The 70577-nt window shown below is 43.5% G+C and overlaps 2 protein-coding genes and 1 pseudogene across 6 annotated transcripts; 1 reads left to right on the plus strand and 2 right to left on the minus strand.

The window, feature by feature from the left end:
• Nucleotides 1-9829: 9829 nt before the first annotated feature.
• Nucleotides 9830-17768, minus strand: Lrit1 (leucine rich repeat, Ig-like and transmembrane domains 1). The gene is made up of 4 exons (XM_027389333.1): nt 17647-17768; nt 15502-15968; nt 12360-12665; nt 9830-10806 (listed from the first exon to the last, which is right to left on the minus strand). The coding sequence occupies exons 1-4, from the start codon at nt 17766-17768 to the stop codon at nt 9830-9832; spliced, it is 1872 nt and encodes a 623-aa protein (XP_027245134.1).
• Nucleotides 17769-21038: 3270 nt separating this feature from the next.
• On the plus strand, nt 21039-34511 carry Rgr (retinal G protein coupled receptor). 5 transcript variants are annotated; one of them, XM_035452182.1, is made up of 7 exons: nt 21039-21117; nt 22923-23079; nt 23929-24054; nt 27273-27422; nt 28802-28919; nt 33717-33830; nt 34380-34511. In XM_035452182.1, the coding sequence occupies exons 1-7, from the start codon at nt 21039-21041 to the stop codon at nt 34509-34511; spliced, it is 876 nt and encodes a 291-aa protein (XP_035308073.1). The 5 variants fall into 5 exon arrangements, with proteins under 5 accessions (XP_035308073.1, XP_027245229.1, XP_035308072.1 ...); XM_027389428.2 differs by having other exon boundaries at nt 23929-24050; nt 27269-27422; XM_035452181.1 differs by having other exon boundaries at nt 22923-23064; nt 23902-24054.
• A 26743-nt stretch (nt 34512-61254) lies between these two features.
• Nucleotides 61255-61759, minus strand: LOC100753042 (annotated as a pseudogene).
• Nucleotides 61760-70577: the final 8818 nt, after the last annotated feature.

Genomic DNA, 70577 nt, shown 5'->3' on the forward strand with positions numbered 1-70577 from the left:
CGCAAAGCAAAGTTCTACCCAAAGCAGCCCACACCCAGTGGCAGGCTGGGAAGGACATCAGTGTCTGGCCAGTTTGACCTCAAATAATCAACACTGAGTGATTTTTTTCTTTCAGATTTTTAAAATTTAAATTAGAAACAAGATTGTTTTACATGACAACCCCAGTTCCCTTCTCCCTCCTGTCCTCCCCCACCACCCCTCCCAACTAAAACCCTACCTGTCACATATCCTTTTTGCTCCCCCTGGATGGTGAGGCCTTCCATAGGGTGTCTTTTTTCCAGCATACAAATTTGGATTGTTTGTCAAAAATCAGGTGTTCATAGGTGTGTGGGTTAATATCAGGGTTTTCAACTCAATTCCATTGGTCTACCTATATATGTGCCAATACCAAGCTGTTTTCAGGACTATAGTTATGTAATAGAGTTTGAAGTCAGGGGTGGAGATGCCTCCAGAAGTTCCTCTATTGCACAGGGTTGTTTTGGCTATCCTGGGTCTTTTGTTTCTCCATATAAAGTTGTGAGAATTGTTCTTTGAAGGTCTGTTAAGAATTGTGTTGGGATTTTGATGGGGATTGCATTGAATCTGTAGATTGCTTTTGGCAAGATTGCCATTTTTACTATGTTGATCCTACCTATCCAAAAGCATGGGATATCTTTCCATTTTCTGGTATCTTCTTTAATTTCTTTCTTTAGAGACTCAAAATTCTTATGGTACAGGTCTTTCACTTTTTTGGTTAGTGTTACCCCAAGGTATTTTATGTTGTTTGTGGCAATTGTAACGGGTGATGTTTCTCTGATTTCTTTCTCCCCCAATGTTTCATCGCTATATAGTAGGGATACAGATTTTTTGAGTTAATCTTTTATCCTGCCACTTTACTGAAGGTGTTTATCAGCTGTAGGAGTTCCATGGTAGAGTTTTTCTGGTCACTTATGCAGACTATCATATCATCTGCAAATAGTGAGAGTTTCACTTCTTCCTTTCTGATTTGTATTCCCATGATCTCCTTTGTGGTCTTATTGGTCTAGCTAGAACTTCAAGGACAATATTGAAGAGGTATGGAGAGAGTGGGCAGCCTTGTCTTGTCCCTGATTTTAGAGGAATTGCATTGAGTTTCCTATCCATTTAATTTGATGTTGGCTATCGGCTTGCTGTATACTGCTTTTATTATGGTGAGGCATGTGCCTGTTATCCCTGATTTCTTCAAGACCTTTACCATGAAGGGGTGTTGGATTTTGTCAAAGGCTTTTTAGGCAACTAGTGAGATGATCATGTGGTTTTTTCCTCAGTCTGTTTATATGGTGGATTACATTGATGGATTTTGTATGTTTAACCATCCTTGCATCCCTGGGATGAAGCCTACTTGATCATGGTGGATGATTTCTCCGATGTGTTCTTGGATTTGATTTTACAGCATTTTATTGAGAATTTTTGCATCAATATTCATGAGGGATGTTGGTCTGTAGTTCTCTTTCTTAGTTGTGTCTTTGTGTGGCTTGGGTATCATGGTTATTGAAGCCTCATAGAAAGAGTTTGGCAATATCCCTTCTGCTTCTATTTTGTGGAATACTTTGAGGAGAATTGGTATTAGCTGTTCCTTGAATTTCTGGTGGAATTCTGCACTGAAGCCATCTGGCCCTGGGCTTTTTTTGGTTGGGAGACTTCGGATGACTGCTTCTATTTCATTAGGGGTTGAAGGTCTATTTAAGTTGCTCATCTGTTCTTGATTTAATTTTTGTAAGTGAAATCTGTCCAGAAAATTGTCCGTTTTCTTTAGATTTTCGAATTTTGAGGAACATAGGTTTTCAAAGTATGACCTGATGACTCTGTGGATTTCCTCTGTGTCTGTTGTTATTTTCCCCTTTTCATTCCTGATTTTATTAATTTGCATGTTCACTCTCTGCTGTTTGGTAAGTTTGAATAAATGTTTGTCAATCTTGCTGATTTTCTCGAAGAACCAACTCTTCGTTATATTGATTCTTTGTATTGTTCTCCTAGTTTCCATTTTATTGATTTCAGCCCTCAATTTGATGATTTCATGGAGTCTGCTCCTCCTCCAGGGTGTATTGGCTTCTTTATGTTCTAAAGCTTTCAGTTGTGCTGTTAATTCTCTAGTGTGATTATTCTTCTGATTCTTCATGTAGGCACTTAGCACTATGAACTTTCCTCTTAGCACTGCTTTCAAAATGTCCCATAGGTTTGAGTATGTTGTGTCCACATTCTCACTGAATTTTAGGAAATCTTTAATTCCTTTTATTTCTTCCCTGACCCAGGAATTGTGCAATTGGGTGTTACTTAATTTCCATGAGTTTGTAGGTTTTCTGTAATTCCTGTTGTTGTTGAATTCTAACTTTAAAGCATGGTGGTCTGATAAGATACAGGGGGCTATTTCAAAATTTTTGTACCTGTTGAGGTTTGCTATGTTGCCAAGTATGTGGTCTATTTTAGAGAAGGTTCCATGTGGCGCTGAGAAGGAGGTAAATTGTTTTGTATTTGGATGGAATGTTCTATAGGTATCTGTTAAGTCCAATTGTGCCGTAACTTCTATTAGTTCCTTTGTTTCTTTGTTAAGTTTCTGTCTGGTGTTCCTGTCCAGTGGTGAGAGTGGGGTGTTGAAGTCTCCCATTATAATTGTGTGCAGTTTTATGTGTGATTTGATTTTTAGTAATGTTTCTTTTACAAACATGGAAGCCTTTTGTTTTGGGCATAAGGGTTCAGAATTGAGACTTTATACTGATGATTTCTCCTGTGATGAGTAGGAAATACCCTCCTTCATCTCTTTTGATTGATTTCAGCTTAAAGCCCAATCTGTTGGATATTAGGATTGCTATCCCCGCTTGTTTCTTAGGTTTATTTGATTGGAAAATCTTTCCCTAACCTTTAATTCTTAGCTACCATCTGACTTTGAAATTGAGGTGTGTTTCTTGTATGCAGCAGAAGGATGAATTCCGTCTTCTTATCCATTTTGCTAATCTGTGTCTTATTATAGGCGAGTTAAGACCATTAATGTTGATGGATATTAATGACCATTGATTGTTCATTCTTGTTTGTTTTTGATTTGGTGATGGTGGCGAAGTTATGTGTAGGATTTTGTCCCTTTTTCCTTTTGGCTGTTGGTAAAGTGGGATAATCTAGTGCCTATATTTTTCTGGCTGTAGTTAACTTCCTTGGGTTTCAGTTTTCCTTCCAGAACTTTCTGTAGGGCTGGATTGGTGGATATGTTTTGTTTGAATCTGTTTTGTCATGTAATATCTTGTTTTCTCCATCTATATTGATAGAAAGGTTTGCTGGGTATGGTAGTCTGGGCTGGCATCCATGTTCTCTTAGTGTAGGTAGAATATCTCTCCAGGACCTTCTTGGCTTTCAGAGTTTCCATGGAAAAGTCAGGTGTAATTCTGATATGTTTGCCTTTATAAGTTACTTGACCTTTTTCCTTTGCTGTTCTTAATATTTTCTCTTTATTCTGTATGTTTGGTGTTTTGATTATTATGTGGTAAGGAGACTTTTTTTTTGGTTCAGTCTATTTGGTGTTCCGTAGGTTTCTTGTATTTTCATTGACATGTCTTTCTTTAGGTTGGGAAAGTTTTCTTCTATGATTTTGTTGAATATGTTTTCTGTACCTTTGAGTTGTGTTTCTTCACCTTCTTCTATACCTATTATCCTTAGGTTTGTTATTTTCACAGTATCCCATATTTCCTTGATATTTTGTGTCAGGGATTTGTTGGACTTAAGATTTTCTTTGGTTGATGAGTCTATTTCCCGCTAGTGTGTCTTCAACTCCTGAGATTCTCTCCTCCATCTCTTGTATTCTGTTGGTTATGCTTATGTCCTTAGTTCCTTATCGTTTACCCAGCTTTTCTACTTCCAGCATTCCCTGAGATTGTGCTTTCTTTATTGTCTCTATTTCAGTTTTATGTCTTGAACTGTTTCCTTGGGAGATTTGTTGATACCTTGTATTTTTTGGTTTGTTTTTTCTTCCATTTCTTTAAGGGATTTTCTCATGTCCTCTTTGATATCCTCTATTATTTTCATGAAGATGTTTTTAAGGTCATTCTCTTCTGATTCATCTGCATTGTGATGTTCAGGTCTTGCTGGTGTATGGTTCCTAGTTTCCAGTGGTGTTATATTGGGTTTTCTGTTGTTGAATGTGCTTTTACATTGTCCTCTTCTCATCCTTTCTTCTGGTGGGTATGGGACAAGGTTCCCTTCTGATAGATGAAAACAGATCCAATACTCTGATGTCTGTCCTCTTCTCGTGGATGAAGGCAGAACTGCACCCGGGGCCTCGGGAGTGTCTGGGTGTGCTGGAACCTGCTTCGGAGTTCAGATCCGCTGAGCAGATTCCTGGCATCAGATGTCTCTGAGTAGGGGCCCTGGGTGATTTTTATTTCAGAACCCTCTGCCAAGTTTCCCAAGACTTAGTTAGGCTTGACTCTGCAATTCAATAGATGAGTATCTGAATGCTAAGTAATTTCCTTTCTTTCCTCTTACATCCAATATAAAAGCCAAAAATTAAAATCAAAGCTTCCTTTCCTACAATGTCATGTCTGTCCACTCTTTGTGCTACTTAACATAAATTCAGGCCTGCTCACTTTCCTAAAAGTTGTCTTAGAGCTTGTAAGGAATGCCTATTGCCATATCATCTTAGGAATCATTTCGGTTAGTCACCTCTGTAACTTCTCCTCTGATCACCATCTCCTTATTTTTCGAAGGGACATAGGAAGTAGCTCTGGAGGAGTGGAGAGGGAACAATTAAAGTAGCTTGGTGGTAGATCTGGCACTTAGCAGCAGCTGTAGCTAGGTCAGCCTTGGTGAGTGGCAGTCCATGTTGTCAAGCCCATGCATCTCCATCTCAGCCACCATGCCCACTTTGTGGGCCCACAGAGTCAACTTATTTACTTAGTTGTTGAACTCTTCCTCTGCTGAAGTCACCTTTTGATGAGCATTTATACAGGAAATATATATCTTCACATCATTCACTCACTTGGAGACATGTATCCACATCCTTCATCCTTAGATGTCTTTCTCACCGGGTTTCTTACCATGCTTTCCCCAAGTCCCTCAACATCCACTCACACATCTGACCATTTCTCCTTGGGGATCAAATGCAAGACTATGCATGCTGCCCGAAGTCCTATACACTGTGAAAATTTCCCTTCACTGATGTCTTTCAGTGTTGTCCCAGAAAAGAATTGTAATGGTTCAGCTGTCCACTTCTGGATGGTGCAGGCTGTGGTCCTGCTAGTCCAACCAGCCAGAAATCCGGTGGTAGGTTAACTACATTGGGACCACTTATTCCACAGGAAAGACAATGTTTTCTTCTTGCTGGAGTAGATAATTATGCTGATTATATATTTGCCTTTCTTGTACATAATGCTTCTGCCTAAACTACCATCCATTGACTTACTGAATGCATTATCATCATCATGGTATTCTATACAGTATTGCTTCTGACAAAGGAACCCACTTCACCTGCAGAGAAGAATGCCATTGGGCCCATCGTCATGGAATCCAGTGGTCTTACCATGCTCCCTATCATCCTGTAGCAACTGGCCTTTTGAAGACACAGTTACAGCACCATTTGGTAACGGCAGCCTGGAGGCCTATGGCAGGGCTCTCCAGAAGGTAGTATATACTTTGAATCAGTGTTCAATATGTAGTATGATTTCTTCCACAGCCAGAATGAATCATGGGTGGAAAGGGGCATTATCCACTCGTTGTCACTCCTAGTGACCCACTAGGAAAATTTTTTTCCTTCCTGTTCCCATGACCTTAAGTTCTGCTGGCCTAAAAGTTTTGGTTCCAGGATCAGCAGTGCTCCTGCCAGGAAACACAGACAAAAAAATTCTACTTCTCTTAAAATGTAACATCAATTAAGAGAATATCATCGGTTATCATATTTAAAATTTGAAATACCAAAAGAGTGTCCCTCAAGGGACCTATTCCATAGGTGGCTATTCCAATAGCCACCTATTCCATAATTTATAATGTGTTTGCAGTTGTATGAGGGATAATTTTATCATGTTAGTCATCGTTGTGACCTGGTTATTGTTTTCATTTGGAAATTAGCATAACATAAGGAGGCATGATTGTGTACCAAGTTAACAAAGAGGGGACTTGTGATGGCTAGTCTCAGTTGTCAATTTGATTAATATAGAATTTACTAAAAGCCAAGCAGCTGGGTACACCTGTGAGGTTTCTTTTATTCTTCTTTAAATAATTTGAAGTGGGAAGGCTCACTTTCTTTTTTTCTTCTGAGGCTGGGTTTCTTTGTGTGGCAGCCCTGGCTGTCCTGGAACTCAATTTGTAGACTGGGCTGGCCTCATAGAGATTTGCCAGACTCTACTTCCCAAGTGCTGGGATTAAAGGCATGTGCCACCATTGCCTGGACTCCCTTTCTATCTGTTGACAACAATGTCTGACTGTGATGGTCCCTTGGCCACCCACGCTGTGTAGTATGCCAGTGAGAGAAATGCAAAAGATGGTATTTCAAAGCTTGCTTGAAATATTCAAGATGTATGACCCATATTTTAGCTCCTGAGATGTTAGAAAGTAATGATGTTTGAAAAGCCCCTTCATGATTCTCTAGTTTTTCCTTGTTGAGGTAACTGTTGATATTCCAGATGGTGGGGTTTCTATTAGCCTAGGTCTTTGGGTAAGTGAAATAGAACCCTCCCTCCCTCCCCACTCACTCAATGTGCAGACTGCTAAAGCAAGAATGAGTCATTATGTGCTAAGCTGCTGAAGTGTGGAAGCTGCTGCCATTGCATAAGCTGGATATGTCCTACCTAGAATGACCTCGGAAAGTAAACAAACACTTGATTATCCTCAGCAGATTCAACAAGCTCTTTGGGTCCCTTGATTGTGGTTGTACAAATTAAGATACATGGGACTAGGATGATATAGGTTAATTTTATTCAGGGAGAAGACACTTACATGAGAAACTGATAACCCAGGATCAATGCCCTGCTGCTCTCCGTGACCCTACCATAACCTCGAGAGAGAGAGAAAGCCTGTCCTGGACTCCAGACCAAATCCCACACGCTCACTTTCACACCTGGGACCACGCTCAAGTGGGCATGGTCAGCGCCACAGTGAGAGATCTACCAGAACTGGTAGATTAATAGATTAAACACTTGATTAATAGCCTAATTTGACAGCTTACATCTTTTTTCCAGACCATAACTTGGTTTTGCCTCTTTGTATACTGCAATGTGGAGAGGCAACTGAAAATAAGTGACTTTGGACATACCATCTGTGTAGGCAGGAGGAATACAACCATGCTGTAGTCTGGAAATATATAACAGGGATCCGATGAAACTCTGTAAACTGATTGACATTGATTTGCAACTTCAAAACTAACTACCCAGGGCCACTGTACCTCAGTATCACCACAGCCCAGGTGGCAGCTGACCTTTAGGGAAGAAAACCAGGAATTGTTTTTCTAGGCTATTCAGAGAACATTCAGTTTTCAGAGGATAAGTTATACTAAAAGGTTAGTATGTAAACCAGATGCAGTTTATTTATTCATTTGACAGAGGGGTTTGTCTTAGTAACATAAATACTCATGAGAACAATCCAGAATGACTCTTCCCTGCAAGAGAAAAATCAGGGAAGACAAACACATAAAGGGAAGCTGATACATGGACATTAAGAGGCCAGCCATCTTGCAGGCAATGGTGACCACACCCTAAAGGTAGTCTTACTGGATTTTGATCCCCACCCCCATTTTCTCTTTCTCCTCTCCTTCCTCCTCTATCTCTTAATCAAATTAGGAATACTAATTTTATTTCTTTCTTCCAAGTTCCTGATTTTTCTTCCACAAAGTTCAATAAGGCTAATTGGATGTTGTCTCTAGTTTGTCATTTGCTCTGGCAAACAACATTTTACTGGAGCACATCCATGTCCATTAACTCACATGTAGTCTATACTGGCTTTTTATTCAATCCATTTGCAATAACAAAGCCTGTGATATTCATTATACGATACTGTTTACAAAAATTTATGTTGATCCCTGTTGTAGGAAAGGCCATTACTGCCCAACCAAAAACTATTCTTGCTAATGGTGATGGCTCATAAGTTATAATCAAATGCAGCCTTTGGGGGGATGACAGAAAAACATCTAACTTTGGTGAATCTATTACCATGTGCACATATGTTCTCATGATTCTGATCCAGGTTTCAGTGGCTGCCAAAAATTCATTTTTCATATTAAACCAGCTGTGGACTGTACTTCAGAGGTCAAAGATATGAGTTCCAAAAGATGCTCCATCTTTCCTTTGTATACATAGTTAGTTCTTTGGTTCTCAGTTCCATAAAATCAAATATCCCAGCCTCCAGAATGGGCTGTTAGGAACATTTTGTGAGGTCTTTTGCAAATAGGAAGGAGATTTGTATTTAGTCCACATTCACATGTGTCGAAGTATCCTGTGCGGTACTAGTTAAATAATGTCCTTGGATCACTTCTGACTCTGAAAGTCCCCAGTTGTCACCCAAAGACTCTATACCCATGTTCTCTGTAGAAAAGGAATAAATGAGATCTTCTGCTAGGGTTGTCCACTCGCTCCTCTGTATACAAGGAATAAAGGGGGTCTTCTGCTAAGAGCATCTACTCACTCCTGTGCACAAACATCCCTGCTGTCTGGGCCTAGGCAGAACTCAGTAGGAATTCTCCTCTGAAGTAGCCTGCTTCATGACCAGAAAAGCCCCAGGTCCTCTCCAAAACCAAGGACAGTTCAGAAAACATTGTAAAGTTTGCTCTATGGGAATGGGCTGGGTGTGAGAAAAGATGGGCATGACAGTTCCCTCTGTTGTAGACGATTCTTGGCTCTCTCCTGGCTGGCATGCTGAGAGCAAAAGAGCAGTATTCTCCAGAATTTATTGCAAATAAAATGATTATCTCCAAGCATCCCAAAAGTTGAATGTTAGAATTCAATGAGAGGGGCACAATATGGAAGAAGTGTGTGTGTGTGTGTGTGTGTGTGTGTGTGTGTGTGTGTGTCTGTGTTCACAAACGTGGCTAATGTGTAGAAAGACTGTGTGAGGTGTCTATTAGTTGGCATAAATGCAAGCATGAAGGAACATAGAGGGTGGTAAGGAGTTTCCAGTAGAACCAACTGTCCAGCTGCCTGGTCAAGAGCTAGAGCTGCCACTCCCTGGTGGCAGTACTGTGACCAGGTAGTAAATCTGTTTCAAAAATTCTTTGTCTCCAGTCATCAACTTCAGAGGATTAGTATATTTGCTTGCTTGTTAAAGTTGCATTTGGCCATGAGACTCTCTTTGGCAGATATAATATGGGCAGAAGCAATCTCACACTAAGATATTTAGAGGCATTGCATGATTTTAGTCATTCCTCTTAAGCCATCTGAGAAAAGTCTGCCCCAGGTAGCTACTGTTACTCTCCACCTCTGGACCCCAAAGGAACACACATAGCAGAGACATGCCAGTCAACCTACAGACACATAGTGTAAAAGTAAGTATCTTAATGTTGCATACCAGAGAGTTTTTGCTTTTATTTGTTATGTAGCAGAAACTGGCTGTTACAGGCAAAATACTTAACACCTGCTTCTTCTCCAGGAAAATAGAGACGAAAATGATGCCTGTGGTTACTAATGGTTGTCATGAGAGTCAGGTGAGTTAATACCTATGAAGTGCTTTGGACACTTGCTGGCACGTAGTAATTGCTTAATAAGCTGTGTTAGCAGTTGTTGGTGTAAATGTACATGTATGCAAGTACCCAAACAATAAGGGTGGCTGAGCACCCAATCAGGCGTGAAAGTGTGTGAGACCGAAGGGGGAGAGCGGCTAGGCAGGTATGAGTGGGGACTCAGGCTCAGCAGAAGTATTCATTGATGCGTCTGCCACCCCTGACTCCCAAGACCTGGGAGTCCATGCTGGAGCGCGCTGAGAGAAGCCTATCTGCCTCACTGAGGCTGCCCCTGGACAGCTCCTCTGAGCCATCCTCACTGTGGCCCAGTCTTTCCAAATTAACATAGGCACCAGAAGCCTCTGCAGAGCTCCCAGTGCGGCACTTGTGGCAGCGTCTTCTGAGGGCCCCGCAGCAGACCAGCAGGGTGGGAGGCAGCGCGATGATGGCTGCCACGCTGATCACCACCATGTTGATGAGGCGCTGGGTGCCCTCTGCATCTACCACCTCATCAGTAGAGAAGATGACACACTGTTCCTTCGTAGGCACCAGCCCCCTCACACAGACACATGCCACATACTTGGTCTTTGGAGCAAGCCCCTCGATGGTGACACTAGTCTTCCCAGGCTCCACAGTCATCCTCCGCATGTCACGCTGCCCAAAGACTGCATAAAGGACACTAAACGCAGTTGTGTTCCCAGCTTCAGGGGCCTTCCACACCAGAGACACACTGTGGTAAGTATCTCCCAACACCTTGAGAGACCTGACCATTTGGGCTTCCTTGTGCTCTGCTTGCTCTCTGGAGAACTCTCCTGGGACGTCCATCTGAAAGTGCTGGAGCTCCAGCTCCTCCTTTAGGCGGGGCACCGAGGGCTTGGTAGCCGGGGCTAAAGGCTCCAGAATACGAGGAACATGCCTGGCCACCAGCTTGTTGTTGTAAGCAGCGGCTTCTGCCCCCTCCCCTGTCCTTGCCCACAGGGCCCCCTGAATCCCATTAAATCCAGTAGAAGTCTGGGGCTCAGTGACAATCAAGGAGATCAAGGTCTCAGAAGCCCCTAGGAAGTTCTTGGCCTGGCAGATGTAGTCTCCAGAATCAAAGAGAGACACAACAGGCAGATCCAGCAAAGTCCAACTTGAGCCATCATTGGAGACTTCCTGGTGCACTAGGGAGAAAAGAGGCCAGTATGAAGGAATGAATGAATTGTCTTCACAGGCTCCCTTCTAAGATCAAGGTCACACACAGCCCCTGGTCTACACACACTGTAGTGAACACTGCTCATCCCAAGAAAATAGTGGCATGCATTCAAATCTCAAGTCCTTCAAGGCCAGCTCACTGGGTTACTCAAGAATAAATTGCCTAAGTACTAACTACCTTTTAAGTCTATGCCCAGAGTGTACTCTCTGGGATCTGGGTTCTGCAAAAGTGACCCCTCAGGGAAACAGCCCAGTGCATTGGGGGTAGGTAGGTTCAGGGGTAATCAGGAGGCAGAGAGGACAATCTGGAAGCACCATACCTACCCCTGCACACCCCAAATGACACATCTAACCAGCACCCTCACCTTTGTGTTTTTATACAGTGGAACCTTTTGCATTGCTTTGCAAAATGGTCCAAAACCCCTATCCTAGAGCAACAGCTGTCAGACTTGTTGAGGGGGACAAAGAAAGCTGGGAGGGATGTGAGATTTTCTGGGTAGTTACTAAGACATTATTTCTCCTCAACTTATTTTCTGCCTGTGTATGGTTGTGATTCTTGTCCCTGCTGCCACCGTGACAGAGATGATTCATCTCTGCCCACACAACTCAGCCAGAATAGACACTTGGTCCACACTCTGAAGCCAGGGCTAGACTGACCGGAATTCTAGCTTCTTCATCTATGAGCTGTGTGATATGGGACAAGCATTCACCTCTCAGGACCTCCATTTATTTGCATGAAGAAAAGATAATCAGGTTGCTTTTGACAGTTTTGGGTTGGTTCGGCTCGGGGTGGGGGTGCTTCTGAGAGAAGGTCCCATGTAACTAAGTCTACTAACCCCTAACTCTCTGTGTAGCTAAGATTGGCATTGAACTCCTGATCTTCTTGCCTCCCGAGTGCTAGGGTTACAGACTAAGATCACCATGCCCAATCTCACCTGCTTTTTAAAGTTGAATGACATTATGGACATAATTTACTTAACATAACATTGGACCCATAAGATCTCAACAGACGGCAATTCCATCATTATTTATCCATGACGGTTCTGGGTTAACATTTTAAAAACAAAAACCTGCTAAAATGTTAAATACACTAAGAGTATTTTCTAAAAATCAACTTTGTGCTGGGCAGGTCAACACACACCTTTAATCCTAGCACTCGGGAGGTAGAGACAGGCAGATCTTTGAGTTCAAGGCTAACCTGAACTATAGAGTGAGTTCCAGAACAGCCAGGGCTACAAAGAGAAATCCTGACTCAAAAAACAAAACAAAACAAAAAATTAACTTTGTATTGCTCCCAACATGGGTCTCTGATAATAAAGTGACTAAAGAGAAATAACAGGATGGTTTGAGAGTCATTGTCAAAATCAATGTCTAGCCTAGGATTCTAGCCAATTGTATTCAGGCAGATCAGAGGCCAGCCTGGCTTATATCAATCCCTGCTGATTCTGTCCACTCTCCATTTGGGAAGTTGACCCACCGTATTAATTCAGCACTCAACACAGAAGGCCTGCTGCTCACACACCTGTGCCATTGAGTGGACGTCCATTGGCTCTCCTCCAGCTCATCTCAGGACCTGGGATCCCAGTTGCTCCACAACGCAGCAATACGGTACTACCCAAAGGGGATATGATGCTGGTCACCCCTGGACGGAGCTCTGGGCTCTGACACTTTCTCAACTCCAGCTGACTGAAGTCCACTCCAGCCAGACTTCGTGGGCTGGCACACCTCAGTTTAGGCTCGATGAAAACCAAATTTGAAGCCCAGCCATCTAGAAGATGGACCAGGTCATAGAGTCGACAGTCACATACCCAGGGGTTGTCCTGAAGCCCTACAAAAGTGAGAGAGTAAGCAAGAAGTTAACCGTAAATCTCTGGATCCAGCTGCATGTCGTCTCTGGGAGGATGAGGTTGTTTTCCTACTCAGAGTTAGCAGAACTGACCTCCAATCCCAGCTCCTTGCCTTGCTAAATATGTGACCCGAGATTTGGCTTTTCATCTTCAGTGCCAGCCTTGTTTTTCCTCACTGTTTTTCCTCCTCTTTCTTCATAAAGTGCTTATAGTATCAAGAATTGCAAGTCACTCAAAAACACTCACTGGGTCTGAGGATATGGCTGGGTGAATAAAGCACGAGCCTGAGAACCAGAGTTTGAATTTTCTAATATACCTAAAAGCTAGGCAGGTGTGGTAGAAGCCTGTATTGCTCAAGCTAGGAAGGCAGAGACAGTGAATCTCCAGAGCAAGCTGTAGTTAGACTACCTGAATCAGTGAGTTCTGGATTCGTGGGAGACCCTGCCTCAATTAATAAAATAGAGAATGACTATGGAAGACAATTGACATCAACTTCAGGGTTGTACATTCATATGCATGTGCACCTGCTCACACACATAAGCCCAAACACATGTAAGCATGCATACACACATGCTACATACACATAAATATGCAAAAAGACTTACTTAGTGACCATATGGATGTGTAGTCTCACTCACTAGTGGCAAACACTGAAAATTGTATCAGCCTCCTTAGAAGCCATCAAGTGGATTATAAAAATTTTAACATGTGTACTGTATTATTTGGCAAGTTCACTTCTCAGCTTCTGTCCTTCAGATGCATTTGCATACACATACTAAGAATACATGGCTGAGAATAATCTCTGGCACCAAAGGTGTTAATGAGACAGTGGAAACAGTCTAGAGACCTTTGAAGGGGGAGGGCTGCTTTAGTGTGGAAAATGAACTTGTCCCATTTGCAGTTATTTAGAAAGATCTCTGAGATATATTGTTGAATGAAAAAAAATTGGTGATGGTTAATACATACAATATGATTTTTTAAAAAATATAACACTAGGGACTGGAGATGGCTCTGTGGTTAAGAGCACTGGCTGCTCTTCCAGAGAGGATCTGGCACCTGTAAGTAGGCTCATACCCATCTGTAACTCCAGATACAGGAGATACAATGCCCTCTTCTGGCCCCTGAGGGCACCAGACATGCATGTGGTACACAGACAAATACATAAAAAAAAAATTGTAACACTATACAGCTTTTCTTTGTGTGTGTGTGTGTGTGTGTATGTGTGTGTGTGTGTGTGTGTGTGTGTGTGTCTGTGTGTGTGTGTGTGTATTTGTGTGCAAATGTGAATATACTGTAAAAGATAAGGATCTTGTAAGTAAACACGATAATTAGTAGCTGCACTAAGGAGAGAGGGATTAGGATAGGAAAAGAGACAAAGGAACCATCAGCCTCTTTGCTTTGTTTTTAATGGCTTTCCCATTAAAAATGTCAGCCTGAGGAGCAGGCAGGTGCCCCTGGCAGCAAAGACTTGCTGGTTTTACTTGGTAACTCTTTGGTTTATTAGAAGCAGGGAGGGACAGAAGAGGCAGGGGGTGTGGCTGACACACATGATGACTCATTCCATACTGAGCTGTGAAACTGAGTTTAACAGTGACATACGGTGACTAGGGACTTCCTGAGTCTCAGTTTTCTTATTTCTTTTTGTAAAAAAAATCTCATTTTGCATACCAATCACAGTTCCCTCTCCTTCCCTTCCTCCTGCTCTCCCTATCTTCTCCATTGCCCCCATCCAGTCCTCAGAAAGGGTGAGGCCTCCCATGGGGAATCACCAAAATCTATCATTTGGGGCAGGACTAAGGCCCTCTCACCTGTATCTAGGCTGAGCAAGGTATCCCTCCATAAGGAATGGGCTTCAAAAAGCCAGTTCAAGCACTAGGGATAAATCCTGGTCCCACTGCCAGTGGCCTCACAGAACTGTCACCCACATTCAGAGGGCCTAGTTTGGTCTAATGCAGGTTCTCCAACTGTCAGTCTGCAGTCTGTGAGCTCCCACTTGTTCAGGTCAGTTTCTGTGGGTTTCCCCAGCATGGTCTTGACCCCTTTGCTCATCACTCCTCCCTCTTTATAACTGGACTCCAGGAGTTTGGCCCAGTGCTTAGGTGTGGATCTCTGCATCTGCTTTCATCAGTTACTGGATGAAGGTTCTATGATGACAATTAAGAGTCATGATTCTGATTACAGGGGAAGGGCAGTTAAGGTACCCCTCCACTATTGCTTAGATCCTTAGCTGGGGTCATCCTTGTGAATTCCTGGGAATTCCCCTAGTGCCAAGTTTCTCAGTAACCCCATAATGGCTCCCTCTATCAAGGCATCTCTTTCCTTGCTCTTCCTCTATGTCCTTGAATGAGGTAAGCCAGACCCAGAAAGACAAACATGGTATGTACTCACTCATAAGTGAAGATTAGACATAAAGCAAAAGATATCTAGCATACAGCCCACAAACCCATAGAAGCCAGGAAATAAGGAGGACCCTAAGAGAGACAGACATACATGGATCTGCCAGGAAGGGGAAATAAACAGTAACTCCTGAGTAAATTGGGAGCACCGAGGGAGGGAGTGGAAGGGGAGTGGGGAGGGGAGAAGAGAAGGGGGAAGAGAACATAAGGGATCAGTTTTCTTATTTCTAGTGTTGGAATATGAACTGGCTCCGTGTGTCTAGAGCTACTAAACCTGAGATTAATGCCGACATCACTCGATCTTCCCTCGGATGTACAAGGTGAGCATGATGTTCATCAGACTCAGAGAGGCTTGAATAGTTGCCCCAAACCCCAAGATGCACCGGGATGGTTCTTGGATGGAGGATGCCATCTTGATTACCTAGGACTAGCCTGGCACGGTAGCTGGAAAGAAAGGATCCGGTCTTCAGGTGAGCCCAGGTGTCCAGCAACTCCAGAGGAAGCCTCATCAGCTGGTTGCTGGAGAGGTCCAGGAAAGTAAGGTTCTCCAGAAAGTGTGCAGCCTCAGGTGGCAAGGTCGCCAGGCGATTGGCCTGCAGGTCCAGCAGCTGCAGCTGTGGAGCATCCTTGAGTGCAGCCCAGGGGAAAGCAGCCAGGCGGTTCCCCGGCAGACGCAGCTCTCTTAGGCGGCGCAGGCCCCGGAGCATGAGGGCACTGAGCTCACTGAGAGCATTGTAGGGCAGCCACAGCTGTTCCAGGCGGCTGAGAGGCCGGAATGCCTCTCCAGGCACCCTGCGGATGGCGGTTCGCTCCAGGCGCAACCTGCAGGTGTCCGGAGGAATCGAAGGTGGGGGCAGGGTCAAGTCAGGGTCGCTGCACACCACTGTCCTGGTCACAGAAATGGGAGGATATTTGATTGAGCAAACATCCTTCCCTTATGAGACCCAACAGATACCAACTGCAGTGTCTAGTGTCTAAGTAAGTGGAGGGATCACCTCAGAACATGGAATCAAAGTCACAATGCCTGTCTGCTGCTGTTGATAAGGTAGCCAAGGAAGAGAGACCCTAATACATACATAGAGAAATCCTAATATATAGTGCATAGACATACAGTGCCTATGTGTGTGGGTAGGATGTTAACAAGGAAGAAGGTTTGGATACAGGTAAAGGAAGGGAATTGATAGGGAAATTGTTCCTAAACAGGGGAGAAAATGGCCAAGGGAGAGACCTGGGCTTCCCTGCAGGCTTTCATGAACTCACTGCCCAGTAGGATACTCTGTGCAGAGGCTGAATCTCTTGCTCCCCTCACATAGCAGAGTTCCCAGAGTCAAAAAATTAGATCCATGGATTCTGGTACTGGTTCCATCATCAATGGCATGTGACTTTGAGGCATTTACTCTCTGTGGATAGTGTCACCTTTGTGACCAAACAGCACCCTCATCAAACTGTCCTTAGTCATCAGCCATATTCCAGGCTGACTAAGCACCATTAAGCATCAGCCTGTCTTACTTAGTGAAAGGAAATTTACTTTCCACGTGAATTAAATCATCAAACATGTCAAAAAATGCAATGCTTTCTTTTCTCCAGAACATACGAGTTATCTTTTCTGGAGGTTTCTCTTCATTCTCAGCCTCCATCATCCCCAGTCAACCCAACATTGCCAGCATCATGTGAAAAGGGGAGTTCCAATAGCATCATTTCCATGGTCAAAAATCATCATCAGTGGCTCTCCAGTATTTATGCGAGATAAAGGAGAAAGGATGACTATTCCACATGGTTGGAAAGTTGATAGGAAAAGCCCTGAGGGAAGGACTGAAATCCTTGAGTACACTAGAATAAATTTCCTCCTGAGTAAGCCAAGGGCTTTGGGAAAAGATGACTTAATGCTCACAAGAGAAGAAAATGAGCTCCATGAGAAAGGCAAGGGTCCACCAAGCACGGTGGCTTTGGCTTCAAAGGTCTATGAAGAGGAAAAGAAAGCATGATAGAAAACCAAGGAGTGGGCAGAGGAAGGAGGGAGCTTCCTGCAATGGAATGGGCATTTCTGGCCTTATAGATATCCAAGGGGGGGAGTACAAAGGGAGGCATGTGTCCTACCATTGCAAAAGTACCCAAATGTGACTGGGTATCTTGTGGAGGTCAGTCATGAGAATGGGAGGTGCCTAGAAAGAAGGAGCTGGGAGATGTAAAGGGGGAGATAAAAATGGAAGGAAGCAAAGAGAGGGAAAAAATGAGGTAAATGAGAAAAGTCTAGACTTCTAAAGAGGGCTTCTTTCTACCAGAAACACGAAGGAAGTCTCAGGAAGAACTTCCTGACCTGGCCCATACATGTCCCACATCCTCCTGGGCAGAGTAAACCCCCTGCTTACTGAAGATGATACAGCACAGACTGCTTTCCCAAGACCTTGCATTTCAAGGATCCCAAATCCAACATGTCTATTTGTATCAGATGGAAGGTGACTTGTGAGTAAATGGACATCTGCTGGGCATCCAACCCCTCCCAACTCTGCCTAGCTGGTGGACCTATGAAGACTTCATGACCCATCCCACACCTGTGGTGTCATACCTGGCCTTGCTGCCGTCACTCAGGATGTGCAGGCTGCAGCTGCATTGAGAGGGACAGAAGCTCCAGGCCTGGTGAGGTCCCCCAAGAACAAGGAGCCAGAGCATGCCCATGGCCACCCACATGACTTCTGGCTCCTCTTGGGCCCAGGCAGGGGGCCTGTCCTGGGAGTGCTCCGTCCTGCTTGTCCAGTAAGTCCAGCAGCTATCCACTTGCTCATCACTGTCCAACCCCCACCCAAGGCCATGGGATAAATGCAGGCTGGGGATTAGGGAGGGAGCCCCAGCCCCAGAACTCAGCAGCAGCTTATTGCTTCCTGAATCACCCAGCCTTGAGGGGAGGGAGAGGATCCCTCTATAACAACAAAAGAAGCTGGGGGCCAGCAAGATAAAGCAGATGGGCAGCTGCCCAGAGGCAAGTAACTAGCTGAATGGGCTGTCTTCTTGCAAAGAACTACATTCCAACCAGGCCATGGGTGACAGAACTGTCTCCTTGGGGTGCTAGGTTCAAGAAAAAAAAATGGAAACAGAACTGTGGTCTCTAGTAAGGACCTATGAAAATTGTCTCCTATGAGAGTCTCTAGAAAAAAAGGAGTGATATTAAGCAGGACCTTCTGAAGACAATGCTAGCATTCGAAAGAGTCCATGCTTCAGGGCACAACACTGTATTCAGACCTCACAACCATCAGTTATGAAAGAAAGTAAAGCTTTCCCACCTGGAGTGCTGCTGAAAATTAGACGAGGCGTGCCCAATCCTTGACTATTTGGGGGACGGAACCTTCCCACAAACTGTAAATTTCTGGAACTTACAGGACATTGCAGGCAGACATTAGAAATGTCTCCATATGCTCATGAACATGGGCAAATGTCTATCTTTCCTCCATGCCCCACGGACACCCAATCTCAGAATTCTAGGCTGTCAGTGGGATATCTTTGATGTATAACCACCCATGCTGAAGGCAAGAGAAGTCACTGCAGAAGGAGAGAGCTCTGCCTTTCTTAAGGGTCATCCAGCAGGAAGGGTCCTAGAGATAGATCTCACAGAGGTTTTTGGAGATTTTGTTTTCTTTTCTTGAATTCCATCCTGCAAAACCTTCTCAAGATGCCAGGGAGGAGTGAATGCTAGACTCCTGGTAAGTCACTCATTCGTGGGCTTTGCTTTCTGTCTCAGCATACTTGGTGGTCTGGCTTTTCTGCTAGGTTCCACAGTCTGGCATGCTCAAGAGCCTAGTCAATCCTCAGCTGTAAGTTTGGGCCAAAGAAGATGCCTGGGGACTATTCTCTATAGTTTTATGTCAACTTGACCCAAGCTGAAGTCTCTGTCAGGAGAGAACCTCAAGTAAGAGAACACCTCCATAAAATCAGGCTGTATACAAGCCTTTAGGGCATTTTCTTAATTAGTGTTAAAGTGGGGAGGGCTCAGTCCTTTGTGGGTCATGCTGTACTGGGCTGGTGGTTATGGGTTCTTCTATAAGAAAGCAGGATGAGTAAGTCATGTGAAACAAGGCAGTAAATAGCACCCCTCCATGGCCTCTGTATCAGCTCCTGCTACCAGGTTCCTGCACTGTTTGATTTCCTGTCCCAACTTCCTTCAATGATTAATACACTGTTGGAGTGTAACCAAATAAACTCCTTCCTGTCCAAGCTGCTTGGTCATGGTGTTTTGTTGCAGCAACAGTGACCCTAAGCCAGACCCCAGTGCATATACATACAGTGCCTAGCTCCATGCCAAGCCTATTCAGATAGTATCAGCTTCCAAAAAAAAAAATGGTGCTTCTCATATCTTCTCTTCACATCTATTCAGTAGCATTTTCTCAGTGCTAGAACAGTACCTGTCACTCTCCTCCAGAAATCAAAGACTTCCTGGCCTGCTGCCACACCCAGACTGCACTTTCCTCTTGCTTGGACTTCATTTAGTTGACTCTGTACTTTATTCCTTTCCTTGCCCCTTCTCTTCTTTCCTCATGTCCTTAGTAATCTTGTGGGCATGGGAAGACAGTCCCAGCAAGTTGGAAGTCAGAAAAGAGTAGGGAAGGCCCTGGAGGATATAGCTGGAACTTCAGGTTCTAGGAGTCATTAAGTTCAGACTTAAGTAGGTATTGACAGGAGGGAAGGTTTGGGGCCTGGATGTTATCAGAGTAGAATGAATTGCTCTGAAGAGGGAATCAGAAGGTGCCAGTGGGAAGCACCAGGGCCTGCATGATGGAGGGCAAGAGTTGCTGCAGCTCCACCACCACTCACTACATGGCCCTGGGCCGATTCTAACTCACTTATCTCCAATTTCCTTATCTAAAATGGATGGGTACAGGCATTTCATTCATGTTTTTTTTTTTTTTTTTTTTGAGTCTTCTGATAATCGTCCACTAGTGTGGTCACTAACTCCAGTAGACAAGAGTTGTTTTGCTAGTAGCCCTATGGGACTTGGTTTCTTCATCTGAAGATTAGTTGTTTCTTAGATCATTGTTTTCTGATGTGGCTTTCAGAATGGGCCAGTGTACAACTTGTACCAAGACCTTGTATGTAGAAGCCAAAGTTCTCAGTAATTCCTGGGGCACTATGAAAACTGTGTGAGCCATCCTTCACTCTGGGAGGTATTCCATGCTTGCCTATCTCAAAGACTGTGTGGGAGGCAGGAAGTGAAGCCCCAAAGTCTAAATCCACAGTGGATTCAAAGCAGCACTTAACTAGGAAAAGGCATGGAGCATAAAGGACGAAATTGAATAGATAATGACCCAATGGCTGCAGCACAGCTCATATAGCCAGGAATGGCAGACTCGGAACCAGGATCTGAAGGTCTGGTCCCAGTCAACATTTGTTTTATGACAGTATGTGACGTCAAAAGCCTCACCCTTCACCCAGTGCTTGTCTGCATATGTCCATGATCCTGTTAACAGACACACGTGCGTGCGTGCACACTCACACACATACACCACACACACACACACACATGTGCACACATGCGCATGCACATGAACCCACAGACACTCAGCTTGTCAGCAACTGTGCATGTAGAAGGACCTGGCTACTATCCAGTTCTCAGGGACAGCTGCAGCTCAAATCCTTTCTTCCACTCCCCTCCCGTGGTTATGCAACCCTTTCCCAATTCAGCTTTCAGTCACACACCATTTGGATCCTAGACCTTAATCCTGCTAGTGGGCTGAAATGAACAAGGCAGGGCTCATTCCAGTCCACAAAGCCTGCACTGTCCTTCTCCTGAATGATTCCTTCTATGTGAGCCAAGAGGGAGACTTAGAAGGGTGAGAGAAAAAAAAAGTGCTCTAAATCCCCTGTAATAACCTCCGTGTGGCAGCAGGTGGGTGGGGTGGCCCTTTAAAAAGGAGGAGCCTGCTTTCAGAGAGCCAGAAAAGAGGTGACCAACAAGGAGGAAGTCCAAGGATGGCTGCAACCAGGGCCCTGCCTGCTGGGTTTGGGGAACTCGAGGTGCTGGCTATGGGGACAGTGCTGCTGATGGAAGGTGAGCCAAGCAAGACCTTGGGTGGAGCGAGGACCCAGTGTTCCCGGAACCCACGCCACAGCTGTGGAGTAGGCACATCGTCTTGGCTGCCTCTCCTCTGTGTCTGGATCCAGGGATTATTCTTGTGACAGCCCCCTTGGGATATAGCATGCTGCATAGAAGCCAGGAGAAAGAAGCCAGGCAGGGGTCGAAGAGGGGGACACTTGGATAGGAGATACCTGCTCAGGAGGTAACTGGACCAGGACAAGGCTTTTCCTGTCCCTCAAGCCAAGAAAAAATGTAATCCACTCCCCAGAAATTTTGCTAAGACTCTCATGTAAGACCAGGCCCTCAGAAGTCTCCAGAAATCAACAGCTTAGCCGCCTGCTCTCTATGGGATATTACCAAGTCTTTTCAGCTCTCTAACCCTCAGAGCCTAGTCATTATAAATGATTGTCTGCCGAGGCTAAGTTGAATCATTAGTATAAAATCATGGTATAAATAGACATGCAGGGATTTAAGTTGATTATTTCCCGGCCATTTCTGCCTTGATCTACCACTACTTCTACCAGGTCTGTTCCTACAACCAAAGGTTTTTCTCCAACAGCAGCTACTTAGACCCAGGAGACACCTGCCTCAAGCTAGAATCACCCCGATGCTCAGTGAGTACACAAATAGAATCCTCCTTGAAGCCAGGCTGACAGTGTACAGTCTTCAAACCAGACCCAGAAGGGTAATCTGTTCATCCTTTTACATGGTGAAGACTGACAATGGGGAGGGAGTGACAGCCACTAGGACTGTCCTGCAGATCCTGGATACCATTGAGCAAGCTCCATTTTCTGGGAACCCTGTGGCTTAGCCTGCTTTCTGGTCCTCTATTATGCTGGGACATTTTCCTTTATGTCTATTTATGCTTCTCTCTCTTCCTGGAATTCTTTCCCATGAGCTGTCCTCCATAATTTTAAAGGAAAAAAGCCTTCCCTCTCCATATCCCCCTTTTCTAGTGAGAGCAGGATGTAACTGAGGGTGTAACCTGGGTCATTCTGCAAGCTAGATAAGTTCTCTACCACTAAGTTATATCCTAGATTTTTTACATTTTAGCTTTGAGGTAGGGCTATGTAGGTTGCCATTGGACTTGTAATTCTCCTGCCTCAGCTTCTTCAACATAGTGCCCAACAGGCCCAGCTTCTTGAGACAAGAAGTTAAGGTTAAAGTTCAAGGAATAGCAAGGGAGTGACCAAGCTGAAATTGAAGGTCAGGTCTGCTGTTAAAGAACCCCTCCTGCAGTACTGCAGTTTCACCTTGCTATCTGGTGTCCTGGGTCACACTGGTCTCTAAGTTGGGTCCTCTTCTCCAGGTCCCACCTACCATGACATTGTCCCACAGCCCTTGAAGAAGGCGTTTTTTTGAAATCTGAAAGATGAGAAACTGTCCCTATAGTTGCTACTTCCTAACAGCACTTATCTAACATCTCTGAGCCATGGAGAGGATACTGAATGAACAACGTGCTCGCCAGGGTGCCTGGTGCCCACTTGTTCAGCTCTTGTCAGTGACTGATTATCACAGCAGGAGCCACACTGAGCTGTGTGGTCTTCTTGAATGTCTTCCTGTTCAATTGTTAGTAGGTAGTGAACAGGAAGAATCACAGCTTTTACTGCCTGAGTGTCATCCCACCAGAGTAGCATTTGAAAAGCTGTGCTGAGAGGATGCTGGGGTGAAATCTATGAGGTCACTGAAACTCCATCAACCCCAGACCCTGCTTCTGATACCCACATGGGCCTCACCTCCGTGCAAGCTTCAATACCAGGCCTTACCCTTCCTTTCAGCGCTCTCTGGCCTCAGCCTCAATGGCCTGACCATCTTCTCTTTCTGCAAGACTCCAGATCTGCGGACTCCCAGCAACCTGCTGGTACTGAGCCTGGCCCTGGCAGATAGTGGGATCAGCCTGAATGCCCTTGTTGCAGCTGTGTCCAGCCTCTTCCGGTACCAGCCCCATCCCCTTCCACAGGCTCTGGGGTCTTGCTCGGAACTTCACCTTGGGATCATGGGCAAGCAGACCAGAACCTTTCTTTCTACCTATAGAAAACTGTCCCAAGGTCAGAGGTTAGGCCAGCTGAATTAAGTTAAACTCAAATTCCTGATTATTGATGAAGATATAGCCAATGTCTGGAATGCAGAGGTTGCTCAGACCTGACCAAAGAGACAGTGGGCTGGAGGGACTCAGAGCCTAAGCCCTGTCCTCTAGCCTTGAGTCCTTGCTTCACCATTTCCAGTCCTGGGATACTTCTGTCAGTTACATTTTACAACCTAATTCATATGTGTTATTGGATGTGCTGGTTAAATTATTTACAAGTAGTTTGAGCTAATACTCCCTGGTAGGCCCTAAATAAGTGTTTGTTACAGCCAACAGGATGTAGACCAGAGTCTAATACCTCATGTGGACACCAGGGTCTTGTCATGTGGCCTGCAAAGCTGTCTTGGAGCCTGAATCAGTAGGAATTCCTTCTCTAACAATGAAACAGCCCTTCTTCCTCTGCTTCACCATGGGGATGAGAATTCAGAGAGTGGGGGTTTACCCTCTAGCTTTGCCTTCATGTGTTGTGGTACCCTGGATAAGTAATTTTTTTCATTGTCTGTTTGGAGGCATATGACCATTCAGAAAGACCCTTTGGCCCACTGGTGGTTCATTAGCCCACTGATCTAAACCCCAAGGCCCCAGTTCCATCATGGGAAGATCAGGGACAACATCCAGGAACCTTCCAGGTTCGCCTCGGCTGTGTGGGGGGTGGTAAGGATGAAGGGAAGGGTTACTGTGCTCACTGTTTCCCACAGGCGCTGGCCATATGGTTCAGAGGGCTGCCAGGCTCATGGTTTCCAGGGTTTTGCAACCGCACTGGCCAGCATCTGTGGCAGTGCAGCCATTTCCTGGGGTCGCTACCACCACTACTGCACCCGTAAGTCTCTGGGCCCCCTGACTGTAGGGACACTCCCGAGTACATGAAGATAAAAGATAGGGCAGGGTGGACAGTATTCAATTCAGCTCAGTGTTTTCCAAACAAGAGAGTGTGGGTGGGCAGATGGGTACCTGCACACAACATGTGGTCATTTACTTCAGAAAAAGAGGGAGAAAGAGGGTGGACAAGCCTGCTTGGAGATGCACATTAGAAAGACAGTCTGCCATTGCTACATCCTTGGTGAAGCAAGGTTTTGAACCTTGGTTTCCTTCTCTGCAAGGTTATTTAAAAAAACAATCTCAGAGGTTCGTTTTGAAAATCAAATGAGATCATGGACATAGAAAATGTTCAGGCAGTCAGGTAAATTTGGGGGACAGAAGGAGGGTGAATGTGTGTGTATGTTGGGAGCAGGAGCAGGGTCTGGGTGTTTGCACCCTGCCACTTCATAGGTGTATGGCAGAGTCACACAAAGGTGAATCCAGGTCTAAATTACCAAGCCTCATTATTAGATTTTGTTTTCAGTGTGCCAACTGCTCTGTGGTTGCTTGTCATTTTCTTGTTTGTTTGATTTCGTTTTGAGGCAGAGTCCCATGTATCCCAAGGTGGCTCCAGACTCCTAAAGTGCTGGGATTACAAGTATATGCACTTCCATGCATGGCTCATGCAGTGCTAGGCTGCTTCCTAGCACTGCATGAGCATGCCAGGTAAGCATGGTACTAATGAGCTATGTCCCTAACCATTGCTTGGTATTGTTTTCTTAACAAATAAATTACTTTTAAAAATGTCAGATTTTTCTTGTAGTTCCATATGTTTTGTTTTAGTTCATTAGTTTTGTTTTATGACAGTCTCATGCAGCTCAGGCTGGTCTTGCACCCGTTGAAGTCAGGATGACTTTGAATTCTGGTCCTCCTGTCTCCATTACTCAAGTACTACGTATTACAAGTGTGTATTGCTATGCCCTGCCAAGTTCTCTTTAAACTTAGTTTAGGATATGGTTATATAGCTGAATTGGTAGGTTCATTGCTTAGCATCTACAAGGCCTTGGTTGTAGCCCCCAACACCACAAAAACCCGGCATGGTGGTGCATGTCTATAATGCCAGCACTTTGTTGGGGGCAGAGGCAGGAGGATGAAGGAGTTCAGGGTCATTTTCAACTACTTTGTTGAAACCTAAGCTACACAAAGCCTTGTCTCAAAACAAAAAAAAGCAAAATAAAATACTAATTTTTATTCTTCTTAATGTCTTATTCTGAATGGTATCTGTGAAATCACAGGTTTAATATACTTAAATTTCAGTACATGTTAAAACACACAGCATTAATCACCACCAGAGAGAGTCACATAAACATACTTTGAGAAACTGTGTTCCAACTGACCTAGACAGAAAACCTCCAGTGTGCAGTGTAAGAAACAAAGGCATAGGGAAGACAAGCAACTAGCCCTGTGTCACTTGCCCTGTAAACAGAGTCAGGGCTGGCATTGAGTATGGTCAGGATGTCTCCAGAGGTTGTTGTTCCCCTTCTCAACTGAGTCCATGTCTAGGATGGTGGATTTTATCAGCGTGAAGACCCCCACATTCATGGCCCCTCCAGGCATCAGGAGCCTCTCTCTGGGTGGAAAAGTGTCTGATTTTTATTCTGAGTGATGATGGGTTAGCCTTTCCTGTCAATATGGCCTTAGGAACACCGCTTTTACTGCTTCCATCCTACTGCCTGTTCCAAATATCCCCAGGATCATCACAACACACACACACACACATACACACACACACACACTGCACATACATACATACACACATGCAGACATGCATGCATACACACACGGAGGGAGGGAGGGAAGGAAAGAGACAGAGATAGAGACAGAGACAGAGACAGAGAGAGGAGTCTTCTCTGGTAGTCACGAAAAGCTCTGTGTCTGCAGTTAACCTCCAGTCCCCCCAGGCCTTCACATCAAATCCCTTCCTGCTCTGGAGGGTGTAGCAGAGCACCCTGAAGATAGGGACTAGACAGGAGGAAGGCCAGGCTCTCTGCTCCATTACTAGGTGGCAGTGAACACTCTATCTTGGAAATAGTTTTCATGCAAAAAGGCTTTTGCCACACATAGGCCAAGCTGGATATTAATTCCCATGCTCTCTGTTGGAGTAGAGGGTGCCTTAGTGGGCCTAGACTACTATAAAAAAACATCAGAGTGTAGATGGCTCAAACAATAGAACTTCATTTCTCTTAAGTCTGAGATCAGTGAGCCAGCATGTCCTGTCTTGGGGCAGTCCCTCTTTGCAGATGTTCACCAAACTATTCACAAGGTCATTGATCTCATGTCTTTTCCTATAAGAATATGACAGTTGTGGAGCACACTGCAGCCTGGAAAGATCCACACTAACGGCACACTAATCTCACCCAGGGCCTTGCACTTCATGATTGATGATCTCCCAAAGTCTGCCATCACAATGGAAATTGTAGGTCCAGTGCTTGAATTTGAGGACACAGCCTATCTTAGCAGGGAAGCACATTCAACAAAAGTCCACATGAAGTGACAGCAAGAGAGGCTAGGTGTTGGGTGACAGGAGTTGTAGACCTGCTCTTCTTTGCTGGCTCAAACCTATCTGGAGTCCTGCCTTCTGCCCTGGGGTCAAAAGGGATCAACAAATAATCCACAGACAGTGAGGACACCTGGGACAGATGTGCTGAAGCCAGGGTGGTCAACGAGGCTGCAGAAGACAGGGAACAGGACCACAGGGTGTCAGTCAGGCTGGATCACACCACATCCTAAGAGACTGTCCGTCGGTACAATAGCTTCTGCCAGCAGCAATGAGATCAAAACCAGGTCCCAAAGCTTTTGTAGAGCGTCTTGGAAGCAGACACCCTGCCTCTCCACAAGCTCCCACCTCTACCCGAACTACTGCATATGGCTCTTCTTTAAAGCTTGGCTTTGGGAGACACATCTGTCCTGTCTTCACTCCCTCCTTCATCCTCTCTGTTCTCTGAAGATGATTTAGGACACATGAGGAGGCCACCTCTGCCCATGATCTCTTTTGCTTACTATAGTCTTCGAAGACTGGGAGCTTTATCATGCTCATTGTGGAGAAAACTGAGGCTCAAAGATACCCATGCTGTTACTACTGGACTAGGGATGTGGGGACACTCTGCAGCTACAAAATCCGTTCTTCTTCATGCAGTCAAACTGTCTCTGTACAACATATCTCTCTTCTATCTCACACAGGTAGACAGTTGGCATGGAACACGGCCATCCCTCTGGTGCTGTTTGTGTGGCTATCATCTGCCTTCTGGGCATCCCTGCCCCTGATGGGCTGGGGCCACTATGACTATGAGCCTTTGGGAACATGCTGTACATTGGACTATTCTAGAGGTGACAGGTGAGGTGGAAGTTGTAGCTTTGAGGCACCCTTTCATGGGGAACTTGACTTTAATCTTTTGTGAGAAGGATATTTCAGCTGAAAACTAAACTGGAACAATGTTAACATTTGAGGAAATCCAAAGGAGAGTTTACACAGTAGGTGGTTGGTCTGTAACTACCATAGGGCCCCACTACTCTTTGGCCCTCTTCAGCAAAAGGGAGTTGTCTTGGCTCAGGATTCATTGATTTTGGGAGATACCCATGTCTTAGATCAACATATCCAAAGCACATAAGGGCTTTGCATTAATGGGGACCTCCCAACAGGGAGATAGATTTTCCATCTTCTCTCAGCAACTACTGTGGGCCAATCCCTGACAAGACAGGACAGAATGCATGCACCATCCACAGCCATCTGTGTGGCTCCATGAAGAAAGACCTTAGAAAACCCTTCAGGGGTCAATCTGGGGACTATTCACATGGCTTCCAGCACCATGCCTTCTACCTCTCCCATTTCCTGTTTCCAGAACAGTCACATGGCATTCATGTTTTACAGACAATGCAGACTCATGAAGTATTTGTCCCTGATAATAGGCTTCTCGGATGAAACTAACCTGTGTGCTTACATGGTCCCAATGTCCTTCCAAACATCACCCAACAAGGATCCCTCATACTTCTTCTTGGTGAACAACTAAAATGTATCCCTTGACTAGCATCCCCCTCATGAAATCAGGATCTGCCTCCTGGCAACTCCTACTTGTCCCTGGTCATCCTCACATCTCCTCTGGGCCTGCACTGAGACCACAGGTTCTTTTTTCATCCCTTTAATGAGTTTTCATTGTTCATTTTTTGAGACACAATCTCACTCTCAGAATGGCCTGGAATTCACTCTATAGTGCAGACTGGCAGTGAACTTATAGCAACCTTCTTGCCTTGGCTTCCCATGTGTGAGTCACCACACCCATCCCCTTCATTGATTTCTTAAAGACAATATCCAGTCTCTGTCATCCATAGGTTATTTTCAAATCCTTATGCAAGGCAAGAGATTATTCCCTTGCATATTTTTTTTCCTCTTGGCCCACTGATGCCCCCAGGATTTAGTGAACATATTTCCCAAATTAAGAATCCCATCTATCCTCAGCTACTAAATAAGACAGCAAGACTATACATTTGAGCTTGAAGGAATCCTTTCTTCATCTCAGCTCCTGGCTCCCAAAGTCAGGCTTCAGGATGAACTATGGCTCCTGCCTAAAGAGGAGAGGTCAGCTGGGTACAGGAGAGGCTACTCTGAGTGCTTGTCTAAGATGGGATGACACCCATCACTGTCCAGCACAGATGCTGGTGAGCCTGGGCTGCTGGCATCCTGGAGTTGACCTCTGTTTCTCTACCCTCTACCTGTAGAAATTTCATCAGTTTCCTCTTCACCATGGCATTTTTCAACTTCCTTATTCCCCTTTTCATCACACTCACTTCATACCGACTCATGGAACACAAACTCTCCAGGAGTGGTCATCTCCAGGTAAGAAGCCAGCTCCTGCAGCAGCAGGAGGCTCTTGATCCTCTTGGAGACTCTGGAAACAAGCATGACATGGCAGAAGTCAGTGTTTTCTGTGTTTGCAAAAATCCTGAGAAAATCCAGTTCAAATAGAGAATATGTTGTTAGAAATAGAAAATGCTTCCCTGTTGCTCAGATTTCCAAAGCTTAGGCAGCAAGGGCCAGAACAAGCCAGATTTACCCAGGCCTTGCAATCCTGAGATCCAAGCTCCTACATTACATCATGCATGCTGGTACACTCCAGTCTCCCTAGGGATTGGAGGCTTGGCACCAAATTGCAGGACTCTTCAAATGCTGCTTTTTAAATTGCTTTGAGATGTTTAATTTAATCACAGTCACAGGCTATTACCCACCCCATAAAACCACACCTGCAAGGACATTTGTCCAAGAAAAATGAGGCTTTAAAATAGGACCTCCTGGCCATTTCAGAATTTCTATATTAAAATTCCCCTGCTAGAGATTTTCATTTGACTATGTTATCTAAAAAATTAACAAATGAGTCATAACAAGCAACAAAGGCTGTTTTTAATAAAAGCAAATATTGATATTATAGATATTATATGTATTTTCACTTAATCTTTGTGAGTCTTTTCTGATGCATGAAAGCTTTATCACAGACTGGGTTGAGGTGCAGAGAAGGTAGCTAAATGACTCACCAAATGCCACACATTTAGTAATAGCAGAGATGAATCAAAACCCAGACCTGGAACAGCTCAAGTTTAGTGCACAAAGATATTTTTTATTAAGACAGTCTGTCACTTAAATTTATTACTATGAATTAGGAAACAACATTATAAATTACATTAATCTGTGGATCTAGCTAAAAGGTTGAGTGCTGTACTGGAACTGCCAAGAATCCTGGCTCCTGCCTTGGAGGCCAGAGCACCACCTCCTAGGTTCTATTTCACATTGCTCACCTCAACATTAAAAAATATATATTAATATTTTAGAATTTCATACAATGTATTTTTTACCATATTCAACCCATATTCCTTCCCATAAGTACTCTCATGTCCATCCCTACTTCCTTCATCCCCCGCTTCGCTTCATGTCCTCTTTCTAAATAACTAAATCCACCAGCCCTAATTTGTGTTGTTCATATATTCACATACACAGGGCCAACCACTGCAGAATGATCAGTCAACCTGAGTCCACACCCTTGAAAGTCATCAACTGTCCATAGTGTCTCAGTTAGGGGTGGAGCTCATGAACATTCCCACTCCATGCTAGAATGTTGACTGACTTGATCTTGTGCAGACAGCCATAGCTTTTGTGTGTTCATGAGTGCAGCAGTCATGTCATGCCATGAAAATACTGTTAGTGCTATCCTCCCTGAGCCCAGGTTTTAACAGTCTGTGCCCCATCTTCCTGTATAGCTCCAGAGCTGGTGTGTGTGTGTGTGTGTGTGTGTGTGTGTGATATAGATAGCTGAGCACTCCATTGATACATATTCTCTGCACTTGGACCAATTATGAGTATCTGTGTTAACCACCATCCATTGCAGAAACAAACAAACACAAACACCTCTCTAGTAAGGACTGAGAGGTGTACCAATGTTTGGGTATAGAAATACACATTTAGGAGGTAGTTTGATACTACATATGTATAGCAGAATAATAGTTGTAGGTTCACCCCCAGGGCCTATAAGCTCTTCAACCATGGGTTCTAGACTGGATTTTCAGTACCATGCATGCATATATTTCCTCTTGTGCAATGATCCTTAAATACAATCAGAAAGTGATTGGTTACTTCTGTAACTTTTTTGCCATTATTGTGCCCACAACCATATCTTGCCATGCCAGTCATTACTGTAATTCACAGGGTTCACAGCTGGGTAAGAGTGTTAATGACTTTCGTTCCAGCTGCCTACCTATGAAAGTTAACCAGCATGGAGCAGTGGCTTAGGTAATACCTACTTGATATCCCTGTGTATGGTGACCAACATGTATGACATCTTTATCATTAGAGTCTTGCTATCAAGTTATTGTGGGTAACTAAGAGCAAGGACAATTAATGAGGCTAAGAAAATGGAGTCAGAAATAGATTGATAACAGGTAGTTTATTAAAGAATAGTACTCACCCAAGGGAGCCAGTGACCAGGTTTGCACCAGAGAAGGAGGGACCCACAAGATGTTCCCTAGTCAGCTCAGCCTGGTGAAAGAGAGAAAAGGGCTTGTATGTGTGCCTTCCTCCTACTTAAACCCTTATTATGTCACTCTGACCGTGCCCAATCGGGCATGGGCGTGATCAGCATGTATGGAGAAACTGTAGGGTTTCTCCATACAGACAATAGCTTGTATTGTTTGGGGGAATCTCCAGGACACCTATGAACAACTCAAGGGGCTATCTCACACCTAGAACTGGGCTTTTCATTTGGCAAGTGATGGCCTCTGGGAGGAGCATAATCTCCTGTGTTGATTAAAGCCTCTTATCCAAACCAGGCAGTGGTGGTACACATCTTCAATCCTAGCACTTGGGAGGTAGAGGCAGGTGGATCTCTGTGAGTTTGAGACCAGCCTCTGGTCTACAGAGTGAGTTCCAGGACAAGTTCCAAAGCTATACAGAAAAACCCTGTCTTGAAAAACAAAACAACAACAACAACAAAGTTTGTTATCTGAATGAAGTTTAAAAATAGTAGATTTCCATTTGGTTTGTTCAAACATCTTTAGTGTTAGTAAACCAGACACCCCAATTATACTCACAAAGCTCTCCCCACTTGTTTCCTCCTTATCTTTCTCCCCTTTCCCTTCATATCATTGATGTAATATTATACCCCATCCCTTTTATCTTTCTCTTCGCCTCATCAATGGCCCTTTCCAATTCCCTATATTCTACAGAAACTCCAAATTCAACACACAAATACAAAGATGTGATGCTAAGATTCACATATAAGTGGATCACATATGTGATGCTTGTCTTTCTAGGTCTGGGTCTCACTCAGTATGTTTTCCAGTACCACCTATTTACCTGTAAATTTCATTTTTCTTCAAAGCTGAATACAATTTCATTGTCTATTATTATCCATTTTCATTGTCCATTCATCAGTTGATAGACTTCTAGGCTATTTCCATGTCCTAGAAATTGTGAATAAAACAGCTATGGACATAGATAAGTATGTATCTCTGTAGGAAGTAGAGTCCTTGGGTATATACCCAAGAGTGAAATTATTAGGTCATACAACAGATTTATTTCCAGTTATCTGAGGAACCAACACACTGGTTTCCATAGTGACTGCATCAATTTGCACTTCTCTAACAATGAATGTCGTTACTATTTTAAAAAAAAATATATTGAGAGGCAAAGGCAGACTAATGTCTGTGATCTCAAGGCCACCCTGGTCTACATGGACATACGCACATGGAGATCAGAGAACAACTTGCTGGATTCAGTTCTCTCCTTCCACCATGTGGGTCCCAGGGGGTGGAGTCAGATTGTTGAGTCTGGATGTAAGTGCCTTTGTCTACTCAGCCATTTCACTGGCCCTCACCGCAACTTTGATCTGTATACATGAAGTCTTCATGTTTATTGGGAGTTACATCAGTCAGAAGTCCACCACCACAATTTCCTCATCTTTCTGGTTGGTTCTGAGTCATCAGCTCTGCTTGCACAAACATTGGTCACTACCCACAGGCCCAAGGACCAGAGCAAAGCTGGGGGCTTCTAGAGATAGAGCTGTCTACCACTGAGATGCTGATTTCCCTCCTAGCCTCAACTTCCTCCAGGAGACCCTCCATCAGTCTTAAGTACATGTTTCTCTCCAGAAGAAGGATAATTCACAAGGAAAAATGCTTCCTGGCTCACATTTGAGGAGCTTCAGGGGAAGGAGACCATGTGTCTGTGAAAATGAAAAGCTGATGTTTACTGCCTTCCTCTGTCATTCTCCACTTTAGTCTTTGAGAAGAATCTCTCATTGAACCTGGAGTTTGCTGCTTGGCTAGACTGGGTAATATGTGAGCCCCACATACCTTTCTTGTCTCTACCTCCCAGTGTTGGGATTGCAGGCATGTCCCACTACATGTCACTTTTTATGTAGATGCTGGAATCCTATTTAGTCCTCATGGTTGTGCAGCAAGAATTCTACCCACTGAGCTATATTACCAGGGTCACTGCTCAACATACTTTCAAATGTGTCCTCCTCCAATTAAATCTCCTTTGTTAAAGAGTGATATGTCAATGAAACAGTTGCACCCAAATCCTCATGTCTCAGAGTTCGTGGAGAGAAAGACATTTTTAACTCATCCTGAAATTAGATATCAAGTCTCTAGCATTCTGTGGCTCCAGGAGAACCTCTAGCATCAAAACCTTCCCTGCCAGCCCACTCACTGGTTATACTGATATGGTGAAAAATTTGAGTCCAGACACACTGATCTCAAGAAGTGGCTGCAGCTGCTGATAGGGAGGTCATTCTAGGCCTTAGGGGAGCTCAGTCCTGGGTACCTCACGTATACTGCCACAGAGTCAGAGATTCCTGCTGAAAAGCAAAGATCTGAAAAGAAGCTCATCTATCCTGCCCCAGTCCCTACCTCCAAGCAACCTAGCAATATTAGACCATTTAAAAGACAAGGAAACTGAGGCCAGGTGAGCTTAAATAACAGGCTTACATCTACATAGCCTTTCAAACCAATGAGCTCATGTGCTGCCAAGATCTGCTGCTGATTCAATCCCTTCCTAGAGCCCAACCTGTGCTAGCACCCCTGCCTCTGCAAGGCTGTGCCCACCTAGAGTGAACAGATGTTTCTTCTGATTTTTTTTTCTCCCTAGGTGAACACCACTCTACCAGGCAGGATGCTGCTGCTGGGCTGGGGCCCCTATGCCCTCCTGTACCTATATGCAGCCATCGCAGATGTGAGCTTCATCTCTCCCAAACTACAGATGGTACAGAGTCCTCAAAGCCCAAAGAATCCTCTACACCATCACATCAGTCTGTCTCGCTGTACCAAGCCTTCTGGTTTTCGGCTAACTCACTCACTTGTCCCTTCTTTCCTTCCTTTCTTCCTTCCTTCCTTCCTTCCTTCCTTCCTTCCTTCCTTCCTTCCTTCCTTCCATCCGTCCTTCCTTCCTTCCTTCCCCCCTCTTTCTTTCTTCCTATCTCCTCCCTCTTTTCAAAGTGCAGCAAATATTTTTGTTCCACACCCCTCCACCCTTGGACCACACTGAGATGATAGAGTGTGCATGTGCTCTGATAGTGCAGGGGCTGTGATTGACACCCAGGTTGGGAGCAGGTGTGTTGAGCTTGGATAGAATGTGATAGGGAGTTCTGTGACATTCTATGAACCGTAGACATCCACCAGGAAAGGCTCAGAGACTGAAGAATCAAGCTGGGGACAAATGATTGGCAGGTGCAAGGGGGACGAGTCACCAAGTGGGACTGGGAGTGAAGTAGAGGTTTCAAAGCATCTTTCGTGGCCTTTCCCAACACAACAGGTGCCTGCTCTCATTGCTAAAGCCATGCCCACAATCAATGCCATCAACTACGCCTTGCACAGTGAGATGGTCTATAGAGGAATCTGGCAATGCCTATCGCCACAGAAGAGCAAGCAGAATCGAATCCAGTGAGATTCTTCAAGGGCCTGATCACAGTCAAGCCTACCTCTACAAGTCTGGGTTGAGCCCCTGGCCAAGAAGATGATCTAGCATACTTCTCAGCAGCTCCAGAGCCATGCCTGACACTTATCCACCAACCCCAGAGCCCTGTTGAGTCTAACATTAAGCTGGACCCAAGAATTCAGATACTAAGTTCTGTGGAAGGAGTAATTACTGGTCACAGCCCTCTCTCTACACACAGACTAAGAAGCCCTGGAAAAGTAACTCTCTCCAACCTCTAATCTGAATCCAGAGTAAAGATGCCATTATGAACTAACAAGGATGCTGTATGGTTGAATAAGCTAATACATACTCACCAAGCACATACAATGTTTACTGAAACAGAACTACTCATATGAGCCTTGACCATGTCCTATACGAACCCAGTCTTACTATAAAAGGAGACAAAGACCTGGGATTTATTTTGGGGAACTCATCAGAGGCTTCCAGCCTCAAATAACATTTTCTAAATTGTAATGGCATCGGTGAATTGTTCTACCCCTTGCTCCATGTCCCTTCTTGTGAAATGAGATGATAGTAAAGATGGTTTGACCCTACAGATTGAAGCAGAACACTCAGGTTATGTACTTCCCAAGTCAGCCACCAGCCCAGCATTCAAAATGAGCCCTTGCTTGTATGAGATTTGGATTAAAGATTGCTTTAATTGTTTTGGAACAAATGCCAATATTTAAAAAATTAAAGCAATTATTTAATCATCCAGATGTCAAGAGATGTGGACTCACAGCTCTGTCTTCCTCTCCACAGTGACAGTTTTCAGAGCTCAGGGTAACTCTGTCTTTTGCCCAGAACACATATGGTCCTGTTACAGTTCATATGTTTCCTGCAGAGCCCAGGTGCCTCTGGGTTTGTGACACTCATGGAGGGCCCCGAGTCACCTTTAGATGTACACCTGTATCTTCTATAGAGTGAGCAATTCAGGATCAAGATATAGTAGGTGTAAAAAAAAAAAAAGATATAGTAGGTGTGTAGCCCTGTGTGAGACCTGCTGTCCCAGAGGAAAGGGGATGATGGACAGGGTGATGGAGGCCATACTGGAAGTCTAATGCTGGAAGGAGCAGATGGCCCAGGCTCCATGAGAGACAGAAAGCACATCCCAGGAAGCCAAGAGTCTATATAGGCCAGTTCCTAGGATTGGGGTGGTCATGAGAACTTGGATCTGTTCCTGGTTTCTCCAGATGCAGAAAATCAGGTCACATATACACAACCCAGAAGAAGCTGGAAGAAAACAGAGTCCTGTAGCCAAGTGTGGTGGCGCACACCTTTGAACCCAGCACCTGGGAGGCAGAGGCAGGCAGATCTCTGTGAGTTTGAGGTCAGCCTGTTCTAAAGAACAATTTCCAGGATAGCCAGGACAAGACAGAGAAAGGTTGTCTCGAAAAACCAAAGCAAACAAATAAAAACAGAATCCTGATTGGTCATTTTGCAGAGCCAAGTGAGGGCAGGAGAATGGAAGCAGGCTTCCCACAGCACCCTTTTCTGGATTATGTTCTGAGCCAGGTGCTATGCAGACAAGATGACACTTGACCACACTCCAGGTCATACAAAGGATGCCTGGCCTAGGCTCTGGATAGAGAGTGAAGCAGGGAAATCTCAGCATCTCAGCTGGGCTTGCACATGAGTGGAGAAGGTGACCAGGAAGTGATGTGGTCCAGGCCTGAGATGCTGAACTGCCCACTTTTCATACCCTGAGTAACTCTGTTGGGGATCCATCTTTTCTTCCAGCATTATAGACATTTTCCAAATCTCTGGATTCTCACAAGACATAAAATAGACAAAGGGATCTTCATCCTTGTCCCTTCTTAGGCAGAGATGGGAAGAAGGCAGGCTGGCCAGACTGTGGCCAGGAAAATTTTGCGCATTGGCCTATGGCCTCCTGGAGAAAGAGGATTGTGCTGAAGTATCATCCTGCTGACCCAGGCTTGGAGAAGATGGGAAATGGTGAAACAGGACCTTGTGGAAATAATGAAAGCCATCCACTTCTGAGTCCCCAACCTACCCAAACCCTCAAATCTCTCATGTAAGAACTTTAGAGTGTCTCTCCATCTTTAGGCACTTTTAGGATCTTGAGCTGTCTCTGGGTCAGGAAAGGCCAAGGAAGAATGCAGCTAGATAATACTTGAGACCCACCTTCCAGTAGGCCTTTGGCATAGCCCCTAAGCTTGGATGGAAATAAAAAAGTGCCCATGCCAGCACTTGGCCAAGATTGACTGAAGCCAGAGTACAAATCCCAAATACCTGGAGCTTCTTCGCCTCATTTTGTTTTGTCGCACTTTCCCATGGCCTTTAAGCACCACCAAGTTCCTACATTGAGTCAGTACCACTCTTAGACTCAGAAAATCATGCTCAAAGAAAGAGGTTATCTGCCGTTATAGAATGCTCATTTCCTGGCCTGTAGCCTGGGAAGACTCTCTTTCCACTTCTCCTACAAGTGCCTATGACATAATTGATGATACTTTCTTGGGGACTCCTGGATCTCTTTCTTCCATCCATTCATATGTGCCCTTAATGTCACCTAACAGCACAGTGTCCTGCTCCCTGCATGAAAGCACAAACAATGGTGTGCTTGAAGGATACACCAACAAGGTGCCTTGGCTCACACTACCATCCCTGGCTTAACCATGCTCTATGAAAGTTCTTGTACCCTCAGAGAACTGAGGCCTTATCACAGCAAGGAGAAGAAGGGCAAAGACAGAAGGCCCATAGCCTGATAAGTCAGGAAAGAAGCCTGAAGACAAGAGACTGTGTGCTAGAACCTCAGCCACAGAACCCAAGGACTCAGGCCATCACTTATTTCCTGCAGAGCCTGCCTAAAGTTCTCTTCCAGTCTCATTGGCCTTAGCACACTTTGCTCCACTAAATTACAGTGCTACTAATGCACAGGCCTCTGGGACGAACTCAGAAAGCAGACAGACTCCTGGAGCCAGAAGAGCCCCAGGCAGAACACTGCCAGCAGCACTTCCATCTTTGTAAGCCAGCATCCACATAACCCTGTGACCCTGTCTCTGTCTTTAGCTCTTGTTCATCTCTTCTCTCACATATATTTAATCAACAGCTGTTGTGTGTCACACACACACACACACACACACACACACACACACACACACACACACACAGAGTGAATGGTGGAATGAGCCTGTGCCAGGGTCCTTCCCTGTCACCTCAGGAAGATTTTGGTTACACTCTACCATGGCATTTGCAAGTGAAAAATGAGGATTCACATTGCTCATAAGTCAAAGTAGAAGTTATTGAACAATAGCATCCATGTAAGTGCAATTAGACATAATGATAATAGGGGTTATAAAGACAACACTGGCATTTGATCCAGATTCTCTTCAAGTCCTTACCATAGAACCAGACCATTTTCTCACTCCATTTGAAGTAGTAAGTATATACTCTGAGATTCACAGTCAACACAGTACAAGTCTGCATTTCAAAGGAATTCCAATGCATTTCCACTTTAAGTCCTATTCCGGATTTTAAAAATGTAGAAGTTTAACCATAAAATCTATATGCCACAGTGATTTCTGAATTTTCCTTTAAAGGGTAGTCCAGTTATGAAAGAGTCTCCATACATGCACTCATGCCATGACCAGTGTCTGTCTCTGCTGCCCTCCTGTTGAGTGGCCGTGGGGACAACCCTCTTTCCATGTGTTTTCTGTCTTCTTGATCTCAATGGATTCTGGTCAGGCCAGAGGGGTCTGAGACTATGAAAAATCTCTTCCTCAGCCAAAATGTTTGGGATGAGCTCAGTTATCTACCAACTTAAAACAAAACAAACAAACAAACTAATCAACCACCACCAACGACAAAAATCAAACCACCCTGGATGTAAAGTCTCGAAGGAAGTGAGGTGACATGAGAGTGGCACCCTAATGCCACGAAATGGCCCTTTTATAAAAGAGGCAGCACAGAGCCTGGACTCTGGCTACAGCAAGGAGGTCTGTGTGAGCACACAGTGAACGGCTGCATCTCCAAAGCACAGGCCCCACCAGACACCACCTCTAGCAGAAACTTGACTTCAGATTTCTAGCCTCAGGACCCAGGGAAGAGATGCATGTATGCTATATGAGCCCCTGCGCCTATGAGATTTTGTTACAGTGCCTCAAGCAAGCAAATAGTGTTCAATCAAAGCTCATTTAAAATTGATTAATAGCAGAGGCAAATAAGAGCTTGGAATGAGGACCCTGGAATGCCCAGACCACTCATACAAAATTTTAGCTTGTATGATATCCTTCTATTTTAAAATGTGGGGCCAAGCATGGTGTCACACACCTTTCATTCCAGCACATACGCATATATTCTTTAGGCCAAGCCTCAAAATATACATTTACAATATGAGATATGAAATTTGCCTCCTAAGATCTCTTCAGATTCAGAGTTATTATGCTTAGTGTATTTTAACTAACAAATATAAGTCTAGTAGAAGACCTTCCCTGACCCATACCATCTTGCTGGGAAACATTGCTCTTCCTGCCTTGCCAAATAGATGTGAGCTATAGTCACAAATAAACCAGTAATTTGTCTTTAAAGTATCATACTGTTTTCCCTGTAACAGACCACAAAACAGTTTTTCAGGAGAGTTAAGAGGCTCTGCATCCAAATGCTTATCAAAAACAGCTTCAATTATATGCATTCATATTTCTTCTTAAAGGTGAAAGAGATACTGAATTTTTCCACATATGTAGTTATTTATAACTCAGTAGCAAGGAAATTGGCCTGATTTTCACACACACACACACACACACACACACACACACACACACACACCTGGTCCTCCTGCCACCACACACAGTTTATGCTGTGCTGGGGATCAAATCCAGGGATTCAGGCCTGCTAGGTAAGGGCTCTATCAACTGAGCTACACCCTCAGCTTTCTTACACATTGTTGTTGTGAAATTGAGAGGTCTTTTTCTGTTTTCCCAATTAAAAAGATTCTTGGTCAGTTTATTCAAGTATAAGTTCACTCTCCTTGGGCAAATGCCTGATTACCGTGTCTCCTATCAGAGTAAACGCTGAAGCTGTCAGTATTGTCTTATGAGCTAATTAAAGAGAGGAAAACAAGCAAAGCTCTTATATGTAGGAATCCGCCCAGGGTCGGTGAAGGTGTGCAATGGCTAGATGATGCCACAAGGTGGCAGTGCTCTCTTGACGATGACTTAGTCTTGGGCCATCTGCCGGGTTGGTGTCATTAGCCTCTGAGTTCCCAGGCCAGGATGCAAGATCTTTTTGCAGTTTCTTTTGGCTGCTCTAGGTACTGAAGCCTGATGTCCGGCTTTTTCTCATTGGGTGACCTTAAGATCCTGTTTCTCTCTGTGAAGGAAAGAGAATTATACATATATTGACTGGCGGGGCTGCAGATAGCTCCTTTTCACTGCCTACAAAGTTATCATGGAAAGTCAGGTGTGAAACTTAAGAGTCCTCCCACACAGGACAGGGATGAGGCTGGGCGACTCAGGGTCTGGTCTTGGTCTAACTGGACAGTTGGGACAGTCCCTGGACTTCTCTGGTTTTCAAATCTCTTGTGAAAGCAAGTGATGGTCATAGCACCGGATGCTGAGATTACATGTGGACACACAAAGTAAACTATAGAGTGCTGGGCTGGAGGGAACTCCCGGTATAGCTCCTGGAGAAGCAGCTTGTGCACAAGCGCACTGCGTGCCATTTATTAAGGCTGAGCAATGTTTCCAAAGAAACAAGAGCTGGGAAACTTCTGGATGAAAACCAAAGGCGAAATCCCTGAATCTTATCTCTCCTGTCAGTCATGGCCACTCGTCGATTCTTTCACAAGCTGTTCCTTGGCCCAAACGCCACACACCTGTTCTTCCCCCTGCCCATCCGGCTCTCTTGATAATGGCCTCCATTGTCTCCTTGGGCCCAGCTGCTCTTCCCCCGACAGCTGTTGGTCACCAGCGACAGCGTCTCCATTCTAGGTAGGAGGTAGGGCAGCAGCTTGGAAAGCACTTAGAATCCAGTGGGAAGACCTGGGCAGGAATCCAAGTTTTGCCACTTAGTCAACATGACAGTCTCTGGTAGGCTCTCTGGGCTTCTTCTAGGCCCCTTGGTAAAATACCTCATGACACCCAGTTTTAGCTGAAGTGGTTTAGCAAGAATTCTCCCATCCTCAGTGTCTGATAATTGAGCAGGTTATCCTCCACCACCTCCAGGGAATGTCTCACCTAGGTCCTGTTCAGGTGGTGATAACAGCTTACATCTTGAGGGTCGCCTAAAGACTCACGCGAGTTTGGGAGTGGGTCTGAGGCCTGTGCTGTTATTAGGGGGTGGGTGGGAAATTTGAGAGTAGGGTCCTAATGGGAAAGTTTGGACCACTGGGAGCCTTCTCTTAAAGGGAACAGTTGAATTCTCACACCCCTCTTTTCTCACCCCTTAGCCATAAGGTAACAGCTTTTCTGCCATGTGTCCCCCAGCATGATGGCTGTCTGGCATAGGACCCAAAGCACTCATGGGGTAAGACCCCCAGAACTCAGAGTCATGGCAAAACTTCCCTCTTTATAAGTTGATTACCCCAGGTATCGTTCCAGTAACAGGTGGCTGGTTAACACAGTCATTTCAGCCAGCACCCACCCCTGGTGCTTCTCTTGGCCACTTTCTACTCACTGTCCATCTCCTTCACTACGAGTTCTCACTTGCCCACGCTGTTTTATGTTGACTCCATCTCCCTCCCCACTGTATCTCCTGGCAAATGGTACATATTTCCAAAGTGATGATCTTAAATAACATCTTCTTCCCTAACCACACTTTAAGACAGCTACAGAGTCATTTCCCTTTAACAAATGCAGGACAAAGTTAGAGAGGATCTGTAGCACATGCACAAAAATGGACTCCTTGAAGTTGTATAATTTCACAATGCTTGGGCCACAGTGGGTACTTAGTGAGTACTAGCTTTTCTCCATCTGGTCCTTCTCTGAGGCCTTGGGCTACCCTCTGAATTTCATAGGTTGCTCAAGAAAAGAGCAGGCAGCAGAGTTATGACAGCTGAGCGACAATTGCATGCAACATGAATCCCATTTACAAGCTGATTTAACTCCCACAAAATCCTCAACGCCTAATCCCTCCCCCCTTGTCTGCACATTTGAATTGCTTAGGGTCTGGAGACTCAAAAGGTAGCCCCTGGACCAGGCAAGTCAATCTCACCAGGGGGGACAGATGTGGTTCACTTACATCTCCTAAATCTGATTTGAATTTTAAACAAGAGTCAAGGGAGTTTGTGTGTGCTTTAAAACCTGAGTGGACCCACAGCACTGTGCAGCCTGCAAATGTCTGGCTCATTCCACAGAGAATCTGATATAGCAGTTTTCTTTATTAAATTATTTTTGATGATTTCACACACATATAAGGTATGTGTAAAATTACATGTAATGTATTTTGGATGTTTTCACCCTCGTCCTCTCTCACTCCCCTCCCACTCTGACTGAACCCCTCCTTCTTTCCTTACTTGCATGTCTTTGGTCTGTTTGTTGACCCACTGAGTTTATTAAGGGTTGCCTGCATGAGAATGGGTGTGCTGTGGGCTTATTTACCAGAGCATATGCAATTCAGCAGCTATGGTCCTAAAGAAAATGACTCTCCTCTTTCCCATCAGATGTTGACTGTTGTAAGCTCCCAGGGAAATGGAGTCCTTCCTCATCCAAGATGATATGTCCTGGCTGTGCCATCATATACAGGTCTTGTGAGGGTAACCACAACTAGATGCAGTGGTTTTAAAGGACTGAACTGGTGTGGGACTTCTCAAGCAGTTCAGGGAATCTAATATGCAAATAGGATTGAAAACCACTAAAATTGGATGTTAAGGACCCTCCCACTTCATGGAGTATGAGCTATCACTGTGAGGTCACTGCGAGTTACCTCTGAGGCCACCTTTACCATGGTGTATGTGTGTGTATCCAATGAACAATTTCTCTAGACTTTCATTTCCTCTTTGTTCATCCCCATTTGTCCTGTGGCCTACTTCCATCCTTCTCTTACTAATTTCTAAAGTTTCAAAGATCATATAAGCAAGAAGCTGCCTCTGTCCAAGGCTTTCTGCTTTATCATCATGTTATTATTTAGAAGCTAAGGCTAGGTCTTGTAATGGAGATTGTCAGGCATGAGAGGACACAAATACTGCTGTATGTTGCATCACAAATGGGAACCATGACTTCTGACTTCTGTCTCAGAGATTTTCAGACGCCAGTGCAGGCAAATGTAGTCCAGAGTGGTCAAGAGCAGCAAATTACACTGTAAGGTGCCCAGGAATCTCCTGGGTTCCTATTGGGGGAGTGTCTCTCTTAGGGTTTCTATTGCTTCAATGAAAACACCATGACCAAAAAGCAAGCTGTAGAAGAAAGAGTTTATTTGGCTTACATTTCTGCACTGCTGTTCATGATGGCAAGAAGTCAGGACAGGAATTCAAACAGGACAGAATTCTGGAGGTGGGAGCTGATGCAGAAGCCATGGAGGGACACTGCTTACTGACTTGCTGCCTTTGGCTTGCTCAGCCTGGCTTTCTTGTAGACCCCAGGACCACCTGACCAGAGATGGTACCACCCACCATGGGCTGGGCTCTCCCCCAGTGATCACTAGATGAGAAAATGCCTTACAGCTAGATATTGTGAAGGCATCCTTCTTCTGATAACTCTAACTTGTGTCAAGTTAACACACAAAATGAGCCAGTACAGGGGAGCGAGCCCATAGTCTGCATTTCCAAAACTTCCCAGGTAAGGCTGACACTGCTGAAATCATGGCCAAATCAGCATGATAGAACCCCACTGTCCACTCCTGTGCCACACAGCAGTTGTGGATGTGGAGGAGTCGGGCTACCACTGGTCTTTCTCACCTGCACCAATGAATCCAAATCTGTATGTGGACTCAGCCCTGAAGACCACACCTCAGGCACTGGGTGGCCTCCTGGGAACCTTGCTACAGGATTTCCTATTGCAGAGCACTTTTGAGGCATTTGACAGCATTTAACAACTAAACAAATATTTACTGAGCCTAACTTGAAATCAGGGAGACAAGGCAGGCAAACAATGTCATTCTGGTTCACACTCTAATGACAAGAGGGACGGACAGGAATGATCATTACCGATGGAAAGACATACTCCAGAGGACCAAAAGTAACCAGGAGAGGGGGTCAGGAATGACATTTTTTAGAAGCTGACACTTGAGTAATGGCTTACAGAGTGAGAGTATGAAGATAGATGAGGAGCAACAGGATAAACCATCTAGCTGAAGGAACAGCAGCAGGTAGGGAAGGACCTGGCAGCTCAAGAAACTAGAGCCAGAGAGCCACAGGAAGGACAGGGGAGCACAGGGCGGTGCTTGTTCCTCAGGATAAAAGGGAGAAGAGGAATGAAGCTTTTTGCTTATTTGTTTTTGTTTCATAGTTTCAAGTCAGCCTGAAACTCCCTAAGAAGCTCAGCTTGGCCTCACACAATGCATCCTCTTGCCCCAGCCTCTCTCAGTGCTGGGAGAGCATACAGCACCAAGCAAGATTTCATAACTGGGTCTTGTTTTGAGAGTAATTAAAGACTTTGAAGGGTTTAAATCAGAAAATAGCCAGTAGCTGATCCCTTGGCTTCCTCAGGCAGGGACTGCAGTGCAGGTAAGAATGTTGACCCAAAGAAAGGGAACATTGCTGTAGGCTAGGCCAGAGTCACTGTCTGGATATCAAAGGCCAGAGGCACTGTCTAAATAGCAATGAGATGTGAGCAGATTTTCTTATATGGTTTTCAAAAGATATATGACAAGAAAGTGTTATGAATAGTTATATTGATTTGGATGTTCCTGTTAGTTTTTCATCACTGTAGTAAAGCATATGAGAAAAACTGAGGGAAGACATTTTGACTCATTGATGCAATGTTTCAGTCCATTCTGGGCAGAGCCCAGCAACTCACATCTCAGCAGGCAGGAAGCAGAGAGATAGGACCCTTCTCCAGAAGCTAGCAGGCCATCATCATTTTACCCTTCCATTTCATCAAGGTCTCCAGCCCTATGGAGTGATGTCACCATCACTCAGAGTGGCTTGGGAGCTTCAAGAAAGTGTGTATCAAAGAACTGAAGCAAACTTTAGACAAAAGGGATTGAAGTCCAGATGTCTGCTTTTCTTTCTTTATTTTTTCTTTTTGTATTTAAATTAGAAACAAGCTTCTTTTACATGTCAATATAAGTTCCCTCTCCCTCCCCTCCTCCCCTGCCCCCCACCAACCCCCTATCCCAACCCCTTTCTGCTCCACAGGGAGGGTGAGGCCTTCCATGGGGGATCCTCAAAGTCTGTCATCATTTGGAGCAGGGCCTAGACCCTCTCCAGTGTGTCTAGGCTGAGAGAGTCTCCCTCTATGTGGAGAGGGCTTCAAAAGTTCATTTGTGTACTAGGGGTAAATACTGATCCACTACCAGTGGCCCCATAGATTAACCAGACCTCGAAACTGACTTCCTCCTTCAGGAGGTCTGGAAGAGTCCTAGCTGGTTTCCCAGCTATCAGTCTGGGGTCCATGAGCAACCCCTTGCTCAGGTCAGCTGTTTCTGTGGGTTTCTCCAGCCTGGTCTTGATCCCTTTGCTCATCACTCCTCCCTCTCTGCAACTGGATTCCAGAGTTCAGCTTAGTGTTTAGCTGTGGGTGTCTGCTTCTGCTTCCATGAGCTACTGGATGAAGGCTCTAGGATGGCATATAAGGTAGTCATCAATCTCATTATTGAAGAAGGGCATATTAGGTAGCCCCTTGGCTATTGCTTAGAATGTTAGTTGGGGTCAATCTTTTAGATCTCTGGACATTTCCCTAGTGCCAGAATTCTCTTTAAACCTATGATGACTCCCTCTATGATGGTATCTCTTTTCTTGCTCTCCTCTATTCTTCCCCTGACTAGATCGTCCTGTTCCCGCATGTCCTCCTCTCCCCTCCTCTTCTCCCCTTCTCTTTCTTCTAACTCCCTCTCCCCTCCCCCATGCTCCCTATTAACTTAGGAGATCTTGTCCCTTTCCCCTTCTCCAGGGGACCATGTATGTCTTTTAGGGTCCTTCTTGTTTCCCAGCTTCTCTGGTGGTGTGGATTGTAGGCTGCTACTTCTTTGCTCTAGATCTAAAATCCATATATGAGCAAGTACATACCATTTTTATCTTTTTGTGACTGGGTTACCTCACTTAGGATGGTTTCTTTTAGATCTATCCATCTGCCTGCAAATTTCAAGATTCTCACCTCTGTGTAGAGTGCCTAGAGAGAGTCCACTGGCAGGGATATTTTTGGAAACTGAGGAAACCTGCAGGCTTTCTCAATTTGCTTTGGTCTAGAGGTTTGGCCAGCCTTACCAAATGCCCCAGGTAGTAAGCAGTGGTTGGGGGTGGCACACATTCTGAGAAGAAAATTAGAGTTTCCACATGAATGCTACATGTATTTGAGGGCATGAGAGAACATAGGATGGGACATGGGTTTTTAGAGGGACCATATGCTAAGATGAAGAAAATTAGGCTTGGAGCAGGGTAAATACATGAGCCTTGTCAGGTATCTGTGTCCAGTAAGCATTCTGAACTAGTGAGAGATGAAGGGAGTATCCTAGGTTGGCTCATCCACATCAATCACAGGGTGTCCTGTAGGCATGGGACAGAGTGCAAACTTCCAGCCACTGGCAATCTCTCTGACAGATCAGGGATCAGGCTGAGGATGACCTCACTATAAGAGGGCTGCCCCTGTGAACATCTAAACCAAAGAAAGCCCCGAGTCAGGATCTCAGTGAACTGGTAAACTGACAGGAATTACAATGAAAACCATGTTTTGTACATTCTGTTTCAGTTACCTCTAGAGTAGACAAGCAGACAGGAAGGGGACTCAGAGAAAGGAGGAGACAGCATAGGTGAGGTAAAAACTCAGCTCATACCAGAGCCTGAGTGTGAAACTCACTCTCTTGGTTCAGCCAGGTACTGAAGATCCAAACATCTACAGTCAGATATCTTGGAGACGAGATGTCCATAAACAAGAATAACCTATGACTCAAGTCTATATTTGCTGAGATGACGTTTTCAGATGCTCCAGGAGGCAGCTTAGCAGGGAGGTGGCAGGTGAGGTGGCAGGAACCTTGGACTCCCAGTGACAACAGATGCCTACTCTGGTGTGCTAGCATGGCTACTCCCTTCCTGACTCAACAAAATTTTCTGAGTTTTTGTTGTTGTTGTTTTGTTTTGTTTTTGTTTTTGTTTTGTCAGTTGTTTTTAACTACTAGAAAGGAAGCATTTTCAAGAGGTTGAAACCCAGCTTCTGTTATCAAACTAAGGCACAAGATAAGCATTCTTTCCCTGCACCTCATCCCGGAAGGTCTCAGGAGCACTCTGCTTTCCCTAACAAGAGTATGGGATTGCCTCCTATCTTCCAGCTCTGGTGCTACAAACACTCCAAAAGTACACCCACTTCCTTCCCTGGCCAGTACCAAGGTGGCAGGTATTCTCTGTCCATAGCTCTACCAAACACGAGCCCCAGAGATAAAGGGTCTTGACTGTTGAGCTGCCTGAGTTCCTGACAAGGTCTTTGTGGGAACTCACACGCAATTAAAAAGCTACAGATTATGTTTGTCAGTTGCCATTAGTAGGTGCATCTCCCAGACCCTTGCTCAAGTTAAACTAAAAAGTAACTAAAAGGGACTCCCCGAAGTCAGGAAAGATGGAAAGAATAAACAGTAATTATGGAGCAAGCAATGTCTGACATGTCATTATGGGCTTTGTGTGCATCCACACCCCTAATCCTTTGGATCAAAGTGGATCACAATGTCATGATGCTAAGTCTTATTCTAAACTACTTGCAGGAGAAAACCGAGGTTCTGAGTGGCCATGAAAACTGCCTTAGGATATAACCCAGTAAGAAAGAAATCACACCGCTGGGACAGAACTATTTGCATACACACAAGAATATTTTTCAAGGATTCCCTAGGTTTAAGAGGAAATAAATATCCTGGCATTGCAAACAACATGTACTTTTGTGTTCTATCTGATTCGTTCATCCCTCATTGAAGGTTTAATCCCTTATTGAGTTAATTTAATTATTTAATCCTTCAACAAAAGCTGGTATTTGCCAAGCACATTGATTTGTTCTAGAAGGGGAGAATAAGGAGATGAAAACTCATAACAGCAGGGGAAGAGGGCAAGTGTTGTGGAATATTAGTTGAAGACGTGCTACATTTGTTTATGTTACGGAACATTTGCTTAATTATGCAAAGATGTGTTGCATTCTTTCATGTTGAATTTGCTTAACTCTTCGAAGCTGTTACTTTGCCTGTCTAAAACACCTGATTGGTCTAATAAAAGTTGAATGATCAATAGCAAGGCAGGAGCAGGCAGGCAGAGAGGATAAACAGGAGGAGAAATCTTGGAAGAGAGGATTGAGGATCAAGAAAAGGAGGAGAGGAGGACTGCAGGAGCCACCCACCCAGCTATGGAGTAAGAAGTAAAGAAAGGTATATAGAAAGGTAAAATCCCAGAGGCAAAAGATATATGGGATAATTTAAGTTAAGAAAAGCTGGCTAGAAAATGCCAAGCTAAGACCAGGCATCCATAAGTAAGAGTAAGACTCCATGTATTTATTTGGGAACTGGGTGGTGGGCTCCCAAAGAGCAAAGAAAGAAAAACAAACAAAACAACAAAAAACAAAAAACAAAAACAAAAACAAAACAAAACAAAACAACAACAACAAAAAAAAAAACAACTACAAGCAAGGCATTTACTGCCACTGACTGCAAATGCTGTATCAAAAGATAATTCAAACTCCCATGGGATCAGCATAGGTGGAGGAGTAATGGCTTCTGTAATACATGATCAGAGAGAACACTGGTTTCTAAAGGTTAACAATATCAAAGGGCTAAGGATGCAGCTTAATTGGTTGCTCACGTGTGTAATATGCACGAAGTCCTGGGCTCCATCCCAACCACTCCATAGACAGAACATGGTGGCACCCATATAATCCCAGTGCTTGGGAGTGGAGGCAGAAGAATTGGAAGTTTGAGATTATCCTTGATTACATAGTGAGTTCAAGGCAAGCTTTGACTACATGAGACTCTATCTCACTATCAAAAATTAAAATCAAAAACAAACTTTGGACCAGCAAGAAGGGTTCTCTTACAATGGTGTCACTTCTTAGTAGGTATGGTGGCTTGAAAGAAAATGGTCCCCAAAGGGAGTGGCATTATTAGGACTTGTGGCTTTGTTGAAGTAGATATGGCCTTGTTGGAGGAAGTGTGTCAATGTGAGGGTGAGCTTTGAGGTCTTCTATGCTCAAGCTACACCCAGTGAGACAATTAGCTTCCTGTTACCTTCAGATCAAGATGTAGAACTCTCAGCTCCTTCTCTGGCATCTTGTCTGCCTGTATGTCACCATGTTTCTGCCATGATAATACATGGACCTCTGAAACTACAAGCTAGCCTGTTTTCCTTTATAAAAGTTGTCACGGTGTCTCTTCATAGCAATAGAAACTCTGACTAAGACAGTAGGTTTCCCTAAAGCAGTTTTCATAATCACCCAGAGCCTCAGTTTTTTCACGTGTTTGATACAGACAAGACTTAGTGTCACAATATCATGATCCAGTATTATTCACAGGATTAGAGATTCCAATGAACACAAATCTAGGAAAGATGCATGCCAAGCCTGATGACCTGAGTTTAGTCCCCAATGCCTCCAAAGTGGAAGGAGAGAACTGATTCTCATAAGTCTTGTGATCTTTGCATGCATACCAAGTCATATGCCTGCCCATGCATGTCCATTTGCATATAAATCAATTAGTTAATTAATTGTGTTTTTTTTTTTAAACATTGACCATATTTGGACCATGGAGATAGTTCAGTAGGTAAAAGGTTCTCCTGCAAGTGTAAGGGCCTGAGTTCAGATCCTCAGAACCACGTGAGATCTGGATGCTGTAGTATTTGCCTGTGATCCCTGCATTCCTACGCAAAATGGAGAGCTGGAAAGCAGAGATGGGATAATACCCAGAATTCTCCAGAGCAGCTAGCCTTGTGCATGCAGCAGCAGCAAACAATAGGAGCTTGGGTATTGGAACAGGACCAATACCCAAGATTGTTTTCTAAGTTTACATATGTGGCTCCAACATACATATCACAACACACAGTCACCCAGACGCACAGTTAGCCAAACCACCATTCCTATAGCCCTGTAAATTAATGAAGTACTTTCAACAATCTGGTAAGTCTTGATTCAAGAAAATTAGCAAATTGTAAGCAAAAAACAAAAACAAAACCAGAAACAGATAAAATCTTATGAGATATGTAAGAAAATAGAACATAAACGTCTTACATACATGAAAGGTGCTTTAAGAAATCCCAGATATCATACTTACTAAAAAAAAACTTTAAATCAGCTACTTAAAATATTCAAAGAACTAAAGGTAATAATCTGAGAAACTAAAGAAAAACGTGAAACTAATGTTCTATCTCGCACAGAATACCAATAAAAAGAAATTATAGAGTCAAATAGAAATTCTAAAGTTAAAAATAAACTTACTGAATGAAATATTTTTATTAACAAGCCTATGAATATAAAAAGTAAGAAAAAGAAAGCTGCCAAACTTGAAGATAGGTTATTGGATGCTTTTTAGAATGTAGAGCAAAAATAAAAAGGTTGAGCCCTTTGCAACACCATCAAGCATATCAGGATACACACTAGTAGCATCCCAGAAGGACAGAGGAGAGAGAAAGGAAAGATGTACCAGGCTTTTTCTTTTTGGCCACCAACCAGCTCCCAAGTCATGACACTGAGACTTATTAGTTGCGAATGCTCTGCCTACCTTAGGCTCATTTCTGGCTAGCTCTTTTAAATTAACCTGTTTTTCTTTATCTACCTTTTACCTTTTACCTACTTTTGTTTCCTTCTGTATATCTTACTTTCACTGCTGCTCATGTCTGTTTGCCTGGCAGCTACCTGGCTTCTTACCCTGGCATGTTCCTCTCTTTTTCCTTTGTTCTTTTCTCCTTCTCACTGTTCTTCTTGACCTTAGATTCCTCCTCCTATTTATTCTCTCTGCCAACCAACCCCATCCACCCTTCTCCTGCCTAGTTATTGGCCCATTCAGCTCTTTATTAGACCAATCAGGTGCCTTAGGCAGGCAAGGTGAAACAAATGCAGCAAAATCAAAAGTAAGACACCTTTACACATTCAAAGTAATATTCTGCAGCAAAAACAAATGCAACACATCTTTGCATAGCTAAAATAATACTCCGCAACAGAAAAAAGATTTAAATAAATAATGACCAATGATTCTTTTAGAAAAACATTGATGAGCCGGGAGTTGGTGGTGCATGCCTTTAATCGCAGCACTCTGGGGGCAGAGTGGATCTCTGTGAATTCAAGGCCAGCCTGGTCTACCGAGCGAGTTCCAGGACAGGCTCCAGAACAATACAGAGAACCCCTGTTTCAGGGGAAAAAAGAGAAAGAAAAACATTGATGTGCACATATAGAAAAGTCCATGGGCTCCAAGAAGGAATAAAACTAAATGATCCAACTCGCCAAAGAATAATCAGTGTCTCAAAGCAAAAGACCAGCCAAATATTGAAAGCAGCAATTTATCACATGAGTGTGTTCAATTCAGTTAACAGCTGACCTTCCAACAAAAGCCACAGAGGCAGAAAACAGTGAAATGACTTTGTAAATACAATGAAAAAGGTTAAAAACAGAAACCAAAGGCAGTCTGGAGATATGGCTCAACAGGTAAGAGAATTTGGTATGCAATCACTAGCAGCGATGTAAAAGATCACAAATAGTCATGTGCACACTGCTGTAGCCCCATTGTGTAGGGGAACCTGTAGCCACACCTGCTTTAGAGTTTCTGTATTGTATCAAGAAGCCAATTGATGTAATAAGAATAATAGATGAATTCGGGGGCTGTCTTTGTCTTTTCTTGGATCTTTCTTTCAAGGTATATACCCTCTCATAATCTCCCATGGTTGCCTTTCTCAGTATGTGTACATCACAAGCAAACATTTCTCTGCTAACTGTTTATGTTTGAGTCCCACACAGCCAATGAAGACTTGCCTGACAGCAATCCCTAGACACCCCGGAAAGAAAATGGGCCACACCTCCTCGACTGTACTGGATCCAACTTGCTCCATTTCAACTGACACTCCCGCCAGAGTTTCAGGTACTGACTTCAATCAAGTTGAGGATTTCAAGCGAGATCTTCAATCAAGCAAACCCCATCTAACATAGACTGGATACAATTCATTCAAGTCTTTCACTATACTAACATTTTCTTCCTACAGGACCCCACAAGGATGTCATCGTCCCATTTCAGCAGGAAGTAACTTGGAGGATGCTACGCCCCCCTTCCCCCATTGTTGTCACTTAGGATAGTGTATATACCTAGTTAGGGATAGCTTCCTATTGTTTATGGTTGGGATTGGAAGGAGGTGTTCAGGCTTGGACACCTCTTTCAGATGACTTTAGGGTTTAGTTAAAATAGATAGTTAGGATGTGACATCAGCAGATTGTTGTTTCTTCTTATATTTCACCTTTATGATTGTTAATTGGATACTTTACACTGTTAAGTTTTAATCCTCTTTTAGACTAAAAGGGGAATTGTAGGGGAGCCTGTAGCCACACCTGCTTAGGGGCTGCCTAAAGGTGTGCCTGACCATGCCCGCTCGTGGGTGACGGTAGAGAGAAAGGTTCAGGTGGCTGGGTTTTCACTTTCGGTTTCATTTTTCGGCTTGCTGTTCAGACTGGCTAGGTCGCTCTGTAAGTAAGGCTTTTCCCTACTAAATACCCTTGTATTTCTACCTGACTCCATATTGGTAATTTCCCACTTTACCATTGTGTGTGTGTGGGGGGGCATTGTACAGAGAAAGGAGGATCACTGGCTGCCTTCAAAGTTAGCTTTAGTCTCAGTGAGACACTTTGAGTTAAAAAGAACAAGGAGGACAGTGATACAGCAGGACACATGATGTCCTCAGCACATATCTGCAAACATGTGCACATACCACACACACACACACACATCACAGACGTTCATACACACTTAAATTTTATATGTAAACATAATACATGTGGCCACCAAACAAGATGTCTGCATTTAACAAAATTATCTATCATTCTTTGTCTCCTGAATGTGGATGCAACATGACCAGCCACTGTGACTTCCTGAACCACAACAGATTGCAAACAAGAAAAAATTCCTAATCCCTTAAAAAATTAAAAGAGAAGTTAAGACATCCCAAAGTTAGGAACAAAGGACAGCAAAGCAGCAACAAATCAGAGAATTTGATGTTGGCAGATGACCGCTACAAAGAATACGAAAGGAGTTCTTCAGGCAGGAATGAGGACACAGACATTATAACTTGGCTTTGGCTGCCAAGAGAATGCCAGACAGAGTGCTGAAGCAATAACAATGTGTTTCTCCCATGTTTCTGCAAGCTGGAAGCTGGAAGCTTTCAGTTAGGTTCCCAGGTAGCTTGGTTTATATTTCAGGGAGGTCTCTATGCATGGCTACAAGGGTTCTTAACAATAACAAAAGAGAATTCTCATTCTCATTCTCTCCCCCTTCCCTTCATCTTCTTATAATGATACTAATTCTAACAAATTTAGACATCAAAGTTTGACCCCACTTTACTTTAATTACCTCCTGAAAGTTGTCCCTTCAAGTATAATTACATTAGAGGTTAGAGATTAGATATACTAATTCAGAGAGCAAGGAGGACATGCAGCCCAAACCCTAGAGGGAGAAATGCAAAGAAAAAGAACAAACAAAAGAAACTCTGAATAAGAAGAAAGAGAGAAATCCCAATTAAATAAAGGCTACAGAGGAAAATAAACAAATTAATAATGAAAAGTAATAGAAAAGCAATGCCAGTGAAACCAAGGTTTAGTTGTTTGGAAATATAGAAAAATGGATATAACTTTGCCTAGATGGGCCAAGAATACAAAGGAGACCAGAGTCAAATACTAAAGGCAAGACTAAAAAGGGGGAACATTACAAGTGGCCCTTGGGAAGGAAGAGAAGGGGGGATGCTGGGAGTTGAAGGTCGACTACAATGGGCATTTGCTTGTGACAGTGGCATAGCTTCATTATGCACTGTGCTTCAGCATGATGTACTGCAGAGCAATGCTGAAAGGGAAGTAATGGCCCAGCACCAAGGTTCCTTGGGTCTCCCAGTGATCTGGATGGGTGACAGGGGACAGAAAGAACAGAAGATCAGGGAGGAAGTAGCCAAGGTGCTGTAAGTAAGGACAGCTGGGAAGGATGCGGTCGGGAGCAGTTATCTCTAAAATAGGAGGCGGCCTTTCCTCTGCTTCTCTGCACTCTGTATTGCTGAGGTTGGAGAAACCAAAATCCCGTTAGTTCTAGAGTAAAAACTATGGTTGAAAACCATGAGAGTTTAAGTAATAAATGAAAGAGAGTGAGTGGTTTGTCCCAATACAGGGCAGAAGTAGGACCCAGACCATACACACCTTGTAGGCCAGATAAGGATCTGGTGCCTAGTGCATTTGAATGGTATAGAAGCTGCAGTAATCCAACAGTTTTGTCATTCCTGTCGAAAGCAGTCTTTGGTAGGCAAAGTGGGTACACTGAGAGCAGTTAGAGGCTTACATGGGAGAAACATGACCTCAGTCCTGTTTTGGTGCAGTTGATGTACCTTTGTGACAGTGAAGTTGTGTTGAGAAAGCAATGGAATGTGGTTGTCTGGAGCTCAGAGAAGCCTGGATGAGAAGACACATAGTTTTTGCTATAGAAAGTTGATAACCGTATCTTGTTATCATGTTCATGTTCCTGTACCTAATTTTTTAAAAGAGATACTACAGAAGAAAATGGAGACTGGGCCTAGATTTAAGAAACTGAAATGTACTTACCAGCTGGTGGAGGGGGACTTGCAAGGATTGAATATTCAGAGTAGAGTGAGGAAAGCCTGGAATGGGGTTCCTTAGGCATAAGGAGAAGAGGATATTTCAAGATGAGGAAAGTCAAGAAGGACCAAGGTTGAAAAATGACCATTGGGTTCGATGACTTAGTGGGTGGTCATTAGTGACCCAAGGCAAGGGCTGTCAGTGAGGGGAAAGAATAGAAGCCAGATTTGAAACAAAATAGTGAACTATGTGTCCAGAAAGGAAGAAATAAGGTAATGTTAGGAGGAGTGGGAAGTTCTCTGTGTTTATGTTTAGCAGGTGACAGAGGCAAGTTTAACTGGACAGATTGACTGAGGAGGAACAGTTGAATAAATGAGAAAGACACCAATGATTAACAGTGCAGCATTCTGAGAGGAGGAAACAGACAGACACCTGCGCAGCACAGAGGGTTAGAAAGGGTAGACTTGGAGGAGTATGTGGGACTAGGCAGAAACTGGAAGAAATTTCTGGATATCAAGAAGCAACTGTGCTGATGGAAAGATGAAGGTGACTAGAAAGTTGAGAAGAATGGAGATTTGAAATACTAGTTGAATTTATTGACTACTTTAGATGTTATTAGGCATCAGAGAAACAAAATCAAAAACCACAAGTGAAAGCTACTTCCAGGAAAATGGAAATAGATGTACTGTTTTCTGTTGTTCATCCTAAGTACAACTGAAAAACCTAGAGCTTTTTAGATATAAACTAGAAGCCAAAGAGAAGGTAGGCTGCTTAGAGGCCTCAGCACTGAGGAGAGACACAGTTGTGGCTGCCTTGAGATTTCTTTTTTGCTTCATGGGCCACAAATTTGGAAAGAAAACAAAAAAATACACTGTTCTATTTAAGATACTTGATAAAGATCAGAAAATAAGAAGTGAGTCTCAGTAAGAGCCTGGTGTCTTCAACCAAATGAGCAGAAAGAAAGCCTCCTACTAAGGCAGGAAACTTAGATAAAAGCTCCCCAGGGGGCTGGGGATGTAGACCAATTCCTTACTAAAGTGCTTGCTTGGCATACACAATACCCTGGGTTCAATCTCAGCACCACATAAACCAGACATTGTGGTGCAGGCCTGTAATCCCAGCACCTGGGAAGTGGAAGCAGAAGGAACATAAGTTCAAGTTTAAGGTCATATTCAGCTACCTAGCAAGTTTGAGGTTTGCCTGGGAACTTGAGATCCTGTCTCAAAAAAGGAAAAGAATTTGCCCTACTTTAGCCAAACACCGTGAAAAAGACTGGCTTGCAACCCCACTTGCACTCGCAAAGACCAGATAGGGAGTCCAGACTTCAGCACTCAAAGCTGTATCAAGGCATCGAAAACCCAGATGAGATGGTGCCAGGCAAATTCAAGGAGGAACTGAGGCTTTCATGCTCCATGAAAGGAGTCTTGCCTTCCATGTTTATCTGGCAGTATTGAGGAGCTCAAACTCCCACCAGGAAGCAATGAGGCTTATCCCTTGTCCCTTATCCCTTGTCAATGCAAAAGAGAACCAACTGAGACAGAAGATGGAAGGGAGAACCAGGGGCACATATGTTAAAACGTCTAGGATTCAGTTGAAAATTACACATGTTGCTGATGAACTCCAAAGACCTCAAGTTAAATGAAAAACTACAGTCAATAGTGCCCAAAGCCAAGGAAAGAAAAAAGATGAACATTCTAAGGAAGATTTTAAAGTAGCTATAATTTTTTTTTTTAAATTGAGACAGGGTCTCACTCTACAGAATCCCCCGATCACCTCAAACTCGTAGTAATCCTTTTTGTCTCAGCCTTACTTGTATAAGAATTATTAGCATGACCATTCCCAGTGGATTTTTAAAACAATTTAAAACAATGGAAGAGCTAGTGAAATGACTCCATGGGTAAAGGCACTTGGTTAATAAGACACTAGTCTGATCTCAGGGATTCACATAATGGTGGAAGGAAAAAACTGACTCGACAAAGTGCTCTCTGACCTAGGCTGTGGTTTGTATGCGCATGCATGTACACATGCTTGTGCATGAGCACACACACACACACACACACACACACACACACACACACACACACACACCAAATGAAGTTTCAAAAGATTTAACAAAAATCCTGACCATTTAGCGAAATGAATATTTTCCTCCTGGGATTGGAAGTGAGGTGGAGATGTCTATGATCACCAGTGCTATTCATTGTGATGCTGAACATTCTCTATAGTACAAGTAAGGAAAAGAAATGAAATAAAAGCCATGCAGATTGGAAAGGAAGAAGGAAGATGCTTCTATTTACAGATGGCAGGATTGTCTATATAGAAAATCCCAAGTAATCCAGAAGCAGATACCTATGAATAGTGAGTTCAGCATCAGTGGAAAAATACAAGACAAATGCTGAAGAGGAGCTTGCGTTTCCGTGTATTGGCGAATAGTACCTGGGGCTGAAAATGAAAAATACAGTAGGTTGCCTTGTCCAACTTCCATACGATGTGCTTTACTTTAACTTGTTATATTTTAGTTTGAAAAACAGTTTGGGCTGTAAGGACGTCAATAGGGAATTTTTTAAAAATTAGTGATTGATGTGGGAGGGCATAATTCATTGTGGGTGGTGCCATCCTTGAGCAGGTTGTTCTGGCTTTTCTAAGAAAGCAGGCTGAGGGAGCTATGAGGAGCAAGCCTGTAAGCAGCACCCCTCCAGCCTCTGCATCAGCTCCTGCCTCCAAGTTCTTACTCTGGGCTCCTGTTCTGATTTCTTCCAGTGACATGGAAGGGTAAGCCAGAAACACCCCTTCCTCCCCAAGTTGCTTTTCACCGTAGCAATTGTAACCCTAAGCAAGACACAGGAGTTTGATCAGATATGAAATATTGAAAAGAAATAAAGAGAAAGAATTGGAATGAGGGAAGAAAAAGAAAAATGAGAAAGTAAAATAGATATGAGAACTGGACACCAAAGTTGTGCCCATTATTTTTCTCCTTTCAAAATATGTAGGGCTGGCAAGCTGGTTCAATAGGTAGAGGTCCTTACCATGCAAGCCTGCAAACCCAAGTTCTGTCCCCAGAACCCACAGTAAAAGGGGAGAACTCCACCCCCTCACACACTGTTAAGTGTACACACTACTGCTGCTCTTGATACTAATAATAGTGAGATTTTGACTGCAAAGATGGTTCAGTGGTTAAGAGCACTTGTTCTTGAAGAGAATCTGGGTTCAGTTCTCAGTATCCACACCACAGCTCAAACCATCTGTAGCCCAGTTCAATGGGATCTGATGCCCTCCAAAGCCACCAGGAGGCCTTGCATGCATTCTGGCAAGACATTCAAACATATAAAATAAAACAAATGAATCTATTTTTTAATAGTAATGATGACAATAATAAATAAAACAGAATTAAGATATTTGTGCTCCATTGCCTTTTTCTATTGAATTTATAATGGTGTAACTTTGCTAAGGTTTCTGAAGTAACTGCTTTACCCTTCTTTATCCATTTAGAAATTAACTTTTAACTGTGTTGGTCTTCTAGTTCATAAACACAATGTGTCTATTTCTTAAGAGCTGAGATTTCTCTAGTCAGCATACCACACCTTACATACAACTGCATTGGTTTTCTTTCTTTCCCATTGGTATCTATTTTATTTTCTCTGAGATATTGTAAATAGTGTTATATTTTTCAATTTCAGCCCCATGTGTTATTCACCAATACACAGAAATACAATCTCCATTTCAACATTTGTCTTGCATTTTTCCATTGATACTGAACTTAGTGATTATCGGTATCTGTTTCTGTGTCACTTAGGGTTTCATATGTAGGAAATCCTGCCATCTGTAAACAGAAGCATCTTGTTTCTTCCTTTCCAATCTTCATGGTGTTTATTTCATTTATTTTCCTTACTTGTACTATCTGGAATGTTCAGCATCATGCTGAATAGGACTTGGTGATGGGCAAGATGTCTCAGTAGGTAAAAGCATTTGCTGCATAAGCCACATGACTCAAATTCAGTTCTCAGAAGCCTCAAAAAGCCAGATGTCATGTAATCCCAGCACTCATATGCCAAACTGGGAAGTGGAAACCGATGAACCACCTGGAAGCTCTCAGGCCTGTTAGCCTGGCATACACAGTGGTAGAAACAGGGAAGCCCCAGCCTCCACAATATGTAAAGAGTATCAACCCCTGAGAATTGTTCTCTGACCTCCACACATGTACCATGTCACACATGCATCTGCTTTTACACACACAATACACATGCTCACATACACATGGACACATAAACATACCCAATTTAAATAAAGACAAAATAATGCATAAAGATTTTATCCACTCAAATTTAAGGCTTATGGGAATTGGGATCTGTGACACTGGAGGAAGACTATTATGAATATCAGAGGACCAGAAACAAGCCTGTGCCAAATTGTCCACTTTTTCAATACACTTAGAAGCAATTCACTGAAGGAGGAATAATTTTCTTTCAGTAGATAATGTATTTGGATAACCATAAATGAAATAAATAAATAAAAGGAACTATGACCCAAGTCTCACATGTTATAGAATAGATAACACAAAATATTCCATGAATATAAATATAAGGCAGACTAAAAAGTCATGAAAAAATAAAATCTTTGAAGAAAAATGTGGTGGGGATATGCACTCAGGTAAACTGACTTTAGACCTGCTGCCAAATACCAGCTGTCAGAAGGGAAAGGTGGAGTGAGCTTCATTCAACTGTTTTTCTGCAAAATGTCTTGTAGACAGGATGAAAAGACCAACAAGCCCCAGGATGGGAACAAACAGGAAAACAAATTCCAGAAAGTAGGGAAATCTGAGAAGACAGATACCCCAAGGAAATGATCTCCAACTTCTTTAACCATTCAGAATATGCTAATTGGGCTGGAAAGATGACTCAGTCCATCAGAGAGCTTTTCCAAGGCCCTGGGTTCTGTTCCCACATGACATCTCTGGACCCTCTGTAACTCCTGGTCCAGCGTATCCAATGGTTCTGAACTCAGTAGACTCCTGCACACACATGGTGCATATACATATTCTCAGGCACACACATACATATGAAGTCAATATTTTAAAAAGAATATGCTAATTTTCTAAAGCTGATAATGGTGGCTCACATCTGTGGTGGCCCCAGTACTGGGAGGCAGAAACAAGGCAGTCACAAGTTTGAGTCCTGCCTGGTCTATACAGCAAAACCTTGCATTAAAACCAATCAATCAATCAATCAATCAACCAACTAATCAATTCACAATGGGGTCATCTGATATAGCTGCCAAATGACTAAAATGAAAAGTAGAGACAATACTAAGTATTTATGGGATATATTTCAAAACCCAACTCTCAAGGCTCAGGGATCTATGACAAAGAAGAAGTCAAAAGATTGTAAAGGCCAGACGTGGTAGATGACTTCAAGGCAACAGTGTCGTCCAGATACAACAGGGTTGATGCACACTATGAACTCACAAAAACTGTCAGAGCACCTAATGTCCCTCACAGGTTCAAACCAGATAAAATCTCATTACTGAAAAGGAGAAGTGGACACAAAGTCTCATCCTTAATCAAGAATCTTTTTCTTGCAATTGATACCTGCTTGAAGAGGAATACTCAGTTTTCTCCAGTGAAGTGATACTGGGTGTATCAACCCCTCCACAGCAGACCCCATGCTCAGGAGTAGTAGTCAACACAAAATGAACTCCATGTGTTTGGTGTAGTTTTTTTGTTTGCTTGTCTTTTACATTTTTGTTTGTTTTGTCTTTATCTTATTAAAAACAAAGTTATTTTCATACATTATGATTATGTCTTTCCCTTGTTCATCTCCTTCCAGACCCTCTCCACCTCCCACCCTTCCAACTCCAAGCCTTCTTTCTCTCCTTCTCTTAAGAAGACAAAGAAACAAATATTACAGATAAACAAACAAGAATAAAAAACTAAACTAACAGAGGAAAATAAGGGGAAAAAGAAACCAAGGAAGAGAATAAGAAGCATATACAACACACACACACACACACACACACACACACACACACACACACAAACCCATAAAAACTCAAAATTGAAAACCATACTATACAAGGAGATACCAACTTAAAACAATAAAGACCAAACAAAGCAATTTGAGACAAAAATTTCCAAAAATACCTTTGAATTCATTTTGTATTAGGCGGCTACTATCTGGCATGGGGCCTACCCTTAAGTGGGGATTGAATCTCCAGTGAGACTCCCTTGGGGAAACTAAAGTTTCCTTTTCCAGTGATTGTTAATTGGTGATAGCTTTTTACTTGGAAATGAGAGCTTGTATTTACTTCCCCTCTCAGTGCTGGAACCCCATCTGGTTTAGATCCATGCTGGCCCTGTGAATGCTGCAACAGTGTCTGTAACTTCATACGTGGATCATTGCGGCTGTGTTTAGAAGACATTGTTTCCTTGGTATCATCCATTCCCTCTGGCTTTTACAATCTTTTCATCTATTCTTCAGCATAGTTCTCTGAGCCCTGAGGGAAGAAATTTGATAAAGAAATTTAAGACTGAGTGTTCCAAGGTCTTTTGCTTTAGTAACGTGGTCCAGTTGTGGATCTTTGTATTAGTTCCCATCTACTACAGGAGGAAGTGTCTCTGATGATGGCTGAGCAAGGTCTGATCTACGGGTTTAGCAGAATGTCATTAGGAGTAATTTTTTTCTTGCTTAGTTTTTTACTTATAATCATAAACTTAACTCTGCAATCCAACTAGACTTGGAAGGGAATGAGGAAAATATAGAACCCAAAGAATTTCAGTGACAGAAGAGATTACATGGTATTTCTGGCAGATGGGGTGAGGATGCTCTCCTGAGCCACAGAAGGAATGGTCTGATGGATAAGAAGCCTGCAAATCAAAAGAATTAGAGTTGTCCACAGTCGGAAATGGTGGTCTTCTTGTTGGTCTTGCCATTCCTGCACCCAAAACATTCCATGGCTTCCACAATATTATGCCTTCTTTCACCTTCCCAAAGGCCACATTTGCCATCCAGCCATTCAGTCTTGGCAGTGCAGATAAAAAAACTGGGAACCATTTGTGTTTGGTTCAGCATTTGCCATAGACAAGATGCCAGGACCTGTATGCTTCAGGATAAAGTTCTCATTCTCAAATTTTTCTCCATAGATGGACCTGCCTCCAGTGCCATTATGACGTGTGAAGTCACCACCCTGGCATATGAATCCTGGGTTGATTCTGTGGAAGGAGGAACCCTTATATCCAAATCCTTTCTCTACAGTGCTCAAAATGTGAAAGTTTTCTGCTGTCTTTGGAACTTTGTCTGCAAATAGCTCAAAGGAGACGTGGCCCAAGGGCTCGCCATGGGCTGTGATGTCAGAGTACATGGTGGGGTTGACCATGGCTGCAGGAAGTGGTGACAGGGGACAGTGGTGTCTGCAAAACACCATTAGGAGTAATTTTTTGCTATTTTCCTTTAGCAGAACAATAGTATTTCATTTTCCTCTGGCTCTATGACCTATTTAGTCTCACATTCTTGGCCACCTGAACAGTGCTGGGGAAGAATTCCATCTCATGGAGTACACTTTAATTCCAATCAGACAGTGGCTTATTACTCCCACATTTGTGCCACCATTGCAGGCAGCTCACCAACTGTAGACAGAAGGCTTCGTATTTATCCTTCTGCTCTAGTTGCATGCAGAATACCTCCCAGTATTATGAACATCATCAGGAAGGGTGAAGGCTCTTATTAGGCACTAGCTTGACTTTTCCACGTTCAGTGATATATATGGGTGTTTTCTTTAGCCATAGGACCTTACTATGAATATGTAGAGAGTAACTAATAGCCTTGGCAAAAGCCTGAGTTGTTTGAGGATTTCCATGGGCTCCCCTTTGGCCAAAACCTCAATTTGATATAACCCATTCCTGGCACTGGAGTTTCACTTGGTGATAAGAGATTCATATTTTGTTGTTTGTTCATTTAAGAATAAGAAAGAAGATGAAGTTGGGTGAGTAGAGGTTGAGAAGGATCTGGGAGAAGTTGGGGGAGAGGAAAGAATACAATGAAATATATTGTACGAACAAAAATTTTTAAAAGCCAATACATTTTAAAAAGTGGAAAATGCAATTCTTCCTCCTTCCTCAGTGCTGACTTAAAGGTGCTTGCTGTCTTTGCCCAGCATCATGCCTGCCCTGAGATCTCTGGGGACAGCCAAGAATGTCAAAAAAATAATCAAGAAGTTCATCCAGCACCAGTCAGACTGATAACTTCAAAGTTAAGTGTAAGTAGCTGAAACCTGGAGGTATGGAGAACAAGGCTTAGAGAAGATCCAAGGACTGACTGGATCCTGATGCCACTATTGGTTATGAGTAATTTGGACAGCAAAGCACCTGCTGCCTGGTGGCTTTCAGAACTCCTGGTGTGCAACAAATCTTACCATGCTGAGGTCACTCATGATGCTTATTTCAAGAGCCCCAACAGAGCCACCCTGGAAAGAGCAGCATAGCTGGGTGTCAATCACTAATTCCAGTGCCAGGGTTCCCAGTTAAGGTAATGAGTAGGTGGTTCATGCACATGTTTTAATTGTGCCTAAATAAAACCAGAAAAAATGCACTAAAAATGTAATGTGAAATTATCATCCCACCTACTAAGTATATTCCTTGGTATTTATCCCAGAGAGCGCTGAAGTCTTCTACACACACACACACACACACACACACACACACACACACACGCACACACACAGCAGGCTCTTCTTGTAATAGCCCCAGACTATAATCACCACAGCAGTCTTTTACTGAGAGAGTAAGTAAACAAACCGTGACATATATATACATACACAGTAGACTTTTCAATAATAGAGAAATGAGGGCTAGGAAGAAATCTAAGTCAATAAAGTGTTTTCCAGTCAAGCATTGAGGACCTGAGTTCAAACTCCCAGCAGATGGAGTGCACATCTATAATCCCAGCACTAAGGGGCAAAGGCAGAGAGATACCTGGAGTACAACAGTTGAGTGGACACCTTGTCTAAAAAAATAAAATGAACAATGACTAAAGAAAACATCCACACTCTGGCTTCACATGCACACTCATAATACATTGCACTCACCCACACACAAACAATGGGGAAAAGAATAAACTTTAGCTATACACAGCCACTAGGATGACTCTACAGAAAATAATGCTAAGTGGAAAAACTCTGCTGTAAGTTCTTACATGCTATATGCTTCCATTTATGCAACAGTTATCAAATGACAATATTTTAGACATGCAGGATGGGGTGGTATTTGTTCAGGGTTAGAGATGGAGACAGGGAATAGAAAAGAGGAGGATGCATCTCCAAAGAGACCAAAGGACACTCACGATGCTTATTTCAAGAGCCCCAACAGAGCCACCCTGGAAAGAGCAGCATAGCTGGGTGTCAGTCACTAATTCCTTGTGATGATCACATCCTTGTGATGATGGAGAACATATGAATCTGCACGGTGATGAGCTGTATAGAACTAAAAATGCAAATCAGGACAAGTACAGTGGAAATCTGATAAATATCAGTGAATTCTATCAGTGTTGAATTACTGGGACACAATGAAACATTACCAATAAATAAAATTGATCAGAGTGCACAAAAGATTGTGTGTGAATCTATCATTTTATCTGTGTATCTATATAAACCAGTGAGGTTTTTCATAGAGATGATTTATATTTATATAATAGAGGCCTGGGGTTTGGTTCCCATCTGAAACTCCAGATCCATGGGATATGACCACTTCTCCTGGACTCTGCAGGCACCAGGCATATGTATGGTATGTATACATTTACTTTTGAAAGCAAAATACCCACACCCATAATATAAAATAAACATATGAAGAGAAAAGAAAGAGGACTGGGGAGATGGTTCATGAGTTAAGAACATTTGATTCTAAGTCACGAGGATGAGAAAGGATCTTACCACCTATATGGACACGGTTCACAAATTCCTGTAACCCCAGCTCCCAGGAATCCAAAGCTCCCTTCTGACTTACGCACATGCACTCATACAGATATACACAGAGAAACATGCATATACACACATAAATAAAATATTTGGAAAAAAGTTTTGTAGTTGGTTGAAAGCCAAGAAGCCTATACGCCATTAATTCTGGTGAGGTCAAAGAACACAGCAGGATTTAGGAAAATGCAAGGCAGATTGGAAGGCATGTCAGACTGGGCAATTTAACTAGACAGTGTAGATGGACCATAGGGGAAATCATGGCAAAGTGCTGTGAACAAGAAGTTCATTGGTAATTGATCAAGAAAATATGAGTCCCACATATTGGATGCTGAAATAACCAAATAACCAAGTGCTACACTAGTCCAGGGTACATCCAAGCTTACCTCTAGACTCAATTTGTCACATTTGCTCAAATTTCATCCATCTTCTCTATCCCCTTTCTCCCCTCCCCTCTATGTCCTCTTTTCTCCGTCTATTCCCTTCTTTTCCTCTTCTTCCTTAAATGACTTCAAGTTTCAGTCCCAAGGACCAACATGACAGCCTTATAGATAGAGACTTGTTATCCAGCTTGGAAGGATGATTAAACAGCCTATGACAGCCTATGACATTCTTTCTTTTTTTAAGGCAGGGTTTCTACGTGTAGCCCTAGCTGTCCTGGAACGATCTCTGTAGACTGGATCTATCTCTATAGACCAGCTGGCCTCAAACTCACAGAGATATCCACCTGTCTCTGTCCACCCCACCGCATGTGCTGGGATTAAAGGTGTGTGCCACCACCACCTGGTGTAAAGTCAAATTCTTGTAGTAAATACAAGATCCTAGTTTTCTGTTTCTTTCAGTGAACCCTGGTTAATGCAGGTGGGATGTCTTACCAGAATACACGGAAGAGTTCCTAAAAGGAAAAAGGGAACCTTGCTTTAGGTGGATAGATACAGTCATCTAATACTCTTTCAAAAACCCAAGTATGATTCTCGCCATGACACTGCCATCTACCCTCCTTCCCTCACTTCTGTCCTCATGGTAATAGAAAGTGTTCTACTGTGTACCTTGTGGAAAGCCAAACATCTCTGCATAAACAGTTCCTTAACATGGCTGACTAGTAATCCCATCACAAATAGCACTGTTGTGCCTTGTGCTGGTGTGGTTTTCTACACAGAGCACATACTGCAAGTAGATGGGACAATTGATCATAAGTGAAGGGGAATATGTAGTATCTGCTTTATCTAACACTTTTTGTGAGGTAAAGCTTTATCACTTATGCAAAGGCCTTTTGAGCCTTTATACTGAAGTTTAGAGTGGCAAGCAATCCATAATGTCAAAACAACATCTTCCTTAGAACTTGCCTGTGCTGTTTATATTTTGAAGGCATCATATACTAATAATCAGAAAGAAATGACTTATTATAAAAACTCAGCTCGATTCTTGCTCTTCACTGCAAATATTTCAAACACTTCTAAAAAGGACTCTCTCTGGGCCAGGCACATGCCTTCTCCTTCAGTCCAGGCTCAGAAGCAGAAGTTTCAGAGTCACACACCTGGAATCAGGACTAAATGTGCTGGAGGCATCTGCTGTCTTTGCTTCTCAGAGCCAGAGAAACTAATCCTATTTTCCATGTCAGTTTCTGTTTCCCTCTTACTCACTGCCCAGAGATGCATTCTGGGCTCCAGCCCTACCCCATGAAAAGACTGCCTATTCAATGAGAGACACAAAGTTGCCTTGTGCCAAACAGGCATGGAAGGCACAAGGGTGATTTATTCTGGCTAATATGATGGGAGAAAACATGTAGAGGCCAATTGTCTGCTGAGAACAAGAAGAGCTTCTTGTTTAGGAGTGTATAATGTTGTAACAGACACTATCATTTGTTTGTCTTGCAAGCAGCCAACCTCCTTTATAGCTCAGAAAAAAACTGTTTGCTATAGATACTGAGCAGGTGGCTATAGGATTTGCTAACATACCCAGGGGATGAACAAATCACAATGCCTTGATACATTTATGGTGCCAGCCTTCACAATCTCCCCAGGGGTCCTCATCTGGAACCCATGACCAGGCATAGTCTTCTCCTTCACTGGCCAGAGTGATGTGTAATTAAAAGGATATTGCACAAATGGCAGAATTTGAGTTTTGGAGCTAAGTAATGGGAGAGATTTCAGATTTTACCTTGCTCCCTTGGATCACTGACAATAGGGAAAGATCACTATGATAGCCCTTTGCTAAAGTCCAGATGCTAGGCTGTGGTGTATTCTGAGCTAACACCAATTTGCAGTCCTTGTACATACGCTAACTCCTCAGATAACTGGAGTTCCAGCTACTATCTTGCCTATGGTTTAATAAACACATTTTTGGTTGTTTATTCTTGTTTTTGTTTGTTTGATTTTGGTTTGATTTTTTAAAATCTTCTTTTGGGGGGAACTGCAGGGGTGAGAAGTGGATATGGGGGGACCAGAAGGTAAACAGAACTAGGGTGCATGATGTGAACTACCCAAAGAATCAATAAAGAAATTATGTTAAAACTAAAAGCAGAAATCGTGTTATGGAGCTGAGGCTATGGCTTACTAAGTAAATGCTTGTAAGCACAAAGACATGAGTTCAGAAGCCTTTTTTTAGAAACATAAAAGCCAGGTGTGGTAGAATGCACTTGCAATTCCCACCACTAAGAAGGCAGAGACAAGCAGTTCCAAGGCTCACTGGCAGGTCAGTTTAGCTTAATTTGTAAGTCCCTGGCAAGTGAGAGAGCCTATCTCAAAAAATTAAAAAGTGGACAGCACCAGATAAATGACACCTGAGGTTGTCTCTAACTCCTACACACACACACACACACACACACATGCATACATACCCAGACTCCCACATGCCCTGGCACACACACAAACACACAAATAAATACAAACATAAAAGAAGTAGCATTTTTTTAACAACAGCTTTTTTTTTTTCAGTATGATCTAAGATCTAATTTCTCCCTGCTATTTTCTGGATCAGTGTCCTCACTATATATTAATTATAAATGTTAGATTCTTCATATACAATATAAAGATGTCATTATCTGCCCATCAACCTTTTTTTTATATAAGAGTAAAGGAAATAACAATATCAAAAGCAAGTTATTCTGCATTAGGCCAGAGTTCAAGATTCTTATTCATTATTGTGTAGTTTAGTGAGACAGGGGAAGTAGATGCCACCAGAATTCTTTTAATTATTACTTTCTTGAACAGAAACTGGTGAATGCTGAAACAGAAATGGATGGAACTGTTTCTCGTATCCAAACTGCTTCAGTACCTTCCTGAGCTGGGAAAATGATTCTGATGGAGGCCTGTGAAACTAAACTGTGGAGATGGACCATAAAATGGGCCCAGGCTTCTTTCTGAAGCCATGAGTCACCCTGGGACCCAAAGAGATGGGTACAAAAATGAGCAGGGGAGCCATTCCCCTTAACTTCCTTCACAGGGGTGGCAGTGGCCAGAAGTGAGGACCAGCAGCACAGCAAGGCGTTGTCCTTCTGCTCAGTGCTGAATTCTTCCTAAAGGGGGCCTGAATCTGTCCACCAAGCATAAGGACTCAATCTCCTACAGTAACACAGGGATGCTGCCTAGCTCAAGCAAGGACTCCCTTGAAACAAGAAGTCTTTGAAAAGAAGTGACATAAAACTGAAATCATTACAGGTTTTCTGGCTTGGTGCGGTTGTCTCAAAAGCCATGTTCCTTTATGGCAGCAAAGAAGATAAGGCTATACATTAGAAGTACTTATTCTCTATGTTCATTCTGAGGCAGCCAAATACAGGGGATAGCATAGTAAGCTGGGGCTCTACCTGATTGTATTATGCCCACCATCCTCTTCTAATAATGCACTTGGTGGCCCAGCCATCTTACCCGAGAGTACAGTGCATAAACATCCCTCTTCAAAACAGTGCACACAGCCACCACAGGACCGCCCCCCCCCCTGCATTAGGGTTCAACTAACTTCATCTCTGAACAATAGGATAACTCTTCCTGCTCCTAACAGCAATCATTTAGGCAGATTCTATACAAATATATCCCAATAAGAAAAGGAGAGGCTGATCAAGCCTGAATTAGTTCAGGGTGCACGCACAATAAAGCTAAAATGTGTATTTGAGTAAACATTCAAAGAGGCACCCTTATTTACCATATTATGCCAAAACATAAAGCAAATGCATTATGGGAAGGAATGTGGCAACAGGAAATACTAGCATATTATTAAATACTAACTTATTATTTAATCCATAAATCTAACTACAGAGCTACCCAAACTAGGCCCCTTAGAAACCAGCCAGTTATTTCTTTAGAACTCATGAAAGAGACTCTAGGCTATATATAGCCTGGAGCCCCAAGTACTCTTACCCATGAGGCCTATGGTCACACTGGACAATGTGTCTTTTTGTAATCTGTATTACTACTTTGCTATGAATAACGTTGATTTGCTACTTGCAAATCTGTGTCAATCTTTTTCTTTTTTTCGATTTTCTGGACAAGAGGCCAAGAAGTTGAAAACACCCAGACTAGACTCCAATCACTGGTAACAATCCCTGGAATAACAACTTTATAAATATTTTTTGGTCCTTAAAACACTGTGTGGTATCTCCCCTGCTGAGGGGTTAACGTGGCACATACAGAATTCATTCTCCCAGGTGGGGTCCCCCAGATCATCTGAAGTTTGGAGAGACTCTTATCTATTAAATAGACTTGAATTTGTGTGAGTGGTGTTTGGAAGGTAAATTGTGAGGGTTCCATGTATCACAGGTCTCTGTCCAAAGACACCCAGCTCATTGCAGTTTGAACACTACTGTAGATGCTTGCTTATCCAAATACTGAAGTGCATTTGGGGTAGGCAATAAACGGTGATAGTTTAGAATCTGGAGGACATGGATTCCTCTGCCATCCTCCCTTCAGCTTCCTGGGGAGCCTCTTTTGATGCTGGAGAGTGTGTTTATGCTAAGCCCTACCCAATATGAGAAAATGAAACAGTCACTCATGGGCTGTCAATGCTCTGGGGTCAAAGAGCACCAAAGCCTGGAAACAATTTGCAGATTTTCTGATGTGTGAAGGTCCCCAGTGAATAGAAGGGACACTTTCTCTAAGACTAGGTCATACCTCAGATGTGGTCAGACCTGTGATAACCATACTTTGAGATAAATACTTACGCTAAGATAACAGCTGGCAGTTAAGTGTCAACACAGACTGTCTGCACCTAAATTAAATTTCTTCTCCAGGTAAATGGGGACACTTACTTAACTGTATGTATCTCAGTGTTCCAATCTTTAAAATGTGAATGACAGGGTTGGTTGCATGCAATTATCTATGTCATGTGCTTAGGCTGGGACACTATTAGTTTCATTTATTACCACCACTATTATTACTGTGCACTGATGCAGGTCATGGGAAGAAAAGGCTAAGCTTTTCCACATGAAAAAGAAGAGACTGGGGAAATAGTCCAGTGGTAGAGCATCTACTTAGCATGTTCATGGCTATGGATTTGAGTCTACACACCTCTTCCCCAGTAAAAGAGAGATCCGGATCTCTGAGGGAGAACAGGAAAGACAGGGTAGATTGGGCCTCAGTGCCTCAGGACCTCTCTGCTGAGTCTCAGGGACTGTCCCCTGCAACAGAAGCTCCACCCCTGACCTGCTTCTTTCCTAGTCAGTACAGGAGACATCTTGACCTCAGGTTCCCAGGGACATCACAATCAGACTGGTTGCCATGTGCCTACCAAGTCCTGTAGCTCCTCTTCTCTTCCCAGTCGTCCCTGTCCCTTACCCTGATCACTAACTTCCCTCCCCTGCTGCTTTTTTCTGAGGACAGAGCCCCTATCCCCATCTGAACCTTGTGAGTTTTAGCTCAGGTGTGAGAGGAAACTGCTCCTGTATTCTGTGATGACAGCTGAGAGGACAACACAGTCTGTCTGGTGTGCCAATTGTCACTGTGACTCTGTCACCCAGATGAGCACTTGCCACTTCCTGTGGAGAGCCAGCTGCTTCTTCAAGAGAAGCTCTGGTGCCCCAATGCCTTAATTTGACTTTGCAAACCTACCCCCATCATTTGGTAGTGCAGGGGTCCCTATGGATCTTGCAAATGAACTTGCCAAGGACATTCTACTCCCAAATAAGCTTGCAATAATGAAACTATCCTGGGCCTCCTCTCCTGAGTCCCACCTCAGATTGCTGCCTGCTCTTTGGCCTCTCTACTCAGGACTAAGGAATGCAGAAATATTTTCTCCATTAGTGATGCCTGCT

The sequence above is a fragment of the Cricetulus griseus genome (genome assembly GCF_003668045.3).
Source record: "Cricetulus griseus strain 17A/GY chromosome 1 unlocalized genomic scaffold, alternate assembly CriGri-PICRH-1.0 chr1_1, whole genome shotgun sequence".
NCBI classification, from domain to species: Eukaryota; Metazoa; Chordata; class Mammalia; order Rodentia; family Cricetidae; genus Cricetulus; species Cricetulus griseus.

Coding starts and splice junctions, on each gene's coding strand:
- Lrit1 (XM_027389333.1), bottom strand. CDS start 17,768: ATGTGGGTGGCCATGGGCATGCTCTGGCTCCTTGTTCTTGGGGGACCT. Junction 15,969..17,646: donor AGTGACGGCAGCAAGGCCAG/GTATGACACCAC, acceptor TTCTGTGACCAG/GACAGTGGTGTGCAGCGACC. Junction 10,807..12,359: donor ACGTCCACTCAATGGCACAG/GTGTGTGAGCAG, acceptor TTTTCTCCCTAG/TGCACCAGGAAGTCTCCAAT.
- Rgr (XM_035452181.1), top strand. CDS start 21,039: ATGGCTGCAACCAGGGCCCTGCCTGCTGGGTTTGGGGAACTCGAGGTG. Junction 21,118..22,922: donor GACAGTGCTGCTGATGGAAG/GTGAGCCAAGCA, acceptor CCTTCCTTTCAG/CGCTCTCTGGCCTCAGCCTC. Junction 23,065..23,901: donor AATGCCCTTGTTGCAGCTGT/GTCCAGCCTCTT, acceptor GATGAAGGGAAG/GGTTACTGTGCTCACTGTTT.